This window comes from Gobius niger (assembly GCF_951799975.1).
Source record: "Gobius niger genome assembly, chromosome: 7".
NCBI lineage: Eukaryota > Metazoa > Chordata > Actinopteri > Gobiiformes > Gobiidae > Gobius > Gobius niger.
Window position 1 is genome coordinate 35793806 of NC_136858.1, and position 72089 is coordinate 35865894.

At 37.4% G+C, this 72089-nt stretch overlaps 2 protein-coding genes across 2 annotated transcripts; one reads left to right on the forward strand and one right to left on the reverse strand.

The window, feature by feature from the left end:
• Positions 1 to 680: 680 nt before the first annotated feature.
• znf518a (zinc finger protein 518A) lies at positions 681 to 13922 on the reverse strand (the record flags this gene model as incomplete). Its single annotated transcript, XM_079560004.1, has 3 exons — positions 13875 to 13922; positions 4849 to 6666; positions 681 to 1267 (listed from the first exon to the last, which is right to left on the reverse strand). Exons 2-3 carry the CDS (start codon positions 6647 to 6649, stop codon positions 681 to 683), a joined length of 2388 nt encoding a protein of 795 aa, XP_079416130.1. The 5' UTR covers positions 6650 to 6666; positions 13875 to 13922.
• Positions 13923 to 36361: 22439 nt separating this feature from the next.
• ccnj (cyclin J) lies at positions 36362 to 54213 on the forward strand (the record flags this gene model as incomplete). The annotated part of the gene is made up of 5 exons (XM_079560265.1): positions 36362 to 36452; positions 44586 to 44796; positions 49287 to 49586; positions 51783 to 51942; positions 53871 to 54213. The coding sequence occupies exons 1-5, from the start codon at positions 36384 to 36386 to the stop codon at positions 54211 to 54213; spliced, it is 1083 nt and encodes a 360-aa protein (XP_079416391.1). The 5' UTR covers positions 36362 to 36383.
• Positions 54214 to 72089: the final 17876 nt, after the last annotated feature.

Consider the following 72089-nt stretch of genomic DNA (forward strand, 5'->3'; position numbering starts at 1 on the left):
TAAAATTACAAAAAATTGACGAAAAATTGAGAAAAAATGGACAAAAAATGAAAATAATTTGACGAAAAAGTGCCAAAAAAAGTCACGAAAATTTGACAAAAATGAGACGACTGCCCAACAAAAAAAAATGATGAAAAAAAAATCTGATGTGAGGAAAAAGATCAATTTAGTTTTGTAGGTCTTCGCTTTCAAATGTTGCCTACAGGGCTACAGGATTTGGGTAAAGCTGAACTGGAGAAAATGCTCTCGGTTCAGGCGGGAGTTAAGAGGTTAAGAGCCTCTGATCCTTTCCGACACGCCCCGTGACGAAAGCTCGGAGGCGTCTCCAGGAGGTGGGGGCGTTCCTAGGAGGACTCAGGCAAACCTATCCCTAAAATGGCCGCCATCAGAGTTTTTACAGATTACTCAAAAATAGGTGAATGTGCCAAGGCAACACTTCAGGCATGTTTTTAATGAGGGAATGACAGAATAACATGATGTAAAGCTTGAAAAAGTCGATTTTGCATAATACCTCCCCTTTAATAAAAATGCCAAATCTACCAAAAGCATTTTCCTCCTCGTCTCCTCTTGGGTGTTTGTAAGTAAAGCCTGTGTTCGCCCCCATCTGCTTCTCCAAACTGATGCTTCCACCACCAAACACTAGTGTATTTTCAACCTCCTTTTACAAAACACTCATCCCTTCAGGAGTTTTCACAGTTTGGGGTCTTCCACTCCCGTAGGTGGCGCTGTCTGTGAGAGAGCCACACGTCCCGGTTTTCAAACACCCTGCCGCAAAACCAGCACCGGAAAGCGTGTCCTCCTTGGATCGAGGACGAGCCGTCGCTGATCACTTCGAACCTTCTCCTGCTCAAGCGTCGCAGCTTCAGCTTCAGCAGAAACCGCTCTCGGACGGGGTTTCTCAGCGCGGCGGCGGCGGCGGTTTCTCGTCCCCGTCCGTCGATCGCGCTCAGGGTCCGTTTCGACAGCACGACTTTGTGGATTTCGCCCTTGTATTTCTTCACCACCCCCATGATCCGGGACACCTCCGGGAGGTCGGCGTCCGGGTGGTTCAGGACCACGACGGGCTGGCTCCCCGCCGGGCGCTTCACGGGCTGCTCGGGGCTGACGGCCACTAAATGCAAAGTTCGCTCCAGGGCTTTGGGGGCGGGGGTCCGGGCGAGAGGAGGAGGAGGAGGTGTTGGGGAGGATTCCGAAGTGTCTGTGGGAAGGACCTCCTGCGTCTGGGCGACAGGGGGAGGGGGACAAACAGCTGGATGTGCGGTGTCACCTGTGAAGAAATAAAAAATGTGACTGATGTAGACGGAACAATGAAGAGTTGGGTCTCTGCCGTGAGAGCGAAGAAGTTAACCTCTTAACTTCCGCCTGAACCGAGAGATCTTTTTCCTCACGTCAGATTTTTTTTCCCATCATTTTTTGGTCGGGTATTCAACTCATTTTTGTAACTTTTTTGTCATTTTTTTGGTCATTTTTTGTCAATTTATTGTCAATTTTTTTCATCACATTTTTGTCTTTTTTTGTCATTTTTTTGTAATTTTCTTGTCAAATTTTTATCACATTTTTTTCACATTTTTGTCTTTTTTTGTCACATTTTTGTCATTTTTTTGGTCACATTTTTTTGGTCATTTTTTTGTCAAATTTTTATCAATTTTTTTTCACATTTTTGTCTTTTTTTTATCACATTTTTGTCATTTTTTTGGTCACATTTTTGTCATTTTTTTTGTCACATTTTTGTCAATTTCTTGTGACGTTTTTGTGACATTTTCATCATTGTTTTCGTCTCAGTTTTGTCGCTATTTTCACACCATTTTTCCAGAAGCTTTTTAAAAAATTACAAAAATGTGACAAAATGTGACAAAAATGACACAAAATTGATAAAAAAATTACGAAAAATGGACAAAAAAATGACCAAAAAAATGACAAAAAAGTTACAAAAATGAGTTGAATACCCCCAAAAGAAGAATGGAAAAAAAAAATCTGACGACGTGAGGAAAAAGATCCTCTCGGTTCAGGCAGGAGTTAAGAGGTTAAACTGAAATAAATAAATAAAACAAGACAGATTAAATGTTTAGCTAAATAATCGATAGTTAAATTCTGATCCTCTACACAAAATATTTGAGGGACAAATGGAGAAAGACTGATTTGGGTTCCCTTTACTGCAGTGTTTCCAAACCAGAGGACCAGGGACCCCGGGGGGTTCGTGAGTGTTTGGCAGGGGGTCTTTGGAGTGATTTCAGATCAAAAAGATGAAACTGAATTGTATTTCAATACGATTATGAAAGAGAAGTTCATTTTAGTTAGTTAACCTCTTAACTCCCGCCTGAACCGAGAGCATTTTCTCCAGTTCAGCTTTATTCAAATCCTGTAGGCCAGTGTAACGCCTCATTTGAAAGCTAAGATCTACAAAACTCATCTAAATGGATCTTTTTCCTCACGTCATCAGATTTTTTTCCATATTTTTTTTTTTTTTTTGGGGGGGGGGTATTCATTTTGTAGTTTTTTTGTCATTTTTAAATCAATTTTTTGTCATTTTTTAGTCACATTTTTTGCCAATTTTTTGTCATTTTTTGTCACATTTTTGGTCCATTTTTTGTCATTTTTTTTGTCATTTTTGGGTCAATTTTTTGTCATATTTTTGTCATTTTTTGGTATTATTTTTTGGTCATTTTTGTCACATTTTAGTCACATTTTTTTGTCATTTTTCTGTCATTTTTTGTCACATTTTTTTGTCAATTTTTTGTCATTTTTGTCAATGTTTTCTCACTTTTTTGTCACATTTCCATCATTGTTTTCGTCTCAGTTTTGTCGCTATTTTCACAGCTTTTTTCCAGAAGCTTTTGGACTGGGGTAAAGCCAAACTGGAGAAAATGTGCTCGGTTCAGGTGGGAGTTAAGGGGTTCATTTTGTTCTCCTGTAAGACGTTAAGACTTTTTTAGCCACTTCCAAAATACTCATAAATCTGAGTTTAGTTGATCACTTTCTAAATAACTGGCGGCACCGACGAGATAGTACCAGGAGAACCCAGCACCGAGTAGAAATAAATACATGAGGGGTAACACGAGACGAAGATGGTGAACCACTGCCCTAAAATAAACCAGAAACAAATCCTGCTTTAAAGTGCAGTAATGTAACAAAACATTTACATTTAACACTCTTTTGGCTTTTTACTCAAGTGTTTTTGTGAACCTTTTAGCCCCGACCTGAACCGAGCATATTTTCTCTAGTTTGGCTTTACCCAACTTTAAAAGCGTCTTGAACAAAATGTCAAAAATAGCGACAAAAATGAGAAGAAAACAAGGATGAAAGTGCAACAAAAAAAGCATTGAGAAAAGCCTTAAAAGAGCAACAGGGAAGTAACAAAACAGCGATGAAAGTGCAACAAAAAAGTGGCAAAAAAGTGACAAAGAAGTGGCAAAAAAGCGATGAAAGTGAGGCAAAAAAGTGACAAAAACAAATAAGCGACAAACATGCAACAATACAGTAGCAAAAACAACAAAAAAGTGGCAAAAAAAAGTGATGAAAGTGAGGCAAAAAAGTGACAAAAACACAACAAAAAAGTGGCAAAAAAGTGATGAAATTGCGGCAAAAAAGTGACAAAAACACAACAAAAAAGTTGCAAAAAAGTGATGAAATTGCGGCAAAAAAGTTGCAAAAACACAACAAATAAGTGTGTTGAAAAGTGTGACAAAAACACAACAAATAAATGACAAAAAAGTGATGAAAGTGAGGCAAAAAGTGACAAAAACCACAAATAAGTGACAAAAACACAACAAAAAAACGATGAAATTGCGGCAAATAAGTGACAAAAAACCTAAGCAAAAAAGTGATGAAATAGCAATAAAAAAAACTAAAGATCAACAAAAAAGTGGCAAAAAAAGTGATGAAAGTGAGGCAAAAAGTGACAAAAACCACAAATAAGTGACAAAAACGCAACAAAAAAGTGGCAAAAAAGCGATGAAATTGCGGCAAATAAGTGACAAAAAACCTAAGCAAAAAAGTGATGAAACAGCAATAAAAAAAAACTAAAGATCAACAAAAGTGCGGCAAAAAAGTGACAAACACGCAACAAATAAGGGGCAAAAAAGCGATGAAATTGCGGCAAATAAGTGACAAACATGCAACAAAAAAGTAGCAAAAACACAACAAAACAGTGGCAAAAAAGTGATGAAAGTGAGGCAAAAAGGGACAAAAACAAGTGACAAAAAACGCAAAAGAAGAAAAGTGATGAAATAGCAATAACAGGGAAGTAACAAAACAGCAATGAAAGTGCAACAAAAAAGTGGCAAAAACACAACAAATAAGTGGCAAAAAAGCGATGAAATTGCAACAAATATGCAACAAAAAAGTGGCAAAAAAGAGATGAAAGTGAGGCAAAAAAGTGACAAAAACACAACAAATAAGTGACAAAAAAGTGATGAAATTGCGGCAAAAAAGTGACAAAAATGGGATGAAAAAGAACGTGAAAAAAGCGATGACGGCGCAGCAACAACAACGCGAAGAAGATCAGTTTTGCAGGTCTTCGATTACACTGGTCTATCTGCTGTGAGCTCCAGTCCAGAAACTTTTACATTTGGGTAAAGCCGAAAAGGAGAAAAGGCACTCAGTTAAGGGGGGGTGGCAAGTGTGAAAGCTCGTATCCATTATTAGTAATGTGACAGAGAAGGCTACAAGCAAAGGGTAAGAAAATGGGACTTAAAATTGTAAACAGCCACAATTTTAGTATGAAAATGAACACTTGTTGAAACACACGTCCTCGAGGCTTTATCGCCTTTGTCAGGGCGGAGCACAGAAACACTACACTGTTGAATAAAGTTCTTGTATTACTCCATGAAAACTATAATTAGCTCTTACTGTGCGCGGTAATGACAGGCCGGGCCGAAGGAGACGCCTCCGCGGAACCATCGGGAGTCTCCGCTTCAGCCGATCCTCCCAAATCCGCACCGACTTCCCCCTCGTCCTCGCGTTCCCCTTTCATCCCTTTCGCCAAACGTTCGCCGTCTCGACAGTCTGTAATTCTTCGCTCGTCGTGAATCGTCGTCGCTTCTCCTCCGCGCACCTCCGTTTTAAAACTCTTCACCTCGTCTATCGTGCGTTTCCTCTGAGACGGCGCCGTTTCGGAGGTGACCCATTGCTTTCCCGTTTTGGGGCTTTTCTTCAAAACTATTTTCAAAGCCAGCGCCGTTTGAGACTTACCCGCCCTTTTCGGCTTCTTCTTCATGTTCCTCCAGCGCATGTTTTTCCTTTTCTTTTTCGGTAAAGCCCTCCGGTCCGCTTTCCTCTCCTCCGCCTCCCGTTCGTCGGAGATAGCGGCGTCCTGCGTCACCTCTTCGGCGTCGCGCTCGTTCAAATGCGTCTTCAGCCTTTGGTTTTCCCTGTTTTCCTCCGTCGCGGGGCCTTCCGTCGGCTCGGCCATCGACGCGTCGCCGCTTAGCTTAATTTCTCGGTTTTGTAAACAGCCGCTCAAGCCAATATCGCTCGCAAGCTTCTCGCAAGAGTCGGCGCTCTCGGCTTCCTTCTCCGCCATCAGCTTCAACCTTTTGGCGAAACTGCCGCCGTTTTGCTTCATCTTATTCTTCACCGTGAGGACGTCTTGGCTGCTGTCGGGGGAGACGGACACGCCGCCGTTCTCCGCCCGGAGGTTCGCGTCTCGCGGGACGTTCGAGAGCACGTTTTTCAGCGCCTTGCTCCACCTCTGCTTGCCCGACTTCCTCAGAAACTGCTCCGTTTCCTCCAGCGTCGTCTTGGCGTCCGACAGGTGGCAGTACTTGTCCAAGAACTCTCGTCCCGGGAGCGAAAGGCAGTCCTGCGTCAGCCAGCGTATGCCTTTGACCGCGCTCCTCGTCACTCGCGGTTTCCCCTTCGCTTCGCTCGCGGTAAAAGCGTCGACGTCGTTTCCCTGGCCTCCGTGCGTCGCCTTCACGTGCTTCGTCAGGAGCGTCTTTTGCGGCGCTTCGTAGCCGCAGAATTGACACATGTAGGCCGCCGTGTTGCCGATCCCTTGCTCGCTTTTCAGCTCCAACCCCAGATTGTGCAGCAGAACGTGCTCCAAAAACTCCCTATCGTCGGGCGTTGAAAACTTCTTGCAAACCTCGCACGTGTATTTCCCGTTTTGAGTGTGAACCATCACGAGGTGCGCGCTGAACTCCGCCCAAGTGCGCTGTACGTCGTCCTTGCAAAGGCTGCAGCACGAGAAGGTGTCTTTGTGGCTTAAAACGTGCACTTGGAGATAGGAGAGCTCGTGCGTGGTGAATTTGCACACGTGGCAGGGGAACACGGGGGGGCACCCTTTGTGTTTGTCGTCGAAATGCTTCAGCAGGTCTTTGGGCTCGCGTTCCGTGCCGTCTTTGCACTGCGAGCATTTGAACCGGAGCGAGTTCCCGCTGTGGATCGTCCTCTGGAGCTCGTCGTGGTTCGGGCGTTTCTTTGACCACGTTGTGCTGGCGCGCTCCTCCTCCTCCGCCGCCGCCGCCGCTGCTGTTATCTTCTTTGGTCCGTGCTGCTTATCAGGGTTTTGCATAGCGGGGGGCTGGAGCACGGCCTTCCTGAGGTGGAGGCGGCTCAGCCAGTCTCTGTTCTTCTTGTGGACGCGGCGTTTGTTGCTGCTGCTGCTGTCGGCCGTGGAGGTGGCCGCGCACACGTCCACCAGATCCATGAGTCTGTGAGTCGGCCCTGAGGGGAAAACAAAGCAAAGAGTAGAATCAGCAGATGTAAAACCATGCCATATATCAGGGGTCAGATGTAAAACCATGCCATATATCAGGGGGAGGCAGGTTTGGACCCTCCAGTTGAAGCAATTGAAGTAAAGCATCACTTTCCACATAAGCCAGTCTTGTACATGATACACACTGGGAAAAAGTCCATCGTAAATGAGATAAATTACTTAAAATCGCCTGAATAAAGGTTTTTGAGCTAATCTAAGATCGGATAAAAACACCAAGGCCAAATGAACACATAGAAATCCCACTAGAAATCGAACAAATTAACTTTTACTGTAAAACAAATATTTATTTTTCACTTGAAATGATACAAAATAATCTGAATTAAGAAAAAACTTGTGGAACAACATTGGCGAGAATAGGTTTTATCTGCTTTAACCCCTTAACTCCCACCTGAACCGCACACATTTTCTTTTACCCCAGTCCAAAAGCTTCTGGAAAAAAGGTGAGAAAATAGGCAAGGCAACTTTATCTAAACCGTGCATTTCGTACACAAGGCAACTCAATGCGCCAACTCAAATGAGGAGATGAAAACAATGATGATGTGACAAAAAAGTGAGAAAACTTAGACAAAAAACTGTCAAAAAATTGTCAAAAAACTGACAAAAAAGGACAAAAAATTACAGAAAGTGACAAAAAACTGACAAAAAAAGGTCAAAAAAATGATGAAAAAGTGGCAAAAAATGGACAAAAAAAAGGTCAAATTTTTTTTTACAAAAGATGACAAAAAAATGACAAAAAAATGATGAAAACGTTGCGAAAATATGATAAATATTTGATAAAAAATGTACCAAAAAAATGACAAAAAATGTGACAACAATGTGACAAAAAATTGAGAAAAAAGGACAAAAAATGTGATAAAAATTTGACAAAACAAATGACAAAAAATTGACGAAAAATGGACAAAAAAATGACAAATAAATTGACGAAAAAATTATGAAAAGTGGCAAAAAATGTACAAAAAAAAGGACAGAAAAATGTACAAAAAATTACAAACATAAATTACAAAAAAATGATGAAAAAGTGGCAAAAATGTGATAAATATTTGACAAAAATTTGACAAAAATTTACAAACAAGTTACAAAAGTGAGTTGAAAACCCCCCATGAAATGATGGAGAAATAATCTGATGACGTGAGGAAAAAGATCCATTCAGATGAGTTTTGTAGATATTAGCTTTCAAATGAGGTGTTACACTGGCCTACAGGATTTGGGTAAAGCTGAACTGGAGAAAATGCTCTCGGTTCAGGCGGGAGTTAAGAGGTTAAGGCCAGACCAAATCCACTCAATCTTTAGATTTAACGCCTTAATTCAAGTATTCTTAGAGTATTCATTTAGGATTATGGCCTAAAAGGGTGCTCTGCTAAGACATTTAAAGGAATTTACAGTATTTTTAACATTTCTAGAGTACTTTAACCCCTTAACTCCCACCTGAACCGAGCACATTTTCTCCAGTTTGGCTTTACCCCAGTCCAAAAGCTTCTGGAAAAAAGCTGTGAAAAGAGCAACAAAACTGAGACGAAAACAATGATGAAAGTGTGACAAAAAAGTGAGAAAAGTGACGAAAAATTGATGAAAAAGTGGCAAAAATTTCACAAAAATGACAAAAAAAATAGACAAAAAAATGATAAAAATGTGATAGGAAATTGACAAAAAATGACAAAAAACATGAGTTACAAAAATGAGTTGAATACCCAACAAAAAATCTGATGACGTGAGGAAGATCCTCTCGTTTCAGGCGGGAGTTAAGAGGTTAACAGGCATTTGAGCTCTGATTTGGGTCAAAGTATTTCTCAAAATCATCTCGAGGGCCAGAGTTTGATTATGGAGGGCCGGTTTTGGCCCCCGGGCCTGACGTTGCCTACCCCTGACACAGCCTCTTCAAGGTTGTGCCTTCAGGGAGGAGACTGCGGAATCTGCGGGTCAGTTCCAGTCGACTGAGGAGCAGTTTCGCACACAGGACCATCGGGAAGCTGAACTCCCTGCCCTCCCTCCAACCCCTCTTCCACCTCCACCCGCTCCACAATCAAGGATGAGAGAAACATAATTTCAAACCAAAAATCTTGAATCTCGGATCTAATAATACGCAAAAGAATTACAGAATTTCAGATGGCGGTCAACGAAGTGAAACATTCAACAGCGGAGGCTTTATCGCACAGCCACACCTTTATTTAGGCAACAAAAAATGATCCGGGACGTCCCCGTTTACAAAGCCAGTATTTACCCCGTTCAATGCCCGGGTTTCGCCGCTTTTATTACACGTTTCTGGATTTAATCGTAGAACTATGGCCAGAAAGCCACTTGGAAAAACACGGTAATACAGAGGCTTGAGGATTGTTGTGTTTGTTTTGCTTACAAAGCCATTATGACAGCGGGGAAGTGCAATTATAAAACAGCCGAGTTATTCAACAAACCAAACTCACATGTTTGTCCAAAAAGAAATGTGTTTACATGAAGAAAAAAAAAGACCAGAGCTGCTGCTGCTGTTTATGTTTCGGTTAGGGCTGCTCGATTATTGAAAAAATAATTATTATTTTTGTCATAATTGAAATCACGATTATTCAAACGATTATTTGTTGCCTGTTGTTGTTAAAAATATCCATCAAAAAAGTGACAAAAATCCAGCAAGAAAATGACAAAAATCCATCAAAAATAGTGACAAAAATCCATCAAAAAAGACAAAAATCCAGCAGAAAAAAGACAAAAATCCAGCAAAAACAGTGACAAAAATCCATTAAAAAAAAAGACAAAAATCCATCAAAAAAGTGACAAAAATCCAGCAGAAAAAAGACAAAAATCCAGCAAAAAAGTGACAAAAATCCATTAAAAAAAAGACAAAAATCCAGCAAAAAAGTGACAAAAATTAAAAATAAAAATAAAAAATGTGAAAATAAAAATTTGAAGGAAAAAAAAAAAATTAAAAAAAAAAATTATAATCGATTTTTTGCGATTATGCTAATTTTGTAATCGTTTACTGTTGTAATCGAAATCGTAATCGAATTTCGATTAATTGCACAGCCCTAGTTTCGGTGATTTCATTGAGATAATGGTGATGGATGTGTACCCTTCAAACATGTTTCAGACCTGGCACCAAAACAGCACTGCAACCAAGTTTTGAAAATTACCCACAATGCAACAAACACAAGGAGATAATGCAAACGTCTCTGACTTGCTAGGGCTGGGACGGTCCACTTTTGTCACGATCCGATACGTATCACAATATCCTGGGCCCGATCCGATCCGCATTGCGATAGAGTAAGTAATAGGCCGAAACAAGCCCATCTGGGGTGGCCCGTTGCATTATGGGTAATGGAATTTATTTTGACAATATCGATGGCTAGCGTAAAGCAACAAAGAAAGCTCTGATTTGGACCGTTTGACTTTTTATTTCTATGGTTTTAACCGCTGGAAAGCTGATGATTTAAAGTGCTTTTGTCGTCGCCGCTTGTTACGATATTTGCATAAAATCTATTTTTACAACCAGGGCTGCGAACGGAGACAGACAGAAACTGAAAGAACTGAACGATTTGTAGAGATGCTTCAAAAGTGACGTCCAGTCCTTGTTCATATAGTTGGAATAACTATGTGAGAAAAACGTTTCTGACCCTTGAAGGCGACTGTTGGACAAAGTGCAGGGTCTGAAACTGTGGCCTCAAGTCGCCGACATTCAGGACATTTAAACTGAATGAGAAATAAAAACACAGAATCCTTGTTTTGTTTTGTCAATAACGAGGTTGACAGTAAACAAAATCTTTGTTTTAATTGTGACAGAGATCCACGAACACATATAGGCTCTGCCAAATGTACTTTATTTGTATATTATTTTGTGAGTGATCTGATGGTACAACATGGCTAATCGACTGACAGAAATCTACCCACTATATTTAACTTTCCCCTGTGATTTCAAGACAAATTTAAATTATTTAAAAAGTGGCGGCGTCTGTGTCGGGCTGATCCCAGGTCCTGTCCGCTACGGTCCACTACGGTCCGCTACGGTCCGCTACGGTCCGCTACGGTCCGCTACGGTCCGCTACGGTCCGCTACAGTCCGCTACGGTCCGCTACGGTCCGCTACGGTTCGCTACGGTTCACTACGGTCCGCTACGGTCCGCTACGGTCCGCTACGGTCCGCTACGGTCCGCTACGGTCCGCTACGGTCCGCTACGGTCCGCTACGGTCCGCTACGGTCCGCTACGGTCCGCTACAGTCCGCTACGGTCCGCTACGGTCCGCTACGGTTCGCTACGGTTCACTACGGTCCACTACGGTCCACTACGGTCCACTATGGTCCACTATGGTCCGCTCCGGCCTACGGAGCTGCCGTCCTGACTTTTCCTTCGCTTTCAAGATATTGACAAAAATAATGCAAGAAATGTCACTTGAGACTTACAGTCTTTAAACAAATGCCCGTGAGCCTTAGGGGTCACGGTTATGGCTCATATACTTCAGTGTTCAGGCTCCGCTACCTGGACTCGCTCACACATTTCAATGGCAGTGCTTTGTTTGGGCCGAAATTAGGAGCCTGATTGACCCACACATGCGCAGTCGAGATGGGCATTCGGCTTATTATTAGCGGCACGGTCGCGCAGCGGTGAGCGCTCGTGCTTCACAGAAGGTCCAGGGTTCGATTCCCACCTGGACGGGGCCTTTCTGTGTGGAGTTTGTTTGTTCTCCCGGTAGGTTTCCTCCGGGTACTCCAGTTTCCCCTACCACCAAAAACATGTACAATTGGCCAGGATGAACGATGTGTGTGAGTGAATGAATGGTGGTGATCAGACGTGTGCAGTCGCGACAGCGCCACTGTCAGTCTCCTCCAGGGTGACAAGCTACAAACGTAGCTTACCACCACCGAGTCTGGAGCGAATGAACAATTTTTTTTGTAGAATTAAGTCCTTAACTCCCACCTGAACCGAGCACATTTTCTCCAGTTTGGCTTTACCCCAGTCCAAAAGCTTCTGGAAAACAGGTGAGAAAATAGCAACAAAACTGAGACGAAACAGAGACAAAAAAATCACAAAAAAAGTTACAAAAATGAGTGTAATACCAAACAAAAAAATGATGGAAAAAATCTGATAACGTGAGGAAAAAGATCCTCTCGGTTCAGGCGGGAGTTAAGAGGCTTAAACTATGTCGGTGAAAAGGTGCTATATAAATAAAGATCAACAAGTGACATATTTGCCTTAAAATGTGTATAAAGAAAAGTCACAGGTCCAAAGTTTAGAAATCAAATGGCATTTACCACAAAATATAACTAAGTGCTGTGTAACGGTTACTGGAAAACAAAGGAGTATGTGATAAAAAATGCCTCCAAACACAAGTATTGAAGTATTGCGATACTTGATAAAGTAACAATACTTGGTATTGCAGCACAAAGTATTGCGATCCAAGTCCGTTCCGATATTTTGTCCCAGCCCTACTAGTTGCATAGTTGTATTATTGCAAATGAACTGGGGTTTGTAGATGTTTGCCCCCTTTATCTTGACCTCATCTTTTTCGCACGTTTTTGAACGGCAATTTGCACACACATACTGTACCTTACTATTAACCCCTTAACTCCCACCTGAACGAGCACATTTTCTTCAGTTTGGCTTTACCCCAATCCAAAAGCTTCTGGAAAAAAGCTGTGAAAATAGCAACAAAACTGAGATGAAAACAATGATGGAAATGTGACAAAAAAGTCAGAAAACATTGACAAAAAAGTGACGAAAAATTGATGAAAAAGTGGCAAAAATGTCACAAGAAATAGAAAAAAAAAATGGCAGAAAAAATGTAAAAAATGTGATAAAAATGTGACAAAAAATGACAAAAATGTGATAAAAAATTTACAAAAAAATTACCAAAAATTTATTTATAAATTACAAAAAAAAATACAAAAAAGTGATAAAAATGTGACCAAAAAAATTACAAAAAATGACAAAAGAAATTACAAAAATGTGACAAAAAATTACAAAAAAGTTCCAAAAATGAATTGAATACCCGACAAAAAAATGATGGAAAAAAAATCTGACGACGTGAGGAAAAAGATCCTCTCGGTTCAGGCGGGAGTTAAGAGGTTAACTAAAAACATCTTATTCACTGCTATAGCTTGCTCAAGCCTAGAAACAAACCTTCTCCGTGAAGTGAGAATGCCATGTACGTGTCAGCAAATGGCCAAACACAGGAAAGTTATCCAAATGGCCTCAAGGGATGTGCTTCAGCATAGCATCAAACTGAAATACTGCAGGGGAAACGCACATAATAACATTACATGAAGCTGTGTAGCCAGTGCATAAATGAACCACAAACAAATCCCCCCCAAACTGTATTCAGGTGTGCTGAAAGAATCAGGGATCATTTGTTCACAATAGAGTGACTTCCAAAAGAAGAGTATTCATAATTCAAGGACATTTGAGACGTGAAGAGCAAGAAAATCAAGTGGGCAAAGTACAAAAACAATGCACAAGTGTTGCATATTGTGGCTAGAAAGCGTCACGCTGCTCCACTTGTTGCGGGACACTTAGAAAACACACGTAATTGCGCTCATTGATAAAAGTTAGCGACTACTACGAAAATACTACTATCAGCACCAGGGGAAGAAGGCAACTTGCAAAAACGTATAGCTCACCTGCTCGGACTATAAAGTTCAGACTCTCCCAGCAGAAGGCGAACACGGCTGCAGCTTGCAACGCCAAGCAAGTCAAGCGCTAACAACCGCACGAAATAACTTTTAACCCCGACTGTTTTGGAGGAGATAATTCCCGAAATCGTGCGGCCACCATTGTGCCGCTGACTTGACCACAACAAAGTGATGAGACGAGCTCAGGCATCGAGCTACGCGACACACACGCTTTCCGCAAACAAAAGAGTAAACAAAAAAAATACGCGACGATTTTTTTGTTAACGACGTTCCTTCCGCTCGTCGTGGCGAAAGTGCAAAGCGGATCCGTCTCGCCGTGAAATAATAGCGTTCGGACTGATTTGAATTAACGTGACGCACGACAGCCCTACAAAGACGACATAACTTCATCAACAAAAAAAAAGCTTGGCGATAAAGTTACGGCGCTAACGTCTCGCCAACTTGCGTCGACTTATTGCGAAAGATAACGCACTGCGAAAGGCTAAACCGGCGGGATACAGCGCGAGTAATGGGCATAGTTGAGACGTTGTTTTTTTTTTTTTTTTTACCTTTTCTTTTGTAGAGCGCTTGACAGCTCAGCGAGCGGCGGCCATGTTTGTTTCATCCGGGGATTATGCGGGCGCTGAGCTGCTTTAGCCTTTAGCCCGGAGACAACGACCTGCCCCGGGCCACAAAGAAGCACAAACACGGCGGAAAAACGGACATCCACGGTCATAAAGACATCAGAACTAGGATATATAGCCTGCCTGTGCGTGTCTGGATGAATTAAAAGCGAAAATAAGTTGCGGTTGATGTAATAAAAGTGCTCAAATTGAACTTAATTAAACGTTTGCCTATTTCTCCCATGATTCAAAGCGGCTATTGGAGGTTAAATGGGCATAAACAGAGCTCTCTCCATTCAAAGACTGATTCAATATTTCCCATATATGTGTGACATTTTGTTAGAATGTGCCCTTTATTCCAACATCCCTTCAGTATAGATCACTTGATTGAGGAATATTGGAATTAACCCCTTAACTCCCACCTGAACCGAGCACATTTTCTCCAGTTTGGCTTTACCCCAATCCAAAAGCTTCTGGAAAAAAGGTGTGAAAATAGTGACAAAACTGAGACGAAAACAATGATGGAAATGTGACATAAAAGTGACGAAAAAATGACAAAAAAAGTGACGAAAAAGTGGAAAAAATGTCACAAGAAATTGACAAAAAATGTATGAAAAAATGACAAAAATATGATCAAAAATGTGACAAAAAATGACCAAAATGTAACCAAAAAATGACAAAAAGTTGATGAAAAAATGAACAAAAATGTGACAAAAAATGCCAAAAAAATTACAAAAATGTGACAAAAGTTTGACAAAAAAGTGACGAAAAATGGATGAAAATGTCACAAAAATGACAAAAAAATTACAAAAATGTGACAAAAATTTGATAAAGATTTGACCAAAAAAATGACAAAAATGTGTAAAAAAAAAAAATGACAACAAAAATGAGTTGAATACCCAACAAAAAAATGATGGAAAAAAAATCTGATGACGTGAGGAAAAAGATCCTCTCGGTTCAGGCGGGAGTTAAGAGGTTAACATACAAATTGTTGACCTCTCAACCCCCATACCCCCATACTACAAGAAGCAAATTTTCTCCAGTTATTATGCAGGTGTCCAGGCATTACTCAAATCTGAAAGCTTCCTGGAAAAAAGTGTGAAAATTGCGACGAAAACGAGGCGTAAATGAGGATCAAAAAGCGACAACAGAACAACGACAAAATCATGACAACAACTCAACAAAAAAATTACAAAAACTCAACCAAAAAGTGACAAAAATTCAACAAAAATGTGACAAAAACTCAACAAAAGAATTACAAAAACTCAACAAATTCAAATGAGGTGTTACACAGGCCTATATAATGGCCAAAGAGGACAGAATGCATTTGGTTTAGGTGGGTGGAAAGAGGTTAACATATATCAACCATAAGCCCTTTTCATGTGGCATATCAAGCATCCACATTTTTCTTTCTGAAAAGCCTATGGAAATTCCTACGTACGTATCTCTGGCAAATAAACCAATATTGAAAAAATGTGCACTGGACAGCAATTTTCATTAGGTTAACCTCTTAACTCCCGCCTGAACCGAGAGGATCTTTTTCCTCATGTCAGATTATATTTCCATCCGTTTTTTGTTGGGTATTCAACTCATTTTTGTAACTTTTTTGTAGTTTTTTTGTAATTTTTTGTCACATTTTTTTTGTAATTTTTTGTCAATTTTTTTTATCCACTTTTTGTATATATTTTGTCGAATTTTTATCAAATTTTTATCATTTTTTATCAAATTTTTATCATTTTTTTGTCATATTTTTGCATTTTTTTGTCTGATTTTTATTACATTTTTGTCATTTTTTTGTCAATTTCTTGTCAATTTCTTGTGACATTTTTGCCACTCTTTCATCGATTTTTCGTCACTTTTTTGTCACATTTCCATCATTGTTTTTTCGTCTCAGTTTTGTTGCTATTTTCACAACTTTTTTCCAGAAACTTTTGGATTGGGGTAAAGCCAAACTGGGGAAAATGTGCTCGGTTCAGGTGGGAGGTACGGGGTTAATAGTTTAAAGGTTGTAGAGCTCATCTGTCCCGCCAACTTCAAAAAAATTAAAATCCCATTCATGTTTCACAATGACTTTCCAGTAAGATTCCGCTATAAAGAGTTTAAAAGTATGAAGCAGCTGCTGTATCAGATAGCCAATCATTGTGCAGATATTAGACAAGAAAGAAAACCCTTGAAAATACGGCGAAATATGCAGTATGACTGATTTCTCTATTCCAAATGTTTGTAGCTCTTGGGAAAATTGCAAAAATGCAGCAAACTCCAAAGACAAGCAGCACAAGGAAGTAGAAAAGGATAACAACAGATCGAAACTATCTTGGACGTGAAAGCTTTACCGAACAACAGGTCTTAACAGGTAGGTTTTTCCTTGGAAGTTGTTTTGTCTTCATTGACAAAATACTGCTCCAGGGGAAGCACAGTCACTTTAAAGTACCGTTTACTTAAAGGGATGTTTCAGGATTTTTGACATAGGACCTCATTTCCTAGTTATCCAGAGTGTTGTTGATTTCTAGAGATATATGTGTTTTAATTCATGCAGTCCTTATATTTGAAGAGTTTAGTGGTGCTAGGCTCGTGCTAGGCTAGCGCATGTCTATGGTAACTATTAGCCTGCATTAAAAACCTCTTCAAAATCATGGGCTCGTCCTCCAAGCGTTGCCATATCTGATTTGTGGAAAGCTCCTTTGTGAATTGTAGTAATGCGGCCGCAGGTAAACAAACTACTGTAGATCCGGTAACCGAGCAGATCACTCCGCCGCGGCGTAGCAACAACCAGGAAGCTGCTCAAACATGAGTTCTTTTAAATGCAAAATGGTTCTATTTCAAAAATTAGTCAGTCGACACAGACATTTATATGGGTCGTCTGGTGTTGTAAGTGATTTGCCTCGGGTGCACTGTGCTTAGGTCAGACTGTTTTAATGCAGGCTACTAGTTACCATAGACATGCACTAGCCTAGCACTAGCCTAGCGCCACTAAACTCCTCAAATATAATATATATATAATATCACGTTGTCCATTTCCACTGCTACGCGGATGACGCCCAGCTCTACCTCTCTCCCAAACCATCTTCATCTCTTCCTCCATCCTCCCTTTGCCCTCTGTCTACAAGAAATTCATTCGTGGTTCTCCTCCAACTTCCTCAAACTGAACATGCTCCAAAACAGAAGTCCTTCTCGTATAGGCACCTCCTCCACTCTCGCCAAATCTAACAGTTTTCCTATTGGCTTGTTGCACAATGTGGCTACGCTAGTTCCTCTGAGCTGAAGCTGTGGGCGCTAGTACTTCCTGTTTGTATTCATTTCCATTAAGATGAGCTTAGACCAGTGAGTTCCTGGTAGAAATATTTCCATAGAGGAGACGTTTATGTTTGTGAGGATCAGAGAGTTTGTCTTGAAGCTAAAGGCTAATTTAACCTCTTAACTCCCGCCTGAACCGAGAGGATCTTTTTTCCTCACGTCATCAGATATTTTTTCTCCATCATTTTTTTGTTGGGTATTCAACTCATTTTTGTAACTTTTTTGTCATTTTTTTGGTCACATTTTATTTAATTTTTCTCCGTCAATTTTTTTAACAAATGTTTGTCTTTTTTTAGTCACATTTAGTCACATTTTTGTAATTTTTTTGGTCAAATTTGTATCACATTTTTGTCCTTTTTTTCGTCAATGTTTTATTGCATTTTTGTCACATTTTGGTCATTTTTTTAATCAAATTTTTGTCATTTTTTGTCACATTTGTGTTTCTTGTCACATTTTTGCCACTTTTTCATCAATTTTTCGTCACTTTTATGTCAATGTTTTCTAATTTCCATCATTGTTTTCGTCTCAGTTTTGTTGCTTTTTTCACAGCTTTTTTCCAGGAGCTTTTGGATTGGGGTAAAGCCAAACTGGAGAAAATGTGCTCGGTTCAGGCGGGAGTTAAGGGGTTAATGCATTACACAATTTGAAATAATGCCTTTTTATGTATATTTTTTTTTATAGCATGTTAGCCTTTAGCTTCAAAGCAAACTATCAATCCTTTATGATCACAGGCGTCTCCTCTGAACTCGTTACATCATGATTTGAACACAGAAAATGATCATCGACCGGGAACTCACCGCCCACAACGTAATCTTTAGAAAATATGATTATTATTCCAGGAAAAGAACACGGACAGGAAGTACTGGCGCTCACACCTTCAGGTCAGAGGAACTAGCATAGCCACACCGTGCAACAAGCCAATTCCCTTCAACAACTCATCTGTCCTTCCCTCCCCTCAGGTTGAGAGTCTGGGTGTCATCCTCGAAAGTACACTCTCCTTCCAGTCTCACGTCAGCATCACTCGGTCTGTATGTTCTCTCACCCCCCCCCCCCTGCAACTCACTTCTGTTCGGTCTTCCCAACAAATCCCTCCGAAAACTGCAGCTCCTCCAAAACTCTGCAGCTCGAATCATCACACGGACCCCCCTCCTCTCATCACATCACCCCCCGTCCTACAACAACTCCACACAAACCGTTTTAAGAAAAGCTTTGTTCCCGCTGCCCTTTCCTTTATGAACAAATCGGGATCAAATTGCCCCTGACACGGGTTTTTTTAATCTTTGTAACTGTCAAATGGCTTAAACTTCAGTTGTTTTTGTACCAAATGCACATCCTGTTAGCATGTGGAGCAGTTACAAGTTTTATATTTTATATGTGTGATGTTTTATCTTTGTATAATGTGTTTTAATGTAAAGACTAGTTCTCAGAATTGCAAAACGAATTTACCCACGGGTACAAATAAATTAACCTAACCTAACCTAACCACCGGCTTCCCATAAAACAAAGAATCAACTTCAAAATGCTCCTCATCACATTCAAAGCTCTTCATAACCTGGCCCCTCCGTACAGATCTGACCTCCTCCACTCTCAAACTCTCCGTCCCACCGGCCAAACTCGTCACCCTGGGGCACAGAGCATTCAGCCGCCCTGGAACTCTCTCCCCTCTGACCTCCGTACCATAGACTCTCTGCCACTCTTCAAATCCAAACTCAAAACTCACCTGTTCAGACAGTCCTACACCAGCTACGCGCTCACCTTCTCAATCGTCTGTTTTCTGTTTTATTCTGTTGCTCTTGTTTTTAATGTTTTTAATGTGTCCATTGTACAGTGTCCTTGGGTGTTCTGAAAGGCGCTTTTAGATAAAATGTATTATTATTATTATCATTATTATTATTATCACAGGGCTCTACAAGCGCACCTCTTTTCTGCACCCTTCGAAACTTCCTCTGGACAAAGGCAGACTACAGAGATACTCAGATTTGCTTCTGTGTGGGCTAGGAAATTGCATATTCTATTTTAGGCGACTGTCATCTGTTCAGTAATGGCCCTGCATTGAATCTGCAAACTGTGGCCCTAAACCTCTTAACCCCTTAAGCTCTAAAGAGCCATATTTGGCTCCGCACCCCTCTTGTCTGCATCTCCGGGGCCATAACTTTCGCATACAAATACTGTCAGTCATATTTTTCACCTCTCTGTGTTCAGTGGACTCTCAGCAACAAATTCATCCACTCCAATTTCAAATCAACAGATCCTAACTCAAACAGCAAGCCACAATATGTCAATTTGTCATAATTCGTTGTACATATTTTGGTCAGTGACAAATAAATGCTATTGTGTAATGTTTTTGGAAAAAATGGTGTTCATTTTTAGACAGGGAATACAATTTTGTGACCCAATATGTCCCTACGACTAAAATACTTAATTTCTGTAAAAAAAAAAAAAGAAAAAAAAAAGAAAGAAAATGTACAAAATTATTATTATTATTTTTAATTTGGCACAATTAGGCACAGTTAGATTCCGCCTGGACTTTTTTTTTATAAAGCATGTATAACTTCAGTGTTTTGACCTACTGGTATTTTGTTGACTACAGGGAGCACACACTATATTGATTATTTCCATTTCTGTTCTTATTTGCTACAGCACAGACAGAGAAAGAGCATTTTCAGGTGAAAATATATGTTTTTTATTCAGGCGGAATTTAGATTTTTCTGTTTCAATCTAATTTTTACTTACAAACTGTAATTTAAAAAAAATATTTTTCATTGAAACAAAATGTCCCAAGGATAAAGTTTATTTTGGTACCAAGATTAGCCATGTACCCCTTGTAGAGGCTGAGTTAAACCCAAATAAACACATGTACAGCATTTTGGGGAAAAGGGCCCTAGACAAGAAAGGGTTTTAACTCCCGCCTGAACCGAGAGGAGCTTTTTCCTCACGTCATCAGATTTTTTTTCCATCATTTTTTTGTTGGGTATTCAACTCATTTTGTAACTTTTTTGTCATTTTTTTGTCATTTTTTATTACATTTTTGTCATTTTTTTGTCATTTTTCTGTCAATTTTTTATCACATTTTTGTAAGAATTTTTGTCACATTTTTGTCCTTTTTTTTGTCAATTTCTTGTGGCATTTTTGTGACATTTTTGCCACTTTTTCATAAATTTTTCGTCACTTTTTTGTCAATGTTTTCTCACGTTTTTGTCACATTTCCATCATTGTTTTCGTCTCAGTTTTGTTGCTATTTTCACAGCTTTTTTCCAGAAGCTCTTGGACTTCTCGAAAAAAAGCGACAATATTGGAACAAAAGAGCAAGTGACAAAGGAGCAACAAAAAGCGACAAAAATATGACAAAAAAGCGATGAAAGTGCAGCAAAGAAGAGACCAAAAACTCAGCAAAACGTTTTCGTCGCCATTTTGACGCTTTTTTCGAGAAGCTTTCAGATGTGGGTAAAGACAAACTGGAGAAAATGTGCTCGGTTCAGGTGGGGGTGAAGAGGTAAAAGGATTGGATGACAATATTTAAAATAAAGCCAGATACTTGATAACAGCAACAGCTATGTATGATAGGTTTATATTTGTTTTATTATTGTTAAACTACACTCAACTGCTGTCGTCTGCATAGTTCTCAGCTTTATGATGAAGCTATAAAACATCATGGTGGCAGAGTGGTTAACGCTCTCACCCAACAAGAAGATCCTGCATTCACTCTCAGACTGGGCCTTTCTCTGTGGACTTTGCATATTCTCCTTGTGTTTGCATAGGCTTCCCCCCACGTCCCCTTAACCTCTTACCACCCGCCTAAGCCAAATGCATTCTTCCCTCTTTGGCCATTATATAGGCCTGTGTAACACCTCATTTGAAAGCTAAGACCCACAAAACTGATCTTTTTCCTCGCGTTGTTGCTGTGTTGTGTCACCTTTTGTATGTTTTTTTTTTCTTTTCATTTTTGTCACATTTTTGTTGAATTTTTGTCACTTTTTTGTTGAGTTTTTGTCATATTTTTGTAGAATTTTTGTCACTTTTTTGTTGGATTTTTGTCACATTTTGTTGAATTTTTGTCACTTTTTTTTTTAATTTTTGTCATATTTTTGTAGAATTTTTGTCATTTTTTTGTTGAATTTTTGTCACATTTTTGTTGAATTTTTATCACTTTTTTGTTGAGTTTTTGTCACATTTTTGTTGAGTTTTTGTCACATTTTTGTTGAATTTTTGTCTCATTTTTTTTTTGAATTTTTATCATACTTTTGTTGAATTTTTGTCACTTTTTTGTTGAATTTTTGTCACATTTTTGTTGAGTTTTTGTCACATTTCTGTTGAATTTTTGTCTCATTTTTTTTTTATTTTTGTCACATTTTTATTTTATTTTTGTCATATGTTTGTTGAATTTTTTATCATATTTTTGTTGAATTTTTGTCACATTTTTGTTGAAATTTTGTCATTTTTTTGTTGAATTTTTGTCGCATTTTTGTTGAGTTTTTGTCACATTTTTTTCCTCGCGTTATTGCTGTGTTGTGTCACCTTTTGTATGTTTTTTTTTTCTTTTTATTTTTGTTGAATTTTTGTTGAGTTTTTGTCTTTTTTTTATTGAATTTTTGTCACATTTTTGTTGAATTTTTGTCACTTTTTGGTTGAGTTTTTGTCACATTTTTGTTGAATTTTTGTCACATTTTTGTTGAATTTTTGTCACATTTTTGTTGAATTTTTGTTGAATTTTTGTTGAATTTTTGTTGATTTTTTGTCACATTTTTGTCTAATTTTCGTCACATTTTTGTTGTGTTTACATCCTTGTTTTCTCCTCATTTTTTGTGGCTATTTTGGTGCTTTTTTCCCCATGAAGCTTTTTGATCAGGGTAAAGCCAAACTGGAGAAAATGTGCTCCGTTCAGGTGGGAGTTTAGAGGTTAAATCATATGAAATCCCTCTGGAGCCGAGACTCCCCTGAGAAACAGATTCTGAAATCGTTGGACTTAGATAAAGGCTTATAAGGAACATTATAAGAGTTCTCTTGTAGTAGAGCTGGTGCTTTTGTCATACAAAACCACGAAAAGTAGAAAAAGGTATTTGCCTCACAGCCTCATTTCTATTGTGAAATGTTGAGATGCAGTCGACGCCTCGGAAAACACATTTCTCACATTCTTTAGATTCCACAGACGCTTCATTTGTCTCTATTGGAACCAACTACATGTGGTTCTTTGATCAACATACAACAACATACATGACCCTTTGCCAGACTCAAAATGATTTACAGAGAAGAGGAGCTCAGATCTCATTAACATCTCACATTTACAGCAAATAACGGCACATTTGAGGACATATTTACAGTGTTTTTCTACGTCTATTTTCGACCTGCATCCAGGGACAATAAGACAATCGGGATTAAGGTCAGAGCGGCGCGTTAAAGCTGGATGGCCTTTCGAACGCCCCACAGAGCACGAGTTATATTTACACACAATACAGAGCCACTTCCCTTTGTTCAGCGGAGTAAAAATAGCCGCACAGCCTCAACTCAGCGAAGAGAAGGTTTCACGACAGCAGGACTGAACTGAGGTTCTTACAAAACCCAGGTTTCAATCGGCAGTAAAGGAAAGGAGTCGCTCTGTGGAAGAGTCTTGACCGTAAAATTAGTCCATTGATGTGTTTAACCTCCTAACTCCCGCCTGAACCGAGAGGATCTTTTTCCTCACGTTAACATTTTTTTGTTGGGTATTCAACTAATTTTTGTAACTTTTTTGTCATTTTTTTCTCACATTTTTGTCTTTTTTTTGGGTCATTTTTTTGTCAATTTTTTGTCATTTTTTGTGTCAAATTTTAATCACAATTTTGTAAAAAAAAAAAAAAAACTGTCACATTTTTGTAAATTTTTTATAAATTTTTTGTCATTTTTTGTCACATTTTTGTCATTTAAAAAAAAAAAAAAAAGTTAAATTTTTGTCAATTTTTTTGTCATTTTTTTGTCAAATTTTTATCACATTTTTGTCATTTTTTCGTCCATTTTTTGTCAATTTCTTGTGACATTTTTGCCACTTTTTTATCCATTTTTCCTCACTTTTTTGTCAATGTTTTCTCACTTTTTTGTCACATTTCCATCATTGTTTTCGTCTCAGTTTTGTTGCTATTTTCTCACCTTTTTTCCAGAAGCTTTTGGACTGGGGTAAAGCCAAACTGGAGAAAATGTGCTCGGTTCAGGTGGGAGTTAAGGGGTTAAGAAGTAGAAGAGAAGATTTTACGACAGGGATTCTTCCCAGATTATCATTCATCTAGTGGAAAAGCGGCTCCTTTGTAGTCATCGTATGTGAGATTCTTCTAGTTACTATTACTTGATTGCACAGTTTTGTGTCTGTTTTGCAGCTCCTGAGTGTTTCTCCAGAGCTGATGTGACAAGTGACCATCGTGAGATCAGTAAAGGCGAGTCGATTTGTAGGGCACAATTCATACAAAGTGCTTCATAAAATTACAAGAAAACAGATCAAATCGATAAAGCATGAAATGGTGAATGGACTCAACTTATGTAGTGCTTTTCTACCTATATCAGGCCCAATGTGCTTTACAGGAACCAGTCACTCATTCACACTCTCATTCATGCACCGATGTACGCAGACACTGGAACATACAAAAGGTGCTGGTGCTGTATAAAGTCAATATTCTCTCAGTCAGAATGCATTGTTTTTGTTGTATGACTCATTGATTGTTCCATATCTGACCTATTGCATTGAAGTGTGGGGAAGTGCCTGCAAAATATACATTAAAGAGGGGGTATTATGCTTTTTTCAGTCCCATAGCACCAGTCTATATCACACTACACTGATGACCAAACCTTCTGTTGGTCTGTAAATGCAGTAAATTAGAATAACTGCCTTGTATAAAATGTCTCTCTCAAAATGGCTGTAGTGAATGTCTTGAAATAGGCCTCTGTCTCTTTAAGAACCTCTGACCCTTTCCGACACGCCCCCTCCACACGCTTTCTGTGGCATCAGTGGGGAGGGGGTTCCGCTGAGGAGCAGTGGTTGGTTACTCGGCTGGTGACGAAAGCTCGGAGGCGTCTCCGGGAGGTGGGGGCGTTCCTAGGAGGACTCAGGCAAACCTATCCCTAAAATGGCCGCCATCAGAGTTTTTACAGATGACTCAAAAATACGTGAATGTGCCAAGGCAACACTTCAGGCATGTTTTTAATGAGGGAATGACATAATAACATGATGTAAAGCTTGAAAAAGTCAATTTTGCATAATACCCCCCCTTTAACCTTTTAAAAACATATAAAGCTCATCTGCAAAGTTTACCAAATAATTTACAAAACAGATTCACCAGGAGAGTTTTTTTTTTTACAAAACCCAGGTTTCAATCGGCAGTAAAGGAAAGGAGTCGCTCTGTGGAACAGTCTTGACTGTAAAATTAAAACTTCTAAGTCCATTGATGTGTTTAATCTCTTAACTCCCGCCTGAACCGAGAGGATCTTTTTCCTCACATCATAAAATTTTTTTCCATAATTTTTTTGTTGGGCATTCAACTCATTTTTGTAACTTTTTTTCTCATTTTTTTCTCATTTTTTTGTTGTTTTTTTTGTCAAATTTTGTCATTTTTTTGTTATTTTTGTCATTTTTTTGTCACATTTTTTCATCAATTTTTTATCCATTTTTTTGTCAATTTCTTGTGACATTTTCGCCACTTTTTCATCCATTTTTCGTCACTTTTTGTCAATATTTTCTCACTTTTTTGTCACATTTCCACCATTGTTTTCGTCTCAGTTCTGTCGCTATTTTCACAGATTTTTTCCAGAAGCTTTTGGACTGGGGTAAAGCCAAACTGGAGAAAATGTGCTCGGTTCAGGTGGGAGTTAAGGGGTTAACCTAAAAGTAAAAAAAAAAACAACAACGTCAAACGTGAGACGTAAAGGAGGAAGAAAAACGCAACAATAAAGTGACAAAAAAGCAAGAGGAAAGAGACCCATTTAGATCAGCTTTGTCGGCTTTCAAATGAGGCGCGACACTGGCCTATAGGCTGCAAGAAGCTTGTAGATTTGGGTAAAGCCGAACCAGAGAAAATGCACTTGGGTTAAAGCAGAGGTTAACACAGATTTCCTCCAGGTACAGTGCTTTCCCCTGCCCCTAAAAACATGCACAGTAGGCCGGAATAAATGAGAGGGCTTGTGTTTTGAGATTGAGCATGGTATGAATAATGATGACAGTGTAAGCTATGGGCCAGGGAGGGCATCCGGTGTAAGAAACACTAAATAAACACCTGCAGCATCTCTTCTTCTTCTTCTCTGAGCAGCGGCCTGATGGTTCCTCTGAGCTTCTGAAAAACTATAGGTGCTAAACTGATTTATAAAGAAGGGATTTTAATGTGTGTCATGTTGCCTGTTGTTCTAAAATGAAATGAATGACAGTAAAATGATTGAAAATAGTATAAGGGCTCTGGGTCACTGGGAGAAAACAATTGAAGTCCCGTGACGGCCGACCCGGAGGTTTCTCTGTTTCATTGTTGGGTTGTTGTCCAGGAGATCATTCATTTGTGTTTGGTTTCATCTAAACCAGCAATTCCCAAGGTCGGTGAGTGCAGAGCCGAAGGTTCCGCAGGCCCGGATTACAAGAAACCACTGGATTTAAACAATTACGTAATGCGTTTTCTCAGAGGTTTACATATAAAAGACGATTATTGAGCTAAATGTATAAAAGACAAAATCGTATTGACCCCTTAACTCCCACCTGAACCGAGCACATTTTCTCCAGTTTGGCTTTACCCCAGTCCAAAAGCTTCTGGAAAAAAGCTGTGAAAATAGCAACAAAACTGAGACAAAATGATGATGGAAATGTGACAAAAAAGTGACGAAAAATTGATGAAAATGTGGCAAAAATGTTACAAGAAATTGACAAAAAATGTACGAAAAAATTGACAAAAAAATAACAAAAATGAGACAAAAAAATGACAAAAATTTGATTAAAAATTGACGAAAAAATGACAAAAATGTGACAAAAATGTGACAAAAAATAACAAAAATCTGATAAAAAAAAATTGCTGAATAAATGAAAAAAATGTGACAAAAAATGACAAAAATGTGACAAACAAAATGACCATAATTTGATAAAAAATTGACGAATAAATGACAAAAATTTGATAAAAATTTGACAAAAAAATTACAAAAATTTAACAAAGAAATACAAAAAAAATGACAAAAAAGACAAAAATGTGAGGAAAAAATGGGAAAAAAAATGACAAATTTGACAAAAAATTGATAAAAAATTGGTGAAAAAATGGAAAAAATGAGCCAAAATGTGACAAAAAAATTACAAAAATGTGACAAAATGTGACAAAAAAATTACAAAAATGTGATTAAAAAAATTGACGAAAAAATGACAAAAATGTTAAAAAAAATGTGACAAAAAATTTGATTAAAAATGTGACAAAAAATGACCTAAATTTGATAAAAAATTGCCGAATAAATGAAAAAACAAAAAACAAAAATGTGATTAAAAAAATGACGAAAAAATTACAAAAATGTGACAAAAATGTGACAAAAATTTTGATAAAAAATGTGACAAAAAAATGACCAAAATTTGATAAAAAATTGCCGAATAAATGAAAAAAATGTGACAAAAAATGACAAAAATGTAAAAAAGAATTACAAAAAAAATGACAAAAAATAACAAAAATGTAACAAAAAAATTTACAAAAATGTGATAAAAAATTGACCAAAAAATGACAAAAAAGTTACAAAAATGAGTTGATTACCAACAAAAAAATCTGATGACGTGAGGAAAAAGATCCTCTCGGTTCAGGCGGGAGTTAAGAGGTTAAGTTAATGTCAAACTCACTTTTCACTTTTTATGTGAACGATGTGAGGACCCCTCCTGGACAATGAAAAATGATGATGGGACATTCACGCTGTTTGAAAGGACAATACGAGGAGAAGCTGTGTCGCTCAGAAAAGGGGGAACCGGAGGAAAAACAGCAACTCCTGAACGTGTCTGAACCCCAGAGTCCTGCAGCCCGGAGCCACAGCAGGGGTCCAGGTTCCCTCACAGCATGAGGCAGGAAATCACATAGATGGCAGAGATTAAAGAGGAGCCAGAGGAACAGAGTGTCAAACAGGAGGAAGAGCAGCTGCCGGTGTAAGTCTTTGGAATAGTCTTTTTGTTTTTACTTCACTACATTTGAAAGATAAACATAAAACATTATACTCCAGTACCTGTTTCAGCAATGCAGCAATCAGCACCATAACACTCATAAATGTCAAGGGCTTTATGTTTCTAAATGACATGGTTTAAACCCCTTAACTCCCACCTGAACCGAGCACATTTTCTCCAGCTTGGCTTTACCCCAGTCCAAAAGCTTCTGGAAAAAAGGTGTGAAAATAGCAACAAAACTGAGACGAAAACAATGATGGAAATGTGACAAAAAAGTGAGAAAACATTGACAAAAATGTTACAAAAAAATGACAAAAAATGACAAAAAAAATGACAAAAATGTGACAAAAAAACACAAAAAATGACAACAAAAAATGACAAAAAAGTGACGAAAAAATGACAAAAAAATGACAAAAAATTTTACAAAATATATGACAAAAAAGTGACGAAAAAATGACAAAAAACAGACCAAAAATGACACAAAATGACCTAAAAAAGCAAAAAAAATGACATAAAAAAGACAAAAAAAATGACAAAAAAATGACAAAAATGTAACAAAAAAAAGACAAAAAAATGACAAAAAAATGACAAAAAAATGACAAAAAAATGACAAAAAAGTAACGAAAAGTAACAAAAAAATGACAAAAATGTGACAAAGAAATGTGACCAAAAAATGACAAAAAATGACAAAAAAAATGACAAAAAAGTAACGAAAAAATTACAAAAATGTGACAAAGAAATGTGACAAAAAATGACAAAAAAAGACACAAAAATGACATAAAAAAACAAAAAAAATTACCAAAAATGGACAAAAAAATTACAAAAAATATGACAAAAAATATGACAAAATGGGACAAAAAAAGACAAAAAAATGACAAAAAAGTTACAAAATGAGTTGAAACCCCCCCAAAAAGATGAAAAAAATCTGATGACGTGAGGAAAAAGATCCATTTAGATGAGTTTTGTAGGTCCTAGCTTTCAAATGAGGCGTTACACTGGCCTACAGGATTTGGGTAAAGCTGAACTGGAGAAAATGCACTCAGTTCAGGCGGGAGTTAAGAGGTTAATAATCTGAGTGAAGGTTGACTGTGGTGTTTGCCCCACACTAGAGCAGGATCATCAGTATATTTGGGAGATAGACAATGTTTAACTCACAGTGGGAGAAATGCGATGTTAATGTAGAGAAGAGAGGGAAGAGGAAGCGCTCGTTGTGAGTCAGCACTCGCGCCTCACCCTTTTTTCTCTAAGCAACCCCCTCAGGCGACTGGGGCAAAAGCACTGGCGCATTGTTGTTTATGCACAAGATTCCAGCCTGGTGCAACAACGGGATTGCACCAGGCGAAAAGAAAAGATCGAGCCCTGAAAGTTTGGCGGCCCCTGGACTAAAAGGGGGGTTCGCAGGTTTAAACATAATTGGACCTAAATTGAAGCTTTTGGACTGGGGTAAAGCCAAACTGGCAAAAATGTGCTCGGTTCAGATGGGAGTTAAGGGGTTAAATCTCTTGAATGACCTGAAGACCACTCCAGGTCCAAACACGACATTATAACACAAGTAAAAGCTCAGAAAGCTCATTTGACTTTGACTTCCAAGAGTATAAAAAGAGTTAACCTCTTAACTCCCGCCTGAACCGAGAGGATCTTTTTCCTCACCTCATCAGATTTTTTTTCCCATCATTTTTTTGTTGGTTATTCAACTAATTTTTGTAACTCATTTTTTGTCAATTTTTTGTTAATTTTTTTGTCAAATTTTTATCACATTTTTGATTTTCTTTTGTCATTTTTTGTCATTTTTTCATACATTTTTTATCAAATTTTGGTCATTTTTTTTGTCAGTTTTTTGGTCTTTTTTATTATTTTTTTCGTCAATTTTTTATCAAATTTTTGTCAATTTTTTGTCACATTTTCGTAATTGTTTGTCACAATTTTGTCACATTTTTGTCATTTTTTTGTCATTTTTTTGTCAATTTCTTGTGACATTTTTGTGACATTTTTGCCACTTTTTCATCAATTTTTCCTCACTTTTTTGTCAATGTTTTCTCGCTTTTTTGTCACATTTCCATCATTGTTTTCGTCTCAGTTCTGCCACTATTTTCACACCTTTTTTCCAGAAGCTTTTGGACTGGGGTAAAGCCAAACTGTGCTCAAAAATGTTCTCGGTTCAGGTGGGAGTTAAGGGGTTAAAAATGTAATTGAATTTGAAAAAGTTCTCTCTTTTGACTCCGGATGTCACAAATACATCACGATAGTAGTTTCTCCTTTCATTCGGCGACATTTGTAGGAAGCGTTCCATGCCTTCAGCTAAATTCCACCTCGAAAACGTTCTTCTTGGTCGATGGAGAGAACGTTTCCCCCTAGAACATCTGCAGCGGTCGTGTGTTCTGCTCTTCTTACGACCGCTTCACGTTTTAGACTGTGGTTTTTGGGTAATGAGCTGCACCGTCGCCGTCCCAAAGCTTTTAAAAGGCACAACTGTAGCTGGTTTAACCTATTTAGGTCAATCTGCAGTTCACAGTCTGCCGCGCCCGCTGACCTGATTCACTTCGCCAAAGGTTCCCTCGCTCAAAACGCACTCAAGGTTTTTCAAAGCTGCGGCACAGAAAACAGGAATAAGTGATTGATGGTGTTTCTTTTTTAGGGCTGATGGTTTTCTTGGTGTGACGACCACATCCAAGGAAACAACCTCTTAACTCCCACCTGAACGGAGCACATTTTCTCCAGTTTGGCTTTACCCTAATCATAAAGCTTCTTGGGGAAAAACACCAAAACAGCCAAAACAATGAGAAGAAAACAAGGATGTAAACGCAACAAAAAAATGGTAAAAACTCTACAAATAAGTGACAAAATTCGAACAAAAAAATGACAAAAATTCGACAAAAAAGTGACAAAAACTCAACAAAAAAGTGACAAAAACCCGACAAAAAAGTGACAAAAACTCACCAAAAAAGTGACAAAAACCCGACAAAAAAGTGACAAAAATTCACCAAAAAAGTGACAAAAACTCACCAAAAATGTGACAAAATTCCAACAAAAAAGTGACAAAAACTCAACAAAAAAGTGACAAAAACTCGACAAAAATGTGACAAAAACTGGACAAAAAAATGACAAAAATTCGGCAAAAAAATGACAAAAAAATGACAAAAACTCGACAAAAAAATGACAAAAAATTGACAAAAATGTGACAAAAACTCAACAAAAAAGTGACAAAAATCCAACAAAAAAGTTTAAAAAATTCAACAAAAAAGTGACAAAAACTCAACAAAAAACTGACAGATATTCAACAAAAAAGTGACAAAAACTCACCAAAAAAGTGACAAAAATCCGACAAAAAAGTGACAAAAACTCGACAAAAAAGTGACAAAAAATCAACAAAAAAGTGACAAAAACTCAACAAAACTGTGACAAAAACTGGACAAAAAAATGACAAAAATTCGGCAAAAAAATGACAAAAAAATGACAAAAACTCGACAAAAAAATGACAAAAAATTGACAAAAATGTGACAAAAACTCAACAAAAAAGTGACAAAAATCCAACAAAAAAGTTTAAAAAATTCAACAAAAAAGTGACAAAAATCCGACAAAAAACTGACAAAAACTCAACAAAAAACTGACAAAAACTCAACAAAAAAGTGACAAAAACTCAACAAAAAAACTGACAAAAACTCAACAAAAAACTGACAGATATTCAACAAAAAAGTGACAAAAACTCACCAAAAAAGTGACAAAAATCCGACAAAAAAGTGACAAAAATTTAACAAAAAAAAACATAAAAAGGTGACTCAACACAGCAACAACGCGAGGAAAAAGATCAGTTTTGTGGGTCTTTGCTTTCAAATGAGGTGTTACACAGGCCTTTAGTGAAAGAGGACAGCATGCATTCGGTTTAGGCGGGTGGTAAGAGGTTAAAGCGAGTGAGGATTTTCAGGATGACGTTCCAGTAATAAAGCGCAGATTTCCAGCCATTTCAATCGATCGTTGTACAGCCCACTGTCACAACAGGGATCGCCTTGAGGGACTGCACAAAAATGAAAACAATGAAACAAAAAGCCACATGAAAAACTCCAAAACCCAGTCGGAGAAAAAAGAAACCTCGCAGAAAGAGAGATCCACTCCCATGGACGGACGGACTACAGAGACCCAGGGCCGATGGGAGTCCTTCAGCAGACTTAAGAATGGACCGTACTTCCCGTCTTCATCCAAAGGCAGCTTTACCTCAGACTGTGGGTTAGAGCTTTAACCTCTTAACTCCCGCCTGAACCGAGAGCATTTTCTCCAGTTCAGCTTTACCCAAATGCTGTAGGCCAGTGTAACGCCTCATTTGAAAGCTAAGATCTACAAAACTCATCTGAATCATTTTTTGGGGGGGGTTTCAACTCATTTTTGTAACTTTTTTGTAAATTTTTGGTCAAATTGTTTGTCAATTTTTTGTCACTTTTTGTCACATTTGTCCTTTTGTTGTCAATTTTTTGTAATTTTTTTGTCCAATTTTTATCACATTTTTGTCCATTTTTTGCCACTTTTTCATCATTTTTTCATCATTTTTTAGTTATTTTTTGTAAATTTTTTCGTCATTTTTTGTCATTTTTTGTGACATTTTTGCCACTTTTTCATATCGTTTTTTTGGTCAATTTTTTGTAAATTTTTGTCAATTTTTTGTGACATTTTTGTGACATTTTTGCCACTTTTTCATCATTTTTTCGTCATTTTTTGTACATTTTTTCATCTTTTTTTGTCAATTTTTTGTCACACTTTTGTCATTTTTTGTTATTTTTTCATACATCTTTTGTCAATTTTTGTGACATTTTTGCCACTTTTTCATATATTTTTTTACATTTTTTGTATTTTTTTTGTCAAATATTTATCACATTTTTGCCACTTTTTCATAATTTTTTTGTCAATTTTTTGCCACATTTTTGTCACATTTTTGTCATTTTTTGTCACTTTTTCGTAATTTTTTTTGTCCATTTTTTTGACCGTTTTTTGTCTAAGTTTTCTCACTTTTTTGTCACATCTTAATCATTGTTTTCGTCTCAGTTCTGCCGCTATTTGAGTTGTCGCATTGACTTGCCTTGTGTACAAAATGCGCGGTGTAAATAAAGTTGCATTGCCTATGTTCTCACCTTTTTTCCAGAAGCTTTTGGACTGGGGTAAAGCCAGACTGGAGAAAATGTGCTCGGTTCAGGTGGGAGTTAAGGGGTTGAACTGACCTGATCATCAGCTAATTCGAAGAGATACATTTGAAGCCTCGTCATAAATGTAGAGACTGCATCTGCTTCTTCAACACGAGCCGGGAGTCACTCAAGAACATGTTCACAATCAACTCAATCAACTTTCCTATTGTTTGCATAACAGCCCCATTTTACCGCTCGGATGATTGAAACGAGAGAGAGAGATAAGCTTCACTGTTACCGCAAAGATAAAACAATCAGGTCAAAAGGCTTGATTTAACCCCTTAACTCCCACCTGAACCGAGCACATTTTCTCCAGTTTGGCTTTACCCCAGTCCAAAAGCTTCTGGAAAAAAGCTGTGAAAATAGCAACAAGACTGAGACGAAAACAATGATGGAAATGTGACAAAAAAGTGACGAAAAATTTATGAAAAAGTGGCAAAAATGTGACAAAAATGCCACAAGAAATTGACTAGAAATGTGACAAAATGTGACAAAAATGTGACAAAAAAATGACAAAAATTTGCTTAAAAAATGACCGAAAAATGACTAAAATGTGACAAATCTTTTACAAAAAAATGACAAAAAATGACAAAAATTTGATTAAAAAATGACAAAAAAAAATGACAAAAATGTGACAAAAAAATGACAAAAATGTGACAAAAAAATGACAAAAATGTGACAAAAATTGACAAAAATTTGATTAAAAAATGACCAAAAAATGACCAAAAAATGACAAAATTGTTACAAAAAAAGGACAAAAATGTGACATAAAATGACAAAAATTTGATTAAAAAATGACAAAAATGTGACAAAACTTTTACAAAAAAATGACAAAAATGTGACAAACATTTTACAAAAAAATGACAAAAATGTGACAAAAAATTTACAAAAAAATGACAAAAATGTGACAAACATTTTACAAAAAAATGACAAAAATGTGACAAAAAATTTACAAAAAAATGACAAAAATGTGACAAAAATGTGACAAAAAATGACAAAAAATTGACAAAAATGTTACAAAAAATGACAAAAATGTGACAAAATTGTTACAAAAAAAGGACAAAAATGTGACAAAAAATTTTACAAAAAAATGACAAAAATGTGACAAAAAATGACAAAAAATTGATTAAAAAATGACAAAAAAATTACAAAAAATGACAAAAAATTTACAAAAATAAATGACAAAAATGTGACAAAAAATGACAAAAAATTGACAAAAAAAGACAAAAATGTGACAAAAAAAAGACAAAACAAATAAAAATAAATAAAAGTTAAAAAAAAATGAGTTGAATACCCAACAAATTACTATTCAAAGTATTATCCACACGTCTCTCTAAAGCATGAGAGTAAATCGCGTTACTTTTTTGGTTATTCCTGCACTTCCACTCACGCCTGTTCCTTTGTCTGCTATTGGACGGTGCCGCTGGGTCTCGTTTTAATTGGGCGAGCCTCCAGTTCAGCAGGACACCGCGTGAGGCGTTCATGACTTCAGGGGAAAGCGGAGACTCCCTTGAACGTAAGTTTACGCACATCCTCCACCTTTCCACCTCTCTTTCGTCTGCAGCGGTGGACACATCTGGTTCACCTGCATCCCCCGCTCCTCCACATTCCTCTCTTGACTTGCTTAGGAAAAATGACAAAAAAATGACAAAAAGTTGATTAAAAAATGACAAAAAAATGACAAAAATGTGACAAAAAATGACCAAAATGTGACAAAAAAATGACAAAAATTTGATTAAAAAATGACGGAAAAATGGCAAAAATGTGACAAAAAAATGACAAAAATGTGACAAAAAAATGACAAAAATTTGATAAAAAATTTGATTAAAAAAATTTGATTAAAAAAATGACAAAAATGTGACAAAAAAATGACAAAAATTTGATTAAAAAATGACGGAAAAATGACAAAAATGTGACAAAAAAATGACAAAAATGTGACAAAAAAATGACAAAAATTTGATTAAAAAATGACGAAAAAATGACAAAAATGTGACAAAAAAATGACAAAATTTTGTTAAAAAAATGACGAAAAAATGACAAAAAATGTGACAAAAAATGACAAAAATTTGACAAAAAATTAGAAAAATGTGATTAAAAAATGTAACTAAAAATGACAAAAATGTGACAAAAAAAAAGTTACAAAAATGAGTTGAACACCCAACAAATTACTATTCAAAGTATCATCCACACGTCTCTCTATAGCATAAGAGTAAATCGCGTTACTTTTTCGGTTATTCCTGCACTTCCACTCACGCCTGTTCCTTTGTCTGCTATTGGACGGTGCCGCTGGGTCTCGTTTTAATTGGGCGAGCCTCCAGTTCAGCAGGACACCGCGTGAGGCGTTCACGACTTCAGGGGAAAAGCGGAGACTCCCTTGAACGTAAGTTTACGCACATCCTCCACCTTTACCACATCTCTCTTTTGTCTGCAGCGGTGGACACATCTGGTTCACCTGCATCCCCCGCTCCTCCACATTCCTCTCTTGACTTGCTTAGGAAAAATGACAAAAAAATGACAAAAAGTTGATTAAAAAATGACGAAAAAATGACAAAAATGTGACAAAAAATGACCAAAATGTGACAAAAAAATGACAAAAATTTGATTAAAAAATGACGGAAAAATGACAAAAATATGACAAAAAAAATGACAAAAAAATTGATTAAAAAATTACGAAAAAATGACGAAAAAATGACAAAAATGTGACAAAAATTTGATAAAAAATTTGATTAAAAAAATGACAAAAATGTGACAAAAAAATGACAAAAATTGATTAAAAAATGACGGAAAAATGACAAAAATGTGACAAAAAAATGACAAAAAAATGATTAAAAAATGACGGAAAAATGACAAAAATGTGACAAAAAAATGACAAAAATGTGACAAAAAAATGACAAAAATTTGATTAAAAAATGACGAAAAAATGACAAAAAATGTGACAAAAAATGACAAAAATTTGACAAAAAATTAGAAAAATGTGATTAAAAATGTAACAAAAAATGACAAAAATGTGACAAAAAAAGACAAAAAAAAGTTACAAAAATGAGTTGAATACCCAACAAATTACTATTCAAAGTATTATCCACACGTCTCTCTAAAGCATAAGAGTAAATCGCGTTACTTTTTCGGTTATTCCTGCACTTCCACTCACGCCTGTTCCTTTGTCTGCTATTGGACGGTGCCTCTAGGTCTCGTTTTAATTGGGCGAGCCTCCAGTTCAGCAGGACACCGCGTGAGGCGTTCACGACTTCAGGGGAAAAGCGGAGACTCCCTTGAACGTAAGTTTACGCACATCCTCCACCTTTCCACCTCTCTCTTTCGTCCGCAGCGGTGGACACATCTGGTTCACGTGCATCCCCCTCTCCTCCACATCCCTCTCTTGACTTCCTCGTTGCATATTTTTCCTCATTCCCACCGGTTTTCTCCGCGTGCGCCGGACTTTACTCCCCCGTTTCCTGCGCGCGCTCGAACGCAGCAGCGCAAAGTTGCCGACTACAACAATGAACGTCAGCGGCGGCGTGCGCTCGTGTCGGGACCGGGTTTAAAGTTCCCCTTCCCCATCCTTAAACACGGCCCGCTACGTTCACTACATGTGCTCGCAGGGTGAGTGCCAGGCTTTACAAACACTGTCTACGCCTTAACTCTGGGAAAGATGAGACGAAAAGAGGGCGAGAGTCGGGCCAAAAAACCACCGCGGTGCGCAAGCTCCACGAACGCCACCCCGGGAGGAGCTGCGTGGCGAAAAGAGTTGTTTTTAGCCTTGTTGTTGCGATTAGCCAGCGAGCACGTGCCGTAGTTGTGTTGCAATATGAAAACACGGCGGCTTTGAGTCATGTGGATTTTGCTTTGCCCGCAGGAGTGTCCAAGGCACGGGGCTAAATGGAGCTGGAGGACCAATGGTGGAAGGGACAGCTCGCCGGGGACATTTACCAGGCGCTGCGCTACAAGGTGAGTGAGGGGGGAAGTTGTTTTGACCCCTTAACCTCTTAAGTCCCGCCTGAACCGAGAGGGTTTTCTCCAGTTCGGCTTTACCCAAATCCTGTAGGCCAGTGTAACGCCTCATTTGAAAGCTAAGATCTACAAAACTCATTTAGATGGATCTTTTTCCTCACGTCATCAGATTTTTTTCCCATCATTTTTTTTTTTGGGGGGGGGGGGAGTTCAACTCATTTTTGTAACTTTTTGAAATTTTTTGGTCAAATAGTAAATTTTTTGTCATTTTTTCTTCCATTTTTTGTCATTTTTTTAGTCATTTTTTTCATTTTTTTTTCATTTTTTTTTCATTTTTTTGTCATTTTTTTGTCCATTTTTTGTGACATTTTTGCCACTTTATCATCATTTTTTCGTCATTTTTTGTCACTTTCTGTCAATTATTTGTCAAATTTTTTGTCATTTTTTGTGAGTTTTTGCCACTTTTTCATCTTTTTTTTTGTCCAATTTTTTGTCCAATTTTTTGTCCAATTTTTGTCATTTTTTGTCATTTTTTTTGTCACATCTTCATTGTTTTCATCTCAGTTCTGTCGCTATTTTCTCGCATGTTTTCTCCTGTTCTCCAAATTCTCCAAATCTAAAAGCTTCTTCAAAATGGCGACAAAAAACGAGAAGAAAATGAGGATGTAAATTGACAAAAATGACAAAAATCCAGCAAAAAAGTGACAAAAATCCAGCAAAAAAAGACAAAAATCCAGCAAAAAAAATGACAAAAATCCAACAAAAAAGTGACAAAAATCCAGCAATAAATGTGACAAAAAAGTAACAAAAGTGCCATAAAGTGACAAAAACACATAAGGGAAACAAAAAGTGACGGCAATGGCAAAGAGGAGAGAATGCATTTGGTTTTGGCGGGTGGTAAGAGGTTAAAAAAACAACAAAAATGTGGCGACGTGACGAAAAGTTTCCACCACTTTTGTAGGTCTTAGCTTTCAAATGAGGCGTTTCATTGTTGATCTCCAGTCGAGAAGCTTTTAGATTTGGGTAAAGCCCAGTATAAAAGAAAAAAACATGAATCTAAAAGGAATTCCGTGGAGTATGGTGCACCACAAGGTTCAATTTTGGGACCATTATTATTTATATTAATGATTTTGCTTCTGTTTCTACGACCACCTTTCCCGTTCTTTTTGCTGATGATGCCAGTCAAAAAAATAATAATCAATTTGTCCTTTTAAAAATGGCGAGCTGTTTTTGGAATTCGTGGCCACATAAAGACAGAGGTGCCATAATACACCAAAAGAAAAGGCTTCGCCACTTGGGTGTAACTTATTGTTCTGGTCTGGGTTTGCCGCAGTTGGTCCGGTTCAGCAAAACTATGTGCCTAAAGAATGAGATCATCTGAAGACTTGAACATCCTGAATGACCAGGTTAATGGGTTTCCTTCTTCCTATTCCAACATGACATGATTCACGGGTGGTTCAGGGAGCATGAGACATCATTTCCACACATGGATTTGCCTCCACAGAGTCCAGATCTTAACCCCATGGAGATTTTTTGGGATGTGCTGGAGAAGGCTTTACACATGGGTCACACTCTCCCCTCATCAATACAAGATTTTGGGGGGGAAATGAATGCAGGTTTAACCCCTTAACTCCCACCTGAACCGAGCACATTTTCTCCAGTTTGGCTTTACCCCAGTCCTAAAGCTTCTGGAAAAAAGCTGTGAAAATGGCAACAAAACTGAGACGAAAACAATGATGGAAATGTGACAAAAAAGTGAGAAAACATTGACAAAAAAATTACAAAAAATTGATGAAAAAGTGGCAAAAATATGACAAAAATGTGACAAAATGTGACAAAAAAATGACAAAAATTTGATAAAAAATTGACAAAAAAATGATAAAAAATTGACAAAAAAACTACAAAAAATTGTCAAAAACATGACACAAATTTGACCAAAAAATGACAAAAAATTGATTAAAAAATGACGAAAAAATGACAAAAATTTGACAAAGGACAAAAAAAATGACAAAAATGTGATAAAAAAACTACAAAAAATTGACAAAAAAATGACAAAAATTTGATTAAAAAAATGACGAAAAAAATTACAAAAATTAGAAAAAAAATGACAAAAAAGTTCCAAAAATGAGTTGAATACCCAACAAAAAAATGATGGAAAAAAAATCTGATGACGTGAGGAAAAAGATCCTCTCGGTTCAGGCGGGAGTTAAGAGGTTAACTACATGTGGCAGTAAGTCAAATGTATTGTTTTTTTAAAGGAACAGGCCACCATTTTTCCATACTGAGATATTCTTACCTGAGCTTAGACGAGTTGATACGTACCTGTCTGGTCTTTGTCTGTGCCCGTGGAAGAGCTCGGTCGCTTCCAACTTCACCCCATTTGGAGCCATAGGAATACATTGGGAGAGGCTAAATGCTAACTACATATCTCAGAGGTAGGCAAGTTTGCTTGGTGGAGGCTGATTTTCTTCATTGTAAAAAGACCAAGGGCTGGACCTGCCCATTTTAGCCCAATGTAAAGCACCATTTTCTACAAATGCCAGCGTTGTATGTGCACGATTAGGGCGACCATTAAGCGATAGTCTGGTATCGGGAAAAAAGTTTAGGTTCTACTGGTATCTAAATGTAGTTACCGGGGGGGAAATACTTTTTCTTTTTTTTTTAAATGTACATGGTTCAAGTGGGGGTTAACCTCTTAACTCCCGCCTGAAGCGAGAGGATCTTTTTCCTCACGTCATCAGATTTTTTTTCCATAATTTTTTTGTTGGGTATTCAACTAATTTTTTCCTATTTTTGTAATTTTTTTCTCATTTTTGTAATTTTTTGTAAAAATGTTATCACATTTTTTTTTATCAAAGTTTTGTCATGTTTTGTCACATTTTTGTCACATTTTTTCATCAATTTTTTATCAAATTTTTTGTCACATTTTTGTCATTTTTTCGTCAATTTTTTTAAATTTTTTGTCATTTTTGTCTCATTTTTGTCACATTTTTGTCACATTTTTGTCACATTTTTGTATTTTTTTTTGTCACATTTGTGTCATTTTTTTCGTCAATTTTTTGTCCATTTCTTGTGACATTTTTGCCACTTTTTCATACATTTTTCGTCACTTTTTTGTCAATGTTTTCTCACTTTTTTCTCACATTTCCATCATTGTTTTCGTCTCAGTTTTGTTGCTATTTTCACACCTTTTTTCCAGAAGCTTTTGGATTGGGGTAAAGCCAAACTGGAGAAAATGTGCTCGGTTCAGGTGGGAGTTAAGGGGTTAAAGCAGTTAATGCCAGTTTGAATCAGATCGAATGCTTTTTTTATCCAATTTATTGACTTTTGATGCCCCACGGAAACCTCATAATGGAACACTGGATCTTCTGACATTACAGAAGCTTAATACAGAACAGAAACAATGCCACAGTGGATGCTCAATATTTAAGTTACTCCTGCCTTGGCTACTCAATCTCAATTTTCCCATTAAAGTTGAGGCTTATATGACAAAAAAATAACCGTTTTAATGAATAAAATGAGGATTAGGGTTAGTCTCCACCTGATAATGCTCTGTATGTTTTCAACAAACTTTATCCTGGCCAAGTGACTTTAGAAATCTATTATAGAAAACGCTATCTCAATGGCCGCCGCCTGGGCGCCGCCATGTTTATTTCCCATACCGACTTAGAAGCTAAGCAGGAAAGTGCCTGGTTAGAACTGGGATGGGAGACCGTTTGGGAACACCAGGAAGCCTGGCGACAGTAGGCTGCTGTGGGTTGGTGTTATTACATCCGCGGCCGGCCCCCACGTGACGAGTCCCACCGGCCGCGGGCATTGGCCACGGGTCCATATGGACCGCGGTGCTGCTGTCCGAGGACAACCCGCCGTCACACAAACGCGAGTGCACGAGATCTGACTGCCGTGCGTGTGCGCGCATCCAAACAGGGCGATGTGTGTGTGCGTGTGTGTGTGTATGTATGTGTGCGCGTGCGCATCCAAACAGGGCCATGTGTGCGTGTGTGTGCGTGTGTGTATGTGTGTGCGTGTGCGTGCCCAAGACCTCCTCAAACACGAGCCTCTAATCACTCGCGCTGCTCCGACTGATTTATCCTCCGTGTGCGTAAAAGCGAAAATGACACTACAACTTAACGAGCGCATGGCCTGCACTGCGTAGTTTTTTTTCTTTTTATCTTTTTTTTTACTTTGCTGCTGTACCTTTTGTTTTCTATTTTGCTTTCACGTATTGAGCCCTGAGGTACATTTGATTCTAAAGCAGCTTGGAAAGCATTGCCAATTTTATTGTAAGGTTATACATACTGTCTAACAACGATCATTAGGCTATTTCAGTTCAAAACCTACTCATTATTTTTTGGATTGTGCACTACCGTGATGCACCAAACCACGGGTCCTGCACTTTGAACCAAAGCGTTAGAACTGAACCCCTAATATTTATCCATCATTATTCCACTGTCTCTTGAATTCTATTCCCTGAGTTTAGCGAACATATTGTCGTTGTAGTTTATAAGAAAGGAGCACGGGTGCATCAAACACTCCAATTGCAGTTTGTTTGACATTTTTTTTTGCATTCATTCTTTTACTCATTTGTAGTGGCCATAGTTTTTGACATGGGTTGGGAACCACTGGTCTACAGCTGAACTGTGTGACGGGTTGGACATTTCTTTGTAATCACTCATAATCTCAGAATATCAAATGTGGAGACTAGCGAGGCCCGGCCGAAGGCCGGGTCTCAGCTAGTAAATGTATACGGGACATTCCTTTGATTCGGTCCCAAATTTTGCATCTACCATCTCTGTGAATGCTGCTTCACGTCAAATAATAGCTTCCCATGTGTAAATGCTGTAGAGTCGCAGTTTGCCTCTTGTCTGGTGCCCACAGTGTTGAAATTCCTCTGGGTGAAATATGTCAGGAATGCCCCTTTGTTTGTGGCGTGCGATCCAGTTTGGGAGATAATGATGGCATGTTCACAAAATATTTAAACGTTCACTCGCAGCGTTTTCAACACACTGGAGCTTTGCAAAACGCTCTGTTCCATAATGTTTGAAGATAAAGGTGTTGTTTTTGTGAAGTCTAGAGATGCAGCAATCCAGCTTGAGAGAGTATCACTAAAAAAATGTGTAAAGTTGGGTTTCTGCTCAATCCAAAAAGAAGACATAATGTTGAAAAGGTACAAGGCTGTGACATCATTCACTTCCTGACTATAGAAACTCCGTATCCCAAGAACCATTGCGACATCGCGCCCGCTGGTCAAGGCAACCAGGTTTTCAGCAAACACGGCCAGTTTCTTTTACTTTGCAGACAAAAGTTCTACATTATTTCACTATTAAACAATCTGAATCCTGCTAATGTGAATCAAAATGATCAGTGGTTCGTTTAATTGGATCGTTGGGAACATTTTTTTGACGTTTTTCTTACTCTCAGTGTTAGATCTGGATAAAACGTCAACTCTCTGCCTGCATTATGTTTGAATACATTGTTTATAATATGTTTTCTACATGACAATAAATAAACACGTGTGGGAACGTGAAGCTCCACCAATCAAAAGCCTCGTAGTAGATCATGGGACTCCCGAGCATCCTGGGTAATGTAGTTCTAGGACAAAGGCTCGCAGTTAAACTAGATGGATCTCAGACGTGCTTTTTTTCACCTGCGTCTGACTTTGCGGTCGCTTTAGAACCACAGAGCTGGATTCAGCCCGAGAGTTAAAGACTTTGTTCCAAATCAATACGGTCTCAAAGCAACGGGGGAGTTTTACTTCCGGACCGGAGAGGAGGCGGGACTGTGGAGCTCTATCACTCAGAGCATTAAGTGATCTGACCATTACAGCTTGTGTATTACAAATATATCAGTTTTTCTTTAACAGCATTTCGTAAACTAAAATGCAAAACCTTGGCTACTCCAACAGTGGCCAATATTATTCTATACTTTCAGATGACCCAGTGATAGTTTCTGTTCCAATCCTGATTTGTTTCCAGCATGTCCATATTCACAGAGATGTATTTGGTGAATGTTTTGAAACGGTGAGAGTTCAGTATTAGATATATTTGGAATCGATACCTGTTCGTATTTTTTCCAGGATCGGCTCCGATATCCAATGCCAGTATTGGATCAGTGCAGCCGCCCATTGTATATCGACAGCATTTGTCTCACCCGGCTGCACAGATATTACAGATTTATAGGAACAGGAGCAGTTTGGAAACCAGGACATCAAACAGTGAAACAGACACAAATCTGTAACGTCCAAATGAGCAGTGAAGCAGAAGATGGATCGTTGCCTCGGGCGTCTCCCATCCCAAACTTCGAGGGGAACCACATTAAAGGAGAGATCCAGCTCATGTGGACAGACCGCAGACCTGCCCGGGGCTGATGTGTCAGAGACTGTGGAGCAGTGGAGTCCTGCATGTACTGGACCTTCAAACTTGGCATATGTTTTATACATTGTGCAGGTTTTTACACCTGGGTGTATCTGACTCACTGTATAAACAAATTCTACTTGAATGTTGGAGAAATTTCATATTCCAAGCATTTATAAGTAAGGATTAAACACCTCGGAGCCGCATTAGACGGTTATAATGCACGACACAGTGTTGTTCCTCCTGCATTATAACGTCTAACGCGGCTCCTCGTTGTTTAATCCGCTTATACCAGGGTCCCACAAACGTAACATTTATAGTAAATGTTTTTTTCATTGACTAAACTCACTAAATCTGCCAGACTACGGGACTATTTTGTGTGGGTTATTAGCCGGTCACTGAAGGCTGGTCTCAGAGCGAGTCATTCTCCGCAGCTATTACGAGGATCTCAGTCAGGCTCAACGACACAACATCAGCACAGAATCACAACACAACAGGACTAACCCGGAAACACTTTTCCCTGGAAGTAAACACCGATATGCGGCACTCGTGGGCAGGAGTTATTTACCTTAACTCCCACCTGAACCGAGCACATTTTCTCCAGTTTGGCTTTACCCCAGTCCAAAAGCTTCTGGAAAAAAGCTGTGAAAATAGCAACAAAACTGAGACGAAAACAATGATGGAAATGCGGCAAAAAAGTGAGAAAACATTGACGAAAAAGTGGCAAAAATGTAACAAAAATGTCACAAGAAATTGAAAAAAAATTGATGAAAAAATGACAAAAATGTGACGAAAAAAAGACAAAAAAAAAGACAAAAAAGTTACAAAAATGAGTTGAATGCCCAACAAAAAAATGATGAAAAAAAAAATTTGACGTGAGGAAAAAGATCCTCTCGGTTCAGGCGGGAGTCAAGAGTTTAACCTATAGCTAGCTCAACCAGCTCAACTGTTTATGGAAACAGCTGCGGTGGAGTCGCTCACACCTGGGCCCCAACTCAAACTTTTATGTTTGACTTTACTAATCCAGACAAAGATGCTTCAATGCAGGATCATTTTATGTACGCCTGAAAATGATGAATAGCCTTAACCGTTTTCAATAGAAATGTAAAGCTCATATGTTATTAACAGTAGCTAACCTAGCAGCTCACTCTCCTCTACAAACATTTATCAAACCTTTTGTTTTGAAATTAACACAAAATCCATCTCATACGTTCCTGTCAGTCACTAATTACGCCTTTATCTGATTCAGCTGTGTCATACGTTGCTTTGGCGACGCCCACAGCGGAGTGATATCCCAGTGATTTAACTACCGGACTACGTGTGCGGTTATACCGAAATAATGCACCAGCCAATCAGAATCCAGTATTCACCCAGACCATGGTATAATTAGTTTTACTTCATTTGACCTTGAAACCAGAACTTCCCACTTACATTCTCTTTTTCCGGAAGCTCCTGGCACCAGAAGGGCTCCTATTGTATATGTTTTAGTTGAGAAAACGGAGCACCGGCTCATACTTTTCTGTGTCATGGGCTATGAGACTCATCTCCACTCAATCCTGTAGTTCAGGGGCAACGTCAGGTCCGAGGGCCAAATCCCCCTGGTTTTTCTTATTCATATTTTTCAATGTGTGTCTGTATTTTTTGAAGGGAGCCCAGTGTAGATTCTTTTTTTACCACGGAAAGATAAATGTGTGTAGTTGTGACACCAGACGCTGCTGCTTTAGATAATGAAATGAAAGTCTGAAAACTACCACCGTGTGTTTGTTTCCTCTGGCAGGAAGTGAAGTTGCCGTCCTACAAAGGCCAGTCTCCTCAGCTCAGTCTGCGGCGATACTTCGCTGACCTCATCGCCATCGTCAGCAACCGGTTCAAGCTCTGTCCCGCGGCGCGTCACCTGGCCGTGTACCTCCTCGACCTGTTCATGGATCGCTATGACGTCACTATGCAGCAGCTCTACGTGGTCTCGCTCTCCTGCCTGCTCCTCGCCAGTAAGAACCTGCATTTATTTACTCGAGTCTCCCGCCTCTGAGGAGCAGCAGTGTGGATAAATGGCTTTCAAGCTTTATTAAAGACACGGAATCCTGGTCTATATTATAAAAGAAAAGAAAATTATACTAATAAGAGTAATGAAACTTCTTGATGTAAACCTGACAGTAGGGCTGTGCAATTAATCGAAATTCGATTACGATTTCGATTACAACAGTAAACAATTACAAAATTAGCAAAAAATCGATTATCATTTTTATTTTTTTTATTTTTATTTTTAAAAATTAAATTTTTGTTTCCAATTTTTTTCTTTTTTTTTTTTTTCTAATTTTTAATTTTCGGATTTTTGTCTTTTTTTGCTGGATTTTTGTCACTTTTTTGCTGGATTTTTGTCATTTTTTTTCTGGATTTTTGTCTTTTTTTGCTGGATTTTTGTCACTTTTTTGCTGGATTTTTGTCTTTTTTTATGGATTTGTGTCACTTTTTTGCTGGATTTTTGTCTTTTTTTGCTGGATTTTTGTCACTTTTTTTGATGGATTTTTGTCTTTTTTTTATGGATTTTTGTCACTTTTTTGCTGGATTTTTGTCATTTTTTTGCTGGATTTTTGTCATTTTTTTGCTGGATTTTTGTCTTTTTTTATGGATTTTTGTCACTTTTTTGCTGGATTTTTGTCATTTTTTTGCTGGATTTTTGTCTTTTTTTATGGATTTTTGTCACTTTTTTGCTGTTTTTTTTGCTGGATTTTTGTCACTTTTTTGATGGATTTTTTTAAAGGCAACAAATAATCGTTTGAATAATCGTGATTTCAATTATGACAAAAATATTCGTGATTATTATTTTTTCAATAATCGAGCAGCCCTACCTGACAGAGCCTTTTCTTTGGACAGACCTACAGACTAATATTTATATTCATTGCTCAGTCCTCTCCATTTACATTAACTAGTCAATTTGAGTGAGAATCCATGATGGCAGCTCCTAAAAAGTACAAAAAGGTGGGAAACTCCAGAGGTGGGAGAAAGTCACTAAATGCAAGTCTCGAGTCAAGTCCAAGTCGTGAAGGTCCAAGTCCCAAGTAAGTCCAAGTCAATCGGTCGTGGGCTCAAGTCAAGTCAAGTCTTGCTTTAGCCGCTTGCTTTAAAAATGAAACAGGGTCTTTTAAACATGAGCTGCTCTTACTTGTATTTTTGTTAGTCTCTGGCGGTTTTTCTGTCAGTGGTTCCCCTGTAATGCCCCAGCCCCTGTATACTCGGATTCGCCCCTGCTCAAAATAGATTCTGCGTAGCCTTTAGTCCCGCTGTCACTGGGCTGTTTGCGGATGTGTAAAATAACCTCTAAATGTTGTAAACTTTGTGTGAACGAATTAAAACATCGAAAAGCCCCAAGATTCCTGTTGATTAATCAGCTCTTACATGGTGGTTCTGGAGGCTCCGTCTGCGCTGTAGGTCCAGCCCATTGTTTCAAATGTTTTCCTGTCCGTAAATCTCCTCCTCTTCACTGTCTTTAGAAAACTTTTAATGCATCCAAAGAAATATTTCCTCCTTCCTTTTCGCGCTGTATTGATTAGAAGCGCTGTGTCGGGAAACCGAACACGCATGTGGATAATTACCATATGTAAACAAAGATGCGCCGCTTTTACGAAATGAATCCTGATCTTTCGACAGTTTCACTCAAATAAAAAATAACTATAAAGTCACAGCGAGTCACTGAGAGTCATTGGCCTCAAGTCCAAGTTAAGTCTCGAGTCACAAACAGCAAGTCCCAAGTCAAGTCAAGTCTTTTCGGAGCTTTGGTCAAGTAAGTCTCAAGTCGAGTCAAGTCTCGGGTCAAGTCATGTGACTCGAGTCTCCCACCTCTGGGAAACTCAAGCCTCCAACAACAAGCCTCCACATTGCTCCAGGGCCTGTCAATCCAAGCCCAAAGCTAAGACTTAGTAAAAAAAAAAAGTTAAAAACATCATACTCTTCTCAGTGTTGTCACTGAAATATACTATATTTGTAGAAACCATAATAGTCTTTGGAGCCAGGCTTTTAAGTTGTTTTTGCAAAGTGCCCTTTGGTTTCCATGCATTATTGAATCTTCTGGAGTTTATCTCACCCAGTGCACACACGTCTATAGCAAGAATCCCATCGTCAGCCACACTATGCTCACTTGGCAACAACTCCATAAAAGAAAATGTCTGTCCCCCTTTTTAACAAAAACTGCCTCATTATGGTATAATCCAAGTTTAAAGATGGGGGCAAGACCTTCTTTAGGAAAGAATGGCACTCTTTAGGTATAAAACATATTGAAGAGCTCTACTGTAATGGCTCAATAAAGTCCTTTGATAACCTAAAAAAAGAATTCACTATTAATAATAAAGACTTCTGGAGGTATCTTCAACTGAGAGACTGCCTTCAGAAAATGATACCTACATGCTCTAAAGCAGGCGTCTCAGACATGCGGCCCGGGGGCCAAATGCGGCCCACGAGGCAATTTTTTGCGGCCCGCGAGGTAATTTTGTGCAGCCCGCGAGATAATTACTTATTTATATTATATGTGGCCCGCCGGTAAATTGCATTAAACACGTTAGAACTACATTTCCCATGAGGCACAGCACAGTAGCGCCAGTGCTGCGGACGTGAGAATGTCAACATCAGACGGGGAAGGGACATACGGCGCTTCTGCAGACGACTTATCTGCAAGTAATAATAAAAATAAACAAGGCAATAAATAATAAAATAAAATAAGTGATTTAAATTATTACTAAAATATTCGTGATTATAATTTTTTCTGTAATCGAGCAGCCCTAGGTCAAGGTCAAATTTATTTGTAGAGCACATGTACAAACAGCAGGCACTGCCCCAAAGTGCTCTACAGGTTCATAAAATAAAACGATTAACATTTAGTGTATATATAAAATAAAATCAACGAGAGGAAATGTTCAGCTCAGCTCGTGCAAAGAAGTGAGTCTTCAGAGAAGTGCTTTCCTCGCCCATTGAGCTTTTATGATATAGTTCTACAGATGAATAAATGTACCAGCTGCACAAGATCTTATTCCACAATCAACAAACATCTCACTCGCACTTCTTTGATAGTTTCAATAACATTCTCAAATAGTCATTGTATTTCACCACCAGATTCTGCATGTTCTTTTCGCTGCTGTGCTTACAAAGACCTGCAAACAGAGGCGAGCAGAAAGCTTAACCTTAACTCCCACCTGAACGGAACCCATTTCATCCAGTTTGGCTTTACCCTAATCAAAAAGCTTCTTGGGGAAAAAGCACCAAAACAGCCACAAAAAATGAAAAGAAAACAAGGATGTAAACGCAACAAAAAAGTGACAAAAATTCAATGAAAATGTGACAAAAATTGGCTTGTTGCACGGTATGGCTACGCTAGTTCCTCTGACCTGAAGTTGTGGGCGCCAGTACTTCCTGTCCGAATCATGGTATTTCCTAGATGTTCACATACTACAGGTTAACAAGTTGCTGTGCGGTGTAAATATTTCCGTAGAGGAGACGCCTATGTTTATAAGGATTAGTGAGTTTGCCTTGAAGCTAAAGGCTAACATTAATTTCATGCATTATACAATTTGAAATAGTGCCTTTTATTCCATTTTTTTTTATAGCATGTTAGCCTTTAGCTTCAAGGCAAACTATCAATCCTTTATGATCACAGGTGTCTCCTCAAGATCAAGGTTTGAACACACAGTAAATGATCATCGACCAGGAACTCACTGCCCACCACGCAATCTTTAGAAAATATGATTATTATTCCAGGAAAAGAAAACAGACAGGAAGTACTGGCGCTCACAACTTCAGGTCAGCAACAAGCCAATTCAACAAAAATGCGACAAAAATTCAATGAAAATATGAAAAAAATTATACGAAAAAGTGACAAAAATTCAACAAAAATGCGACAAAATCTCAATGAAAATGTGACAAAAATTCAACAAAAATGTGACAAAAATTCAACAAAATGTGACAAAAATTCAACCAAAATGTGACAAAAATTCAACAAAAATGCGACAAAAATTCAACAAAAATGTGACAAAAATTCAACAAAAATGTGACAAAAATTCAACAAAAATGCGACAAAAATTCTACAAAAATGCAACAAAAATTCAACAAAAAATGACAAAAATGTGACAAAAATTCAACAAAAATGTGACAAAAATTCAACAAAAATGCGACAAAAACAACCAAAAAGTGACAAAAATTCAACCAAAAATTACAAAAATTCAACAATTTTTTTTACAAAAACTCAACAAAAATGTGACCAAAATTGAAAAAAAACAAACACAGCAATAACGCGAGGAAAAAGATCAGTTATGTGGGTCTTAGCTTTCAAATGAGGTGTTACACAGGCCTATATAATAGCCAAAGAGGACAGAATGCATTTGGTTTAGGCGGGTGGTAAGAGGTTAAGTAATACAACTTAACAAACATAATAAAGCTGAAGCTCACGATCATTTAAAGCCTCTATCACAGGTCGTAATCATGTTTTGTGCAGGTAAGTTTGAGGAGCGCGAGGACCGCGTGCCGAAGCTGGAGTCTCTGAACAGCCTGGGCTGCATGAGCTCCATGAACCTGGTCCTGACCAAACAGAGCCTGCTGCACATGGAGCTGCTGCTGCTGGAGACCTTTCAGTGGAACCTGTACCTGCCCACAGCCGCGCACTTCATCGAGTACTACCTGTCCATCTCTGTGCACGAGGCCGACCTGCACGACGGCTGGCCCATGACCTGCCTCGACAAGACCCGCCTCTACATGGACAAGTACGCGGATTACTTCCTCGAGGTGTCGCTGCAAGGTGAGGTTCACAACGGACAACATCACAAGACTCCGTGGCAGTGTGTCTCAAACATTTCACATCAAGTACCACTTCATTAACTGACCTTCACCACCTTAACCCCTTAACTCCCGCCTGAACCGAGCACATTTTCTCCAGTTTGGCTTTACCCCAATCCAAAAGCTTCTGGGAAAAAGGAGAGAAAATAGCAACAAAAGTGAGAAAAAAACAATGATGGAAATGTGACAAAAATGTGACAAAAAATGACCAAAATGTAACAAAAAAATTACAAAAATTGGATAACAAAATTGATGAAAAAGTGAAAAAATATGAAAAAAATGTGACAAAAAAATTTGATAAAAATTTGACGAAGAAATGAAAAAAAAGGTGATTAAATGAGACAAAAAATGTATAAAAATTTGACAATTTTTTTTTTAAAAATTGGCAAAAAATGACAAAAAATGTGACAAAAAATTACCAAAAAAAGGTACAAATGAGTTACAAAAATGATGGAAAAAAAATCTGATGACGTGAGGAAAAAGATCCTCTCGGTTCAGGCGGGAGTTAAGAGGTTAAATAATGTTTGACCTTCCAAGTAGCACCCAGGCTTGATCAACATCAAACTGCAGGGTCTAAAGTGGGTCTAAATGACACTACACTGTGCCTAAAGTGGGTGTAAACCATGTCTAAACTATAATGCATTTAGTAATGCATTATCTACAGTTAAAATGTAAAAAGTCTAAAACTACTGATGGCCTTGTGTGCCACATGAAGAAGCACAAGTACCATCCGTGTAGTTCCTCTAATAGGGCTGGGCGATATGGCCAAAAAATAAAATCTCTCTATTTTTTTATCTTTTACTCAGTTTGGACGATTACGATTTTTACTGATTTTATTGGAAATAAACTTGAAAAGGTCTCCTGAGAAAACTGAGTTCTGCTCATTAATATTAAGATTCATAATATAGCCAACAATGGGCTATATGCACAGTGACCCCACGTGATTTCCGCCTGGACAGTCAGCCAGACGCTGTCCTTCCTGTCCATTATCTCTTCCCATTAAAAATGAGCAGGTCCCACAGAAATTAAGCGATAGCTTAAGATTTGGTAAAGGACAGTGAGTAAAAGTTAAGATGTGACGGAGCAGGTTAGAAAATATTACATGAGACGTAAAGACTTCACTGGAGGAAACTCCGTGTTCATAAGGGTGGATGTTTTTGAACGAGCCTGCGCAAAAAAGAATTGTTTACATGTTATATTATCATTTTTAACACTAGCCTTTAGCTCTAAGATAAAAGCTCCGCCCCTTAAGAGCGCTGGCATTTCCTTTGGGGCTGGATTCACAGCGAACATGATGTTTGTAACACGTTGCTGTGACTCCATCAGTAACTCGTTGTCCTGAACCAGATCCTGAGCTTCTCTTTATTTGTGTGGGGACCTGCTAACTGTGAATGTAAACGATCGGCGACAGGAAGTGCTGCGTCTGGCTGACTGTCCAGGAAGACGTCACGTGGGGAAACTGTGCATAAGCCAATAAGGCCCATTAAAAATGTTATTTCTGTTTTTAAATATTCTTTGTCTGCTCTCTAAAGGCTTATTAAGAAGTTTTACTTTAGTTTTATCATCCTCGAGCTGTGATTGACAACCGTCTCCATGGAGACTCAAGGGGAAAGGGGCGGAGTTAAATGCAGCAGCAGCAGCAGTAGCAGCTCAGTGCATGGCTCAGCGTGAGAGAAGGGGAGAGAAGCAAACCGGGGCGAACTTTGTTTTAATGGAGAAAACTCCATCGCGCACAGCGGACACAAATTTACCATTTTGCCATTTTCCAAATCGTCTGTTTTTAAACGCATGAATTAATTGAATTCATGTGATTTCTCGCCCAGCCCTAACCTCTAATATAGTTTAATATAGTTAATCAGCCCAAAGGTGGAGAAAGACAAACGGCGGTAACCAGCCTGAGCCGACTTGTAACCTCAAGCTGCCAAAAAGAGCTGCTGTCCCAGTCCCAGCTGAGCCCCTGCTCCTCTCGTCCTCACCAACCCCCCCACATGCCCACAGCGCCCCCTTGTAGCACAGCAGGTACACTACAACAGCAGATCCATGGACAGAACACAACAATACACAGCTTTTACAGCATATTCATGACATGCCTGTGTTTCGTGTACCTCAGTTTGAAGCCGAGAGAATGTTTTCAGTGGATTGTTTCCTCTCTCCTCAGACCACCTGTTTCTCTGCTTCCTGCCCTCTCTGGTGGCCGCCGCCTGCGTGGCCTCCTCGCGCCTCGTGCTGCACCTGTCGCCCACGTGGCCCCAGCGCCTGCAGCGCCTCACGGGATACTCCTGGGACAACCTGGTCCCCTGCGCCGAGAAGCTGCTCATGTGAGTGCGGACCCGTCTCAGGTCACACACGAGTGAACACAAGTCAGGTATAAACAATTGAGTGGGCCTCTGGAATCCACCGCGAGAGGAACAGCCCGTGATCATAAGGGATCGCTGAGCTCACTCGGTAAAACATTGAACACGAGGGGTCGCATCCCTGGAGCCCTTCACATGTTTACCTTCAAACACAACACACATGTGACAACAGACAATAGATGTAATGATAGTAATAGTCAAAACAAGGGTCCCCAACCCCCGTGAGACTCTAAGCTCTCTCTAGGTGAAAACAGTTTAATTCTACGTGCCGCGCTTCCTGAGAAATCTACGCTAAACAGAGGCTAGTTTTGATTAAAATCACAGATTCTTTTCTAGATTAAGGCTGTGTCCGAACGTCCACACTATTCCCTATACAGTGACTATATAGTGGTCACATTTTGTAGGGGTGTCCGAATGTCCAGAGAGAAAAAAGTAGTGCACTCGAAATCTCCCACAATGCATCTCGAAAAGCAGTGAGCATCGATGGTCACTAAACGGGTCAATATAGACCACAATGCATTGCGAGAGTCGGAGAAGAGCCTGACAGAGACAGGTCTGTGAACTAAACGACACGACTGAAGTAAATCAGCTGTTTCAGTCGAGTGTTTGTGTTTCTCATGAATAAACAAACTAAATATAAACGGTTACGGTGAAAAGATGCTAACGTTAGCTGCTAACCTTTAGCTTGAGCTGTTAAATGACCGATAACTTCCTCTCGAATAATCCAAGCCATTCATGTAAAATCCATGTGAAATAAAGCGTATCTGACTCATATTTATCCATAAATATTCCAGTGTCTCTGAGTTTGGTTGTGTTTATCACAGAAATACTTTATTCCTGGAGTTTAGTGAACTTTCAGCGGATGTAGTCACTCAATCTGCTGGTGTTCGGACACCGGGCTCTGACCGACTGTCGGCGTCTCTGAGCTCACGCTGGGGTGATTTTTTTTTTTCTTCCTTTTTTTGTGATGATGGTTTTAATTTTAATTTAAATGACAAATAAAACGCCTGTAAAAGTGCCAAAACAGTCGTTTCTGTTTCTTAAAATAAACGTTTGTAACAATAAATAAATTCAGATTTAAAAAAAAAATGTATCTGCAGTCGCAGCGCGCCTGACGTCACACAGCTCGGTCTTTCGTGTCTTGTGTCCGAATCGCCAACAGAATCAATGACTATATAGTGACTATATAGTGACTATATAGTGACTATATAGTGACTATATAGTGACTATATAGTGAGTATATAGTGAGTATATAGTGCGGGCCTATGTAGTGTATGAGGGGTTTGGGAATAGTGTGGACATTCGGACACAGCCTAGGAGATAATTAGTGTTTTATGAAACACTCTCCTTTCTGATTAACTGCTGTCCTCTTTCTATGGTATCAGCTAGCCTGCATTAAAAACAGTCTGACCCGCTCCACAGAGCACCTGAGGCAAATCACTTATAACACCAGACTAACCATATAAATGTCTGTGTCCATAGAATAATTTTCACCATTTTGCATTTAAAAGAGCTTATATTTGAGCAGCTTCGTGGTTGTATAAGCTACGCAGTGGCGGAGTGATCTGCTAGAAAATAGTCCCTCAAAATGCGATCATTCATGTGATGCGGGTCAGTTATATTCCAAACATGATTCAAAAATAATACCATAGAAATGAGGCCCTATGTCAAAAATCCTGGAATATCCCTATAACTGTTTCGATCTTTCCATGCGAAGCGCTCCAGTACACTGGCCTACAGGATTTGGGTAAAGCTGACCTAGAGAAAATGCTCTCGGTTCAGGCGGGAGTTAAGAGTTTAAGTAAAGCCTGTGCACGTACCGTGATAAAAGGATGTTCTTGCTCATGTGACAGCCCCCCCCCCCCCCCCCCCCTCTGTGTCCCCCCCCGCAGAGCCCACGACAGCGACGTGAAGGAGGCCAACAACAAGCCGCAGAAGCCCTCGGCTCCAGCCCCCGCCCCGCAGCCCGTACAGTACCACAGCTCGGGTCAGACGAACACCGCTGGCCCGTACCTCCACCGCCCCGCCTTCCAGTACCCCCAGACGGTGCCGCAGTCCAGCCTGACCTCCTCCCACCGTCCCGGGACAAACTACCTCAGCCTCCCGGCCTCTTCCTCCACCTCCTCCTCCTCCAGTGGTCCTCAGCCCGCCATTGAACCTAAAGCTAACGCCGCTAACAGGGCGTACCAAGTCAGCATGCACTACACCTGCCCCGCCCCGTGCTTCGACCGATGAGGCACAAACCAAAGAGAAGAGAATGCACGGTTTTCTGAAGGCCACGTGGACACAGATCTTTTTATGAGGGCGTGTTTTGTTCATATTATTTTGTATTTTCTCGTACAAAGCAATAATCACACTTTTAATCATCGGCGGCTGCATATATGGAAAAAAAACACCTAACCCCCCAACAAAATTGCTACAAAAGGTTTTTAAATGTTTTTCTGTAGTATCAGGTGTGTTTATTAACACACTAAAAATCTACCAAAATCTGACCACTGGAAAGGTCTCATTTTCAAGATGGCGTCCAAGAGGGTGGCGAGATCCTCCTTTATTATTCATCCTAGACAAGTCATTTTGGCGTCTAACCCCATGTTTTGGGCGTCTAGGAATCCAATGGGCTTGTTCAAGTTGTAGTCACGTGATCACATAATTGTATAATAGAAATGGTGGACAAATACTCTATATATTAACATTAGCGAGTTTGATGAAATGCTAAGATAACAGAGAGGCTAAAACCCTTCCAGGTCCACCATGTCGCTCACCTCGCAGACTTTAGTGAATATCTCCGCGAGTAAATGTCGCAGAGACTTGCCTTTTATTGCGTTGGGAAGAAGAGGGGCGGGGCTTTAAAACGAGCCCATCCAGGCCCAGCTAAGCCTCTGGGAAGCGATGTGAGGTTGCGTTGGAAATGTGTGCCGTCGCCGTGACAAACTTGCTAATGTTAATACATAGAGTATTTGTCCACCATTTCTATTATACAATTATGTGATCATGTGACTACAATTTGAACAAGCCCATTGGATTCCTAGACACCCAAAACATGGGGTTAGACAACAAAATGACTTGGATGAAAAATAAAGGAGGATCTCGCCACCCTCTTGGACGCCATCTTGAAAATTAGACCTTTCCAGTGGTCAGATTTTGGTAGATTTTTAGTATGTTAATAAGCACACCTGATGCTACAGAAAACCATTGAAAAACCTTTCCTTTTTTTGGGGTCAAACCATATTTTCAGCCGGCTATCGCCCTTTCACATGGATTATCTTTTATAGAGCCGTGACAAAAGCTCTTGTCAAAACGATGCTTTGTTTGCAAAATCAGAACGCACCGGTCTGTTCCGCTAGATTCTCGAAATCTAGTTTAAACGTATTTCTTTGTACGAGTTACGTAAGACGCTAGAAGTAAAACCCGAGCTTTGAAGTCGACCCGTGGTGCACTTTGGCGAGCAAGTTCCTGAGAGATTGTTCTCGCGGAAAAAAATGCTAAAATGGCCGCTTTCCTGACAGGATTTTGTTGTTTTTTTTGAATGATTCCGGGCGAAAAGCAGACCAAGACTCGATGGGAGGGTCTTACTCGAATAAGAAATGTGTGTACGGGTTTTAAAGAAACACGTACCATGATGTATATTTCCTGTCTGATATTCCATTCATAAAACGTATCGCCTGGGCCTTTGGGATCCATTTAGTGTTTTTAATTTGACCAGACTGGATGAGATTGGTGCAGCACTTTTTGAACCAATGTGCAATAGTGAGTCGACGTCTGGTGCCAGGATAAAAAACAAAACAGAAAAATATCAGGGATCACTGACGGAGGCAGAGTTTGCACCACTGAAGCCATGACTGTATCGTTTAAACAAGCGACTGCAAAAAAAAAGTATTATTTGCGTTACCTCCGCAGTGTTGAATGTATACCTCGTGTTGAAAAAGAGATTTACTCGTTAGAGGAGGTGAAGTAGCACAGTTTACATTAGGCGTTCTGGACCTAGATCTTTGTTTTTGTTTTGCGTTTTTTTTTTTCTTGATGAGTGTTGTGTGAGAGAAAGAATAACGTAGTCCTCTAGACGTGACGATTTATTTGGAAAGAAACTAGTTTTTCTTCTGAACTCCGAGGATTTCCGTCGGTGCTGTGCACTCGTGACATTATAGTTTTAAATAAAATGCAATTCTGTGTTGAAGCTGGAACGTGCGTCACTGTGTGGTCTGTTTTCTTTACCTGTTTTCTGCCGGGTTAATTAATCCCTTAACTCCCGCCTGAAACGAGCACAGTTTCTCCGGTTTGGCTTTACCCCCCAGTCCTAAAGGTGAAAGGAAAAAAGGTGAGAAAATAGCGACAAAACTGAGACGAAAACGATGATGGAAATGTGACAAAAAAGTGAGAAAACATTGCCGAAAAAGTGACGAAAATGACAAAAAAATGACAAAAAAGTGACAAAAATGTGACAAAAATGTGACAAAAATGTGACAAAAAATGACAAAAATGTGACAAAAAAATGACTAAAATGTGACAAAAAAATGACAAAAATGTGACAAAAAAGTGACAAAAATGTGACAAAAATGTGACAAAAATGTGACAAAAAATGACAAAAATGTGATAAACATGTGACAAAAAAATGACAAAAATGTGACAAAAAATGACATAAAAATGACAAAAAAGTGACAAAAATGTGACAAAAAATGACAAAAAAAATTACAAAATGTGATAAAAATTTAATCAAAATGTGACAAAAATTGGACCAAAAAAATGACAAAAATGTGACAAAAAAATGCAAAAATGTGATAAAAATGTGACAAAAAATGACAAAAAAAATTTTGACCAAAAATGACAAAAAATTGATAAAAATGTGACAAAAAAATCACAAAAATGTGACAAAAAATGACCAAAAAAATGACAAAAATGTGACAATTTTTTTTTTTTAAATGTGACAAAAAAAATGGCAAAAATGTGATAAAAAAAAAAGACAAAAATGTGATAAAAATGTGCAATAGTGAGTCGACGTCTGGTGCCGGGATAAAAAACAAAACAGAAATATCAGGGATCACTGACGGAGGCAGAGTTTGCACCACTGAAGCCATGACTGTATCGTTTAAACAAGCGACTGCAAAAAAAAGTATTATTTGCGTTACCTCCGCAGTGTTGAATGTATACCTCGTGTTGAAAGAGAGATTTACTCGTTAGAGGAGGTGAAGTAGCACAGTTTACATTAGGCGTTCTGGACCTAGATCTTTGTTTTTGTTTTGCGTTTTTTTTTTCTTGATGAGTGTTGTGTGAGAGAAAGAATAACGTAGTCCTCTAGACGTGACGATTTATTTGGAAAGAAACTAGTTTTTCTTCTGAACTCCGAGGATTTCCGTCGGTGCTGTGCACTCGTGACATTATAGTTTTAAATAAAATGCAATTCTGTGTTGAAGCTGGAACGTGCGTCACTGTGTGGTCTGTTTTCTTTACCTGTTTTCTGCCAGGTTAATTAATCCCTGAACTCCCGCCTGAAACGAGCACAGTTTCTCCAGTTTGGCTTTACCCCAGTCCTAAAGGTGAAAGGAAAAAAGGTGTGAAAATAGAGACAAAACTGAGAGGAAAACAATGATGGAAATGTGACAAAAAGGTGAGAAAATATTGACAAAAATGTATGAAAAAAAATGGCAAAAATGTCACAAGAAATTGACAAATAATTGACCAAAAAAATACAAAAATGTGACAAAAATGTGATAAAAATTTAACCAAAAAATGACAAAAATGTGACAAAAAAATGAAAAAAATGTGACAAAAAAATGACCAAAAAAATGACAAAAATGTGACAAAAAAATGACAAAAAAAATGACAAAAATGTGACAAAAAAATGACAAAAAAAATGACAAAAATGTGACCAAAAAATGACAAAAATGTGACAAAAAAATGACTAAAAAATTAAAAAAATGTGACAAAAAAATGACAAAAAAATGACCAAAAAATGAAAAAAATGTGACAAAAAAATGACAAAAATGTGTAAAAAATTTGACCAAAATGTGACAAAAATTGGACCAAAAAAAGGACAAAAATGTGACAAAAAAATGACAAAAAAATGACCGAAATGTGACAAAAAAATGACAAAAAAAATGACAAAAATGTGACAAAAAAATGACAAAAATGTGAAAAAAATGACCAAAAAATGACAAAAATGTGACAAAAAAATGACAAAAAAATGAAATAAATGTGACAAAAAAATGACAAAAAAATGACAAAAAAATGAAAAAAATGTGACAAAAAAATGACAAAAATGTGACAAAAAAATGACAAAAATGTGTAAAAAATTTGACCAAAATGTGACAAAAATTTGACCAAAAAAAGGACAAAAATGTGACAAAAAAATGACAAAAAAATGACAAAATGTGATAAAAATTTAATCAAAATGTGACAAAAATTGGACCAAAAAAGGACAAAAATGTGATAAAAATTTGACCAAAAATGTGACAAAAAAATGCAAAAATGTGATAAAAATTGGACCAAAAATGACAAAAATCTGACAAAAATCTGACCAAAAAAATGACAAAAATGTGATAAAAATTTGACCAAAAACATGACAAAAAAAATACAAAAATATGACAAAAAAATGACAAATGTGATAAAAATGTGCAATAGTGAGTCAACGTCTGGTGCCGGGATAAAAAACAAAACAGAAATATCAGGGATCACTGACGGAGGCAGAGTTTGCACCACTGAAGCCATGACTGTATCGTTTAAACAAGCGACTGCAAAAAAAAAGTATTATTTGCGTTACCTCCGCAGTGTTGAATGTATACCTCGTGTTGAAAGAGAGATTTACTCGTTAGAGGAGGTGAAGTAGCACAGTTTACATTAGGCGTTCTGGACCTAGATCTTTGTTTTTGTTTTGCGTTTTTTTTTTCTTGATGAGTGTTGTGTGAGAGAAAGAATAACGTAGTCCTCTAGACGTGACGATTTATTTGGAAAGAAACTAGTTTTTCTTCTGAACTCCGAGGATTTCCGTCGGTGCTGTGCACTCGTGACATTATAGTTTTAAATAAAATGCAATTCTGTGTTGAAGCTGGAACGTGCGTCACTGTGTGGTCTGTTTTCTCTTACCTGTTTTCTGCCGGGTTAATTAATCCCTTAACTCCCGCCTGAAACGAGCACAGTTTCTCCAGTTTGGCTTTACCCCCCAGTCCTAAAGGTTAAAGGAAAAAAGGTGGGAAAATAGAGACAAAACTGAGAGGAAAACAATGATGGAAATGTGACAAAAAGGTGAGAAAACATTGCCGAAAAAGTGACGAAAAATTGATGAAAAAATGACAAAAATGTCACAAGAAATTGACCAAAAATTGACCAAAAAATACAAAAATGTGACAAAAATGTGATAAAAATTTAACCAAAAATGACAAAAAAATGATAAAAATGTGTCAAAAAAATGACAAAAATGTGACAAAAATGTGACAAAAATTTGATAAAAATTTGATAAAAATTTGACCAAAAAAATACAAAAATGTGACAAAAATGTGATAAAAATTTAACCAAAAATGACAAAAATGTGACAAAAAAATGACAAAAATGTGACAAAAATGTGACAAAAATTTGACCAAAAAATGACAAAAATGTGACAAAAAAATGACAAAAATGTGACAAAAATGTGATAAAAATTTAACCAAAAAATGACAAAAATGTGACCAAAAAATGACAAAATGTGATAAAAATGTAACCAAAAATGACAAAAAAATGATAAAAAATTGGACAAAAAAATGACAAAAATGTGACAAAAAAATGACAAAAATGTGACAAAAATGTGACAAAAAAATGACAAAAAAAAAAATATGTGACAAAAAATGCAAAAATGTGATAAACATTTAACCAAAAATGACAGAAAATTGACAAAAATTTGACCAAAAAAATGACACAAATTTGACCAAAAATGTGATAAAAATTTGACAAAAAATTTGACAAAAAAAATGACAAAAATGTGACAAAAAAATGACAAAAATGTGATAAAAATGTGCAATAGTGAGTCGACATCTGGTGCCAGGATAAAAACAAAACATAAATATCAGGGATCACTGACGGAGGCAGAGTTTGCACCACTGAAGCCATGACTGTATCGTTTAAACAAGCGACTGCAAAAAAAAGTATTATTTGCGTTACCTCCGCAGTGTTGAATGTATACCTCGTGTTGAAAAAGAGATTTACTCGTTAGAGGAGGTGAAGTAGCACAGTTTACATTAGGCGTTCTGGACCTAGATCTTTGTTTTTGTTTTGCGTTTTTTTTTTCTTGATGAGTGTTGTGTGAGAGAAAGAATAACGTAGTCCTCTAGACGTGACGATTTATTTGGAAAGAAACTAGTTTTTCTTCTGAACTCCGAGGATTTCCGTCGGTGCTGTGCACTCGTGACATTATAGTTTTAAATAAAATGCAATTCTGTGTTGAAGCTGGAACGTGCGTCACTGTGTGGTCTGTTTTCTTTACCTGTTTTCTGCCGGGTTTAACCCCTTAACTCCCGCCTGAAACGAGCACAGTTTCTCCAGTTTGGCTTTACTCCCCCAGTCCAAAAGGTGAAAGGAAAAAAGCTGTGAAAATAGAGACAAAACTGAGACGAAAACAATGATGGAAATGTGACAAAAAGGTGAGAAAACATTGACAAAAAGTGATGAAAAATTGATGAAAAAGTGGTAAAAATGTCACAAGAAATTGACCAAAAATTGACCAAAAAAATACAAAAATGTGACAAAAATGTGATAAAAATTTGACAAAAAAATGACAAAAAAATGACAAAATGTGACAAAAAAATGACAAAAATGTGACAAAAAAATGACAAAAATGTGACAAAAAAATGACAAAATTTGATAAAAAAAATGACAAAAATGTGACAAAAAATGACAAAAATGTGACAAAAAAATGACAAAAAAATTACAAAAATGTGACAAAAAAATTACAAAAATGTGATAAAAATTTGACCAAAAATGTGACAAAAATTTGACCAAAAATGTGATAAAAATTTGACCAAAAATGTGATAAAAAATATGACAAAAAATGACAAAAAAATGACAAAAATGTGACAAAAAAATGACAAAAATGGGACAAAAAATGACAAAAATGTGACAAAAAAAATACAAAAAAAATGACAAAAATGTGATAAAAAATGACAAAAATGTGATAAAAATTGGACCAAAAATGTGATAAAAAAAATGCAAAAATGTGATAAAAATTTACCAAAAATGACAAAAATGTGATGAAAATTGGACCAAAAATGTGATAAAAAAAATGCAAAAATGTGATAAAAATTTACCAAAAATGACAAAAATTTGACAAAAAAATGCAAAAATGTGATAAAAATTTTACCAAAAATGACAAAAATTTTACCAAAAATGTGATAAAAATTTGACAAAAAATGTGACAAAAAAATGACAAAAATGTGTTAAAAATTTAACCAAAAAATGACAAAAATGTGACAAAAAAATGACAGAAATGTGATAAAAATGTGCAATAGTGAGTCGACGTCTGGTGCCGGGATAAAAAGCAAAACAGAAATATCAGGGATCACTGACGGAGGCAGAGTTTGCACCACTGAAGCCATGACTGTATCGTTTAAACAAGCGACTGCAAAAAAAGTATTATTTGCGTTACCTCCGCAGTGTTGAATGTATACCTCGTGTTGAAAAAGAGATTTACTCGTTAGAGGAGGTGAAGTAGCACAGTTTACATTAGGCGTTCTGGACCTAGATCTTTGTTTTTGTTTTGCGTTTTTTTTTTTCTTGATGAGTGTTGTGTGAGAGAAAGAATAACGTAGTCCTCTAGACGTGACGATTTATTTGGAAAGAAACTAGTTTTTCTTCTGAACTCCGAGGATTTCCGTCGGTGCTGTGCACTCGTGACATTATAGTTTTAAATAAAATGCAATTCTGTGTTGAAGCTGGAACGTGCGTCACTGTGTGGTCTGTTTTCTTTACCTGTTTTCTGCCGGGTTAATTAATCCCTTAACTCCCGCCTGAAACGAGCACAGTTTCTCCGGTTTGGCTTTACCCCCCAGTCCTAAAGGTGAAAGGAAAAAAGGTGGGAAAATAGAGACAAAACTGAGACTAAAACGATGGAAATGTGACAAAAAGGTGAGAAAACATTGCCGAAAAAGTGACGAAAAATTGATGAAAAAGTGGCAAAAATGTGATAAAAATTTGACCAAAAAATGACAAAAATTTGACAAAAAAATGACAAAAATTTGACAAAAAAATGACAAAAATGTGACAAAAAATGTCACTTTTTCGGCAATGTTTTCTCACCTTTTTGTCACATTTCCATCATTGTTTTCGTCTCAGTTTTGTCGCTATTTTCCCACCTTTTTTCCTTTCACCTTTAAAAAATAAAAAAATGTGACAAAAATGTGACAAAAAATGACAAAAATGACAAAAAATGACAAAAATGTGACAAAAAAATGACAAAAATGTGACAAAAAAATGACAAAAATGTCACAAAACAATGACAAAAATGTCACAAAAAAATAACAAAAATTGATGAAAAAGTGGCAAAAATGTCACAAGAAATTGACCAAAAATTGACAAAAATAATACAAAAATATGACAAAAATGTGCTAAAAATTTGACCAAAAAATTGATAAAAATTTGACAAAAAAAATGACCAAAATGTGACAAAAAAATGACAAAAATGTGACAAAAAATGACAAAAAAATGACAAAATGTTTCTACGACGCTAGCTAATGTTAACCCAGGAACGAAGGAAGGAAGGAAGGATTTGTTGGGTATTCAACTATTGTTTTTAATCAAATTTTTGTCACATTTTTATCACATTTTTGTCAAGCGCTTCACACTCTATACAATTACAAGAGGCCCTTCGCCAGCCCTGATGGCGCTCGGGCCTAAAAATACTAATCATAAGTACTTCATCATGATTAAACATACTCACATGCAAACCCATTCATTTGTATCTAAATGATGTGTGGACCACTGTGGAAGTGCCTCTGAGGCCTCCCGGGGTCCACCTTGGGAAGAGCTGATCAGGAGTCATTTTATGAGACAATGATTTGATTTTTTGCTCTAAATAATGCCCAGATGGATAAACTGCAGGACTGTAGTTGTTTTGTTGTTTCTCTATATTGCTGTGTTTATGTGGTCTTTGCTGTATTATTATTGTTATTGTGTTATATGGTGATGCAACATATCACAGGAAGCCACAGAATGAATATAGTAACTTATTAGGACAAGACTGAATTCCTCTTCTTTTATGTGTTGAAAAAGCATCTTGACGACAAACTGTTCAGGAAGTACAGCCTACGTTTAAAATTGACTCAAATATCCTAAAAGCATGAGTAGCTCTCTGCCCTTTTTAGTCCTTAAATATATACTGTAGATATTTTATTTTGAGCACTGACATGAGAGTTCCAGCTTCAGCCTGCAGAGGTCACTGTGCACCTTATATCTGTGTCCTTTCCCTTCACTGTGCTCACATTTCCCTTGCTTTACTTATGACTAAACACACACATCATTATGACATACATGCATTTTCCCTCTCTGCTCTAAATCAACACCATTATCATCAGATTGGTAGATTTACAGCCTTGTTCCAGCCTTCCACCAGGTCGGCAGTTTGCCAAAATGTTGACGTGTTTGTTTTTCCAGGGCGCTTCTGTCTGAGTCCTACATGTGGTGCGTCTGAAATAGCAGCGTCCGCCCTGAGTTTGTCTGTCAGGCTTCATGTGGAGGAGGGAACAGCGCTGTCCACTTCTCTGTTCACCATAAAAGACAAAACAAGTCTCACCACGGCTTCATTCTGAGAGCCTCATCGTCTGCCATTAAGCTTCCAGTTGTTATGAGTGTATTAAAAGGAAACCTGGTCATAGAGATTCTTTTCTTGACAATTTTGACACTTTCTATGGTTAACCTCTTAACTCCCGCCTGAGCCGAGAGTATTTTCTCCAGTTCAGCCTTACCCAAATCCTGTAGGCCAGTGTAACGCCTCGTTTGAAAGCTAAGATCTACAAAAATCATCTGAATGGATCTTTTTCCTCACGTCATCAGATTTTTTTTCCATCTTTTTTGGGGGGGGTATTCAACTCATTTTTGTAACTTTTTTGTCTTTTTTGTCTTTTTGGTCATTTTTTGTCCATTTTTTGTCAAATGTTTTTGTCATTTTTTTAGTGGTTTTTTGTCATTTTTTTTGTCATTTTTTTTGTCATTTTTTGTCATTTTTGGGTCATTTTTTGGTCATTTTTTTTGTCTTTTTTGTCATTTTTTGTCATTTTTTTGTCATTTTTTTGTCAATTTTTTTCTCATTTTATTTCTCATTTTTTTCTCTTTTTTCTCATTTTTTGGTCATTGTTTGTCCATTTTTTGTCCATTTTTTTGTGTTTTTTAGTCTTTTTTGTCTTTTTTTGTCATTTTTTGTCTTTTTTTGTCTTTTTTTTGTCATTTTTTGTCTTTTTTTGTTCTTTTTTTCCCCATTTTTTTCCCCATTTTTTTCAATTTATTTTCAAATTTTTTTCTCATTTGTTTGTCTTTTTTTGTCTTTTTTTGTCCTTTTTTTGACATTTTTTGACATTTTTTGTCATTTTTTTTGTCTTTTTTGTTCTTTTTTTTGTTCTTTTTTTTTTCATTTTTTGCCCATTTTTTTGTCCATTTTTTTCTCATTTTTTTCTCATTTTTCTCATTTTTTGTCCATTTTTTGTCAATTTTTTTGTCTTTTTTAGTCTTTTTTTGTCATTTTTTTGTCCATTTTTTTCTCATTTTTTTCTCATTTTTTGTCCATTTTTTTGTCATTTTTTGTCACATTTTTTGTCAATGTTTTCTCACTTTTTTGTTAAATGTGCTTGTGTTTGTATCGGCCACACCCCACAACAGGCCAGAGGAGTTTATGTTTCTTATCTTATTTGTTTAAAGCCCTGTATCTGGTAATTGGAAAGATAACGCTGGAGGCCGTGGCGTTACCTGAATGTCAAACACTTGAGGACGTGGCTCCTTCAGGCTCTAAACCGACAGGATTTCAATCTATATTTTACAAGAAGACAAAACAACAACCGGGGAGTGTTCTGCTTTAAGCTTTTTACGCTCCGTTCCACCAAGGACAAGACAAGATTGTGTTGAGACAAAATTATTGCAAACATAAACGGTGGATTTGTGGTGAAACTAGTGTGTGAGAATATTTCGTTTCGAGTATTCTAACGTGTTGCTTTTTCCAGATTGAAGTTACTCAGTCACTACGAGTTACTATATTTGTAATGTTTCTTAGTAAAAAAGATATATTTTCTTTCTTCCAGTGTTGGTGAGTGATGTAACTTATGTCACGTTTTCAACATCACAACACTTTCTCATTGAAGAACCCAGAGGAAACCTACACAAACATGCGGAGAACATGAATCGAACCTGGGATCTTCTCGCTGTGGAGCACGAACGCTAACCGCTGTGCCACTGTGCCGTAAACAACAATGGAGGAGAGAGATCTGTCTATCCATCTATCCGTCCATCCATCATCCCATCCAATATCCATCCACCATCCATCTATCCATCCATCCATCCATCCATCTATCCATAAATCAATCCATCCATCCATCAATCATCCATCCATCTATCCATAAATCCATCCATCCATCCATCCATCCATCCATAAATCAATCCATCCATCCGTCTGTCAGTCCATTTATCTGTCTAACTGTCCATCCATCCATCCATCCATCATCCATCCATCCATCCATCCATCCATCCATCCATCTATCCATCCATCCATCCATCAATCCATCCATCAATCCATCCATCCATCCATCCATCCATCTATCCATCCATCCATCCATCCATCCATCCATCCATCCATCTATCCATCCATCCATCAATCCACCATCCACCATCCATCCATCCACCATCCATCCATCCATCCACCATCCATCCATCCATCCATCCATCCATCCATCCATCCATCCACCATCCATCCACCATCCACCATCCATCCATCCATCCATCCATCCATCCATCCATCCATCCATCCATCCATCCATCCATCCATCCATCCACCATCCACCATCCACCATCCATCACCCACCCACCCACCCACCTATCTATCTATCTATCTATCTATCTATCTATCTATCTATCTATCTATCTATCTATCTATCTATCTATCTATCTATCTATCTATCTATCTATCTATCTATCTATCTATCTATCTATCTATCTATCTATCTATCTATCCATCTATCCGGTCCTTAGTGCGACGCCCCTGACAGTGTCTTTATGAAACGCGACGCACAGGAAATAATTTTATGAATGGTAAATGTGGTTTCCGTGGCAACTGCCAGTGGGTGGAATCACACAGAGGAGGCAGCAAGTGGAAATCCTTTGATGGATTAAACTTATACTTATGCCGCATTGTTCGAAAACGACAAAGCCCCAACGTCAACACGAACCCGGGTCACGCGAGGAAACAACTTAAAGCTGAATCGCTCAACGGTTTAATTGTACATTTCGTCTGAGCCCTGTTGATGACATAATGCGTTAATTGTGCGGTAATCTTTGTGTAAAACTTATAGGCTCATATGGAATGAGGTGGGGATTTGATGCAACATTGGCCCATGGTGTAAGGCAGGGGGAGGGCCGATTTTCATCATAGCCAAAACACCAAGGGCCGAACCTCACCATTGTAGCCTAAAGAAAGAACCATTTTGTGCAAATGCCAATGTTTTGCATCAGTGGTACTAAAGTGGTCCGGCTCCGAGACCACTTTAGTGCCACCAAGTTAAAACTGTAATTTGTCATATATCTTATAAAATATTGTATTTACCACATGTTTTAATTGAACAAGACATACACTGCAAAAAGTAATTAACTAGACTAGTATAAACATCTCAATTTGAGCATAATAATCCAAATTGTAGTTGTTTTGACTGGTTAAGAAGTTGTTGGGCGTTTGTCCTAGATTATTTCACTTGTTCTGAGATGTTTCTGCCTCGTTTCGATACATTTCGTCCTTTTTTCAGGTAATTTTCTTTGCCAATGGGGTAAGAAAATTGGTCTTGTCTCATTGGCAATTTTACTTTCTGATTTCAAGCGAGATTTACATTAGAACTGGTCTGAAATGTCCTCAAACAAGCAAAGTAAACTGGGTCCGATCAGGAAAAGTGTCTAAATGAGTGAAAACCGCTCAAAACAAGATACATTTCCTCAATCCAAGTCATTTAAGCCAATGCTTGATATTCACTTTTTGCAGTGTAGACCCTCGTGGGGCCTTCGGTCATTTAGACATGAAAGCCACTGGAGCCCACGGCCTATCAAAATGACCCAAAAGCCACTTAAGATTTTTGCAAAAAGAAGCAGAAAAAAGTATGAAAATGAATGTATGGTTATTTTAAGGGTCTTTTGTGGAATGTACATTTTTTGACAATAGGGTCTTGAAACAGTGCAAAATTAAGGGCCACACGACTGAAATTCTGATAAAAAAAAAACAACAATATTAATTTTAACAGATTCCAGTGTGTTTCTGTGTAGTTCCAGATGGAAAATATTAAAAAAAACGTTCCCTGTAGGCTCGCGACCCACTTTTGAGTCGCGACCCACCAGTTGAGAATCACTGTTATACATTATATATGACCAAGTGGGATGTTCTGCAAGGACATTTAAAAAATACACCATATAAGGACACTATTCCTCTCATTTTTTAGCACTTTAACAGGTGTTTATTCCCTAATTTGCAAAATAATATTTCTCTAAATCATATTCGGCGCCAGTGGTTCTGTGCTGGAGGGCTGGATTTGGCCCCCGGGCCTGACGTTGCCGACCCCTGGTGTAAGGTTTAGAAAGTGTTCAGACAAGGTATGGAGAGCAGTTCTACACACGAGTCACAAAACCTTACCTGGAGTTGTGCTTTCTTCCGTTCACTTCTCTTTGAATTTGAGTAATCTTTTAACCCCTTAAGGCGAGACACTGCAGGTGAACAGGGAAAAAATGTATATTTACAGATATCAATTTGAGACTTTTGCTGTAGATCACTGGCATAAATGTGAGAAAAAATACTTTGCAAGTTTTCTGTCATTTTATCTTTTCATATAAGAAAAAGGTGTTTTATGCCTAAAAATGCCCCAAATTTCCCATCTTTTCGGCGATGAGATCTGAATAATGGATAGAGCTACATTCAAATTTATGGTTTCATTTTATTGATGAATGAGTTACCGAGACTTTTTCAGAGGGGATTTAGGATTTCTTGTTTAGTTTTAAAATAAGCTGTTTTTTAGTGGAAAAATTTGTAAAAAAATAATTTTCGCCTTATTTTTTGACATTCAAAACTCAATAAATCAGGCTAGGGATTAGATAATAAAAAATCCCTCTGAAAAAATCTTCCAAATATTGTTCAGTCCAAGGCTGGAAAATTTGAAGTCTTTATGTGCTACTGACGTGGACATAGCGTCGCCACAATGACAGAAAAATGTGTTTTGAGAAAAAGCCCTTGAAATTGCGTTCTCCCATATAAGTCTATGGGGGAACATTGAATCAGCGCAATATTTAAACATGTTATTGTGAAGATTAGGCATATTTTCTGTTTCCGGGTGAAAGTTTATATGTTCAGAGACCAATTTGGCCCAAAACCTGAAAACTGAAAAAATTGAGTTTTGCCTGTAGTGTCTCCCCTTAACTCCCACCTGAACCGAGCACATTTTCTCCAGAGCTGCTGTTTGGATGAAAACTGCCTCCCACCCTCATAGAAGTGTTTTGTTGTGGCTCCAAAGGTTCTCAATAGGGTTGAGGTCAGGGGAGGAGGGGGTCCACATCATGAGTTTTATCCCCACAAACTCGAGTGTGTCTGAATCATCCACAAGTCTCTTACCAGTACGATGATTACGCTTAATCTTTCATGAAATATCGAAGGTTTTCATACCTACACGAAGGCATTCAACTATTTCACGCTTTTCATCAGCAGAGAGATCCTTTTTCTTTCCCATATTGCTTGAAAATGATGATCTGCTTAATAAAGTGGAACATCCTTTTTCAGTAGTTTTTCCCTTAACTGGGCTTAACCTGAAAACGAATCATCCCAGGTCTCTGAGATTAATGTCAGTGATTCATGGAGCCCAGACAAAGTGGTTAAAGAGATGAATTATGAGGACGGGCTGTAGGTGGATTTATTATAAGACTTGAGCATTGAGACTGTGCGTGCGCCTCATTCTGGGCAACAGATGGTCTCAGTCTGAGCCAGCGTGGAGGATGTCAAAGAGAGTTCTTCTGTCTATCCAGTCGACATGCAAACAGGCAGGAAGTATCTGTATCTGCGTGATATAACCGTGTCTACTTTGTCATTCATAAAGCAAGATATTGAAGAGATGGAATAACGGCTCACGGTAAATGCTCTCAACTTATATATCGCTTTTCTATCTTTATCAGGCCCAAAGCGCTTTACAGCACGGAACCAGTCACATATTCATACACCAGTGTACGCAGAACCTGGAGGTAAGGTGAAGTGCCAACACATAGAAACAGTGAACTTTAACCTCTTAACTCCCACCTGACGGATCCCATTTTCTCCAGTTTCTCCCTAATCAAAAAGCTTCTTGGGAAAAAAGCCACAAAAAAGAAGAAAGAAGAGAAGAAAACAAGGATGTAAACGCAACAAAAATGTGACAAAAAATCAACAAAAATGTGACAAAATTCAACAAAAATGTGACAAAAATTCAACAGAAAAGTGACAAAAATTCAACAAAAAAGTGACAAAAATTCAACAAAAAAGTGACAAAAATTCAACAAAAATGTGACAAAAATTCAACAAAAAAGTAACAAAAATTCAACAAAAAAGTGACAAAAATTCAACAAAAATTCAACAAAAATGTGACAAAAATTCAACAAAAATGTAACAAAAAAGTGACAAAAATTCAACAAAAAGTGACAAAAATTCAACAAAAAAGTGACAAAAATTCAACAAAAAGTGACAAAAATTCAACAAAAAAGTGACAAAAATTCAACAAAAATTCAACAAAAATTCAACAAAAAGTGACAAAAATTCAACAAAAAAGTGACAAAAATTCAACAAAAAGTGACAAAAATTCAACAAAAAGTGACAAAAATTCAACAAAAAAGTGACAAAAATTCAACAAAAAGTGACAAAAATTCAACAAAAAAGTGACAAAAATTCAACAAAAAAGTGACAAAAATTCAACAAAAATGTGACAAAAAATCAACAAAAATGTGACAGAAATTCAACAAAAATGTGACAAAAATTCAACAAAAAAGTGACAAAAATTCAATAAAAAGTGACAAAAATTCGACAAAAAATGACAAAAATTCAACAAAAATTCAACAAAAATTCAACAAAAAAGTGACAAAAATTAAAAAAAATTCAACAAAAATTCAACAAAAATTCAACAAAAATGTGACAAAAAATCAACAAAAATGTGACAGAAATTCAACAAAAATGTGACAAAAATTCAACAAAAAAGTGACAAAAATTCAATAAAAAGTGACAAAAATTCGACAAAAAATGACAAACATTCAACAAAAATATGACCAAAAAAAAAATTAACAAAAAAGAAAAAATAATTAACAAAAAAATGACAAAAATTCAACAAAAATGTGACAAAAATTCAATAAAATGTGACAAAAATTCAACAAAATCAAACAAAAATTCAACAAAAAAGTGACAAAAATTCAACAAAAATTCAACAAAAATGTGACAAAAATTCAACAAAAATGTAACAAAAAAGTGACAAAAATTCAACAAAAAGTGACAAAAATTCAACAAAAAAGTGACAAAAATTCAACAAAAAGTGACAAAAATTCAACAAAAAAGTGACAAAAATTCAACAAAAATTCAACAAAAATTCAACAAAAATTCAACAAAAATTCAACAAAAAGTGACAAAAATTCAACAAAAAAGTGACAAAAATTCAACAAAAAGTGACAAAAATTCAACAAAAAGTGACAAAAATTCAACAAAAAAGTGACAAAAATTCAACAAAAAAGTGACAAAAATTCAACAAAAATTCAACAAAAAAGTGACAAAAATAAAAAAAAAATGTGACAAAAATTCAACAAAAATTCAACAAAAATGTGACAAAAAATCAACAAAAATGTGACAGAAATTCAACAAAAATGTGACAAAAATTCAACAAAAAAGTGACAAAAATTCAATAAAAAGTGACAAAAATTCGACAAAAAAATGACAAAAATTCAACAAAAATATGACCAAAAAAAAAATTAACAAAAAAGAAAAAATAATTAACAAAAAAATGACAAAAATTCAACAAAAATGTGACAAAAATTCAATAAAATGTGACAAAAATTCAACAAAAATCAAACAAAAAAGTGACAAAAATCAAACAAAAATGTGACAAAAATTCAACAAAAATATGACAAAAATTCAACAAAAATGTGACAAAAATTCAGCAAAAATGACAAAAAATCAACAAAAATGTGACAAAAATGTGACAAAAATGTGACAAAAATTCAACAAAAATTCAACGAAAATTGAAAAAAAATTCAACAAAAATTCAACAAAAATGTGACAAAAATTCAACAAAAATTCAACGAAAATTGAAAAAAAATTCAACAAAAATTCGATAAAAAAGTGACAAAAATTCAACAAAAAAGTGACAAAAATTCAACAAAAATGTGACAAAAAGTCAACAAAAATTCAACAAAAATTCAACAAAAAATTACAAAAATTCAACAAAAATGTGACAAAAATTCAACAAAAATGTGACAAAAATTCAACAAAAAAGTGACAAAAATTAAACAAAAAAGTGACAAAAATTAAACAAAAATTAAACAAAAATGTGACAAAAATTTTACAGAAATGTAACAAAAATTCAACAAAAAATGTGACAAAAATTCAACAAAAAAGTGACAAAAATTCAACAAAAAATCTACAAAAATGTCACAAAAATTCAACAAAAATTCAACAAAAATTCAACAAAAATTCTACAAAAATGTCACAAAAATGGAAAAAAAAAAAAAAAATAAAACTTACAAAGGTGACACAACACAGCAACAACGCGAGGAAAAAGATCAGTTTTGTGGGTGGACTGACTACTATGAGGTGTTACACAGGCCTATATAATGGCCAAAGAGGACTTAGGCGGGCGGTATGAGGTTTACTCAACATAAAGCAAAGATACATCTGACTTTTTAGTAAGTCTCTTTCACAATGACCTCCT